Below are 72,089 nucleotides of genomic sequence, written 5' to 3' on the forward strand. Positions count from 1 at the left end.
GGTGTGATGAAGACTTTTTTAATGCTCTATAACAAGCAGCACTGATACCAGTCATTTAAGGCCGTCTAGGGTATTCTGTTTAATACAAGTAAAAAACCAAATCAGATAAGGGTATTTTTTTCCCTTCTAGCCTATACTTCTATAAAATTTCCTGTCAATTATATAAATAAAAACAACATTCTGTTCCACATATCAGAATACCATTGTTTTAAGTGAGAGATTGATAAGTTAGTTCTAAATATGTTTTAAAATCTTGATGCTTGTTTTCAGCTTACAGTGAGATAGTATCTATATGCTTTGCCACCAACCTTATTTACTTTCCAAGAACCAGAATATTTTATTGTAATGTTTACATCTTATATATAGCACAAATGATCACCATATGTATATGAAAATTCTTATCTGATAAAAGCTATGTGGCTGTTTTTAATGATTTTATCAACTTGATAAAATATATCCTCTCACAGCTAATAACTGCCCTGCCTTAAGGTGATTCCTTCCTAATAAAACCTATAGTGGTAGTAGTGTTACTCGCTCAGTTGTGTCTGACTCTCTGTGACCCCAGGGACTGTAACCCACCAGGCTCCTCTGTCCATGGGATTCTCCAGGCAAGAATACTGGAGTGGGTTGCCATTCCCTTGTCCAGAGGATCTTCCTGACCCAGGGATTGAACCCAGGCCTCCTGCATTGCAGGCAGATTCTTTACTATCTGAGCTACAGAGAAGTCCAATAAAACATATAATTAAAAAAAAAAACACTTATGTAATTTATAGCATGACACAGCTTTAGATTCTACAACCAAAGTTATGAAAATAATATTCAGGAGCCAGTTACAATTTGCAGAGTTTCTGCACTGGAAAAAACTTGGTGACATCATGTCTAACTGTGTGTCCAGATGTGGGGCGCAGTGAGGCCTTGCAAGGCTGGGTGCCTTAGCCAAAGGCACGCAGCCCCTTTGAGGGGAAGCTGTGACTCAACCCTGGGGCTTCGGAGTCTCAGTTCAGTGTTGACTGCACCTTCCCACCCTGGTTTGTTTTATAGAAGTACATGATGAGCAGCATCCTTAGAAAGAAAATGCCAAAGGACTCCTGTGGTATAATGAAACACCCTCTTGTAGTGTAGAGTTTGGGGGTACCTTTTATAGGTTAAGTCAGTCAAAATCTTGCTTAAAGTACTTCTTGTGGTTGAGAGATAGATGACACAGAGGACCGTCTCTGAGAGGCTGCCACACCCTCGTTAGTGTAAGCTGCAGTGATGCTCCAGAGAGCCTTTGATTTAGTTCATGAAAAAAGGTCAGAGTTCAGGTTCAGGAAATGAAAGATAATTTCTTGTTGTTTAGTCACTAAGTCATGTCCGGCTCTTTGTGACCCCATGGACTGTAACCCGCCAGGCTCCTCTGTCCGTGGGATTTTCCAGGCAAGAATACTGGAATGGGGTACCATTTCCTCCTCCAAGGAATCTTCCTGGCCCAGGGATCAAACCCAAGTCTCTTGCATTGCAAGTGTATTCTTTACCACTGGGGCTTCCCTGGTGGTTCAGATGGTAAAGAATCTGAACACAATTCATGGGGTTACAAAGAGTAGGGAATGAATGAGCAACTAACACTTTCATTTTACTTACCACTGAGCCACTGGGAAGCCCAAAAGACAAGTAGGCATGCCTGTTTCCCACAGCATCTGTAGTACTGTATTGATTGTCTTTAAACATTTCTTGCATTTATTCCACTGTTGAAACATGCTAGAAGTTTCTACTTCCCAATTCCAAAAGTTACTAATTGATAATGTTAAGGGATCTATTAGAAATGCAAGTCTTTAAGTCTATCACCATTATTAAAAAATGTAAAACACAAATACTTTAGTGGAGAGTAGGGAGAAATTTGGGTGTCCCCGGTGGCTCAACAGTAAAGAATCCACCTGTAGTGCAGGAGCCACAGAAGATGCGAGTTTGATTCCTGGGTCAGGAAGATCCCCTGGAGGAGGGCATGGAAACCCACTCCAGTGTTCTTGCCTGCAGAATCCCATGGACAGAGGAGTGTGGTGGGCTACTGTCCATAGGGTTGCAAAGAGTCAGACATAACTGAAGTGACTTAGCACACAGGCATGCCAGGAGAAATTTAGTATCAAAAACTCCAAAATTTCTAAGGAAAATAAATCAATACTACCAAAAAGAGATGCTGAGAATCTGGAATATAATATTCTTTCAAGATCAAGAGAAGAAAAATGAACTCTTAATAATTAATATCATTGTCATAAAATAACATTGATAATATTATTTAATTATAATAATATTGTCATAAAACATGCTGTGCATAGAGGAATAGGAGGCAAATTTTAGTGCTCAAAAGTCACCTTTAAAACCTTGATAACATGCAATCAGCTTTTCTTACAGAAACAGAAGGTTTTTCTGAGTCAAAATATGCAGATAACCCACAGAAGTGTAACAAGAGGTCATACTGATGATTCTGGATTTCTGCTAAAGATAAAGCCAGAAGGTTCCCTCTTCCTTTAGTGGAATAAATGAACAGTGATCATTACAGCAGGGCACTGCAATTCTATTTGGAGTTTTTCAGTTTACACGTATTTTTCAAAAATTGTCATTTCGTACTCTGTCTTCCAAGCTCAGAGAATGGAATGTTCTACTGCTGTTCCCTTCCAAGCTTGGAGTGTGTGCCCTTTGGCAGCGTCAGGCTCCTGCACCACTTTTGAAGTTCATAGAAACATGAACTGCAGAAGCACAGTGCCTGCCAGACCAACGGTACACGATTCCTTATCTTCCCCGCATGGCTGCCTTCTGCCCTTTTGAGCTGACATTCACATGAGTCTCATATAACACCACTGCCTGAGAATAGGGTGGAAGTCATTTACCAAGCTTACGTTGCAGCACCACTGCTGACAGTCCTGGGAGACTGAGGTGCAGCCAACTATAGGTATTTGGCTTTATTTGCTTGGGAAAAAAACCTCTACAATTTCCAACAATTCTCTTCTATCTTTCCACTTATTTTTTAACTGTTTTGACCGAATTGTTCTGTCACTTGACCATTAATAGATTTAAGTCTAGTCTAATCTAACTTATCTTATTTTATTCTCAAATAGACTTTTCTAGTTGAATTGACAGTTGTTTGGTGAATTAACTAACCTGATCTTTGTTTCTCTAAGGATCTGGCATTAAGAGCTGCCTAATCTCTTTCAAATGGGCCTCCCTAGTGGTTCAGTGATAAAGAATACACCTGCCAATGCAGGAGATTTGGGTTCGATCCCTGGGTTGGGAAGATCCCCTGGAGAAGGAAATGGCAACAAACTGCAGTATGCTTGCCTGGGAAATCCCATGGACAGAGGAGCCTGGTGGGCTACAATCCATAGGGTTGCAGAAGAGTCAGACATGACTTAGCGACTAAACAACAACAGCAACAATCTCTTTGAAGGCTAGAGTACTTGCTATGCATTATTAGGATTGGAGGAAAGTAATATAATATCCAAAATGCCATGTTTACATTGAAGAAATAGATCATGTAATTGTTCCCTTCCTGGACTGTAGGAATGCCTTAATAATTCCAGAAAGGGTTTCTCTTCATGGCATTCATTTTTCTTTAGTCACTTCTGAGGAAAAAATTCCTATGACTTAAATATTTTATAAGTAATTGTAGGGCAATCCTGACATAGTTAACATTCCTCTACATTGAAAGAAACTCGCAGGGAAATAACTGTTTAAAAGAAATGGGGTTGATCGACTTTACTTCCCTAGAACCCATTTGCATTGAGAATTTTGACAGCAATTGATCTGATTTAAGTCTAAGTAAAAGAAAATAGAAAAATAATTGCATTTCTGATTATAAATTATATAAATATTCCAGCAGTTTATCTGAATTAGAGTCTGTCTCTGATGTCATTTAGGTCTAATTCAACCAGACTCTCATCCTGCTTCTCTATGACATTTGTCCAGCACGGAGAGTCCTTTGAAGTCCCAGAGGCTGGACTCATAGAACTCCCTTGGCAGGAAAAGGTTTAAAAATGGAGCAAATCCCAGGTAGAAAGTCCAACAGCTGACACAGGAGGCAAGGCCGAGGGTCTGCACTTCTTTCCCAGGCCTTTAGATTCTACTTACCATTAAAATGATCAAAAGGCAAAAGTTCCTGAAAAGGAGCCAGTCCATTCCTCTGGGTCTCTCTTGCACGGGCCGTGAGATTTGATTTGAGTCTGGTCCTCGTCCTGAATTCGGCTCTGGAAAATGTGCTTTGAAATGCCCTTCGAGGAGGGCCTGGTGATGACTCTGCTGCTCTCTGGGCCAAGGGATGAAGATATTCTATAATGACTCTATTTCCCCACCCCGAACTCCTGGGCTGGCCTGAAGGACTGGCATTGCCTGGGTTCTGGGTAACAGCAGAGACACACCTTGATTCTTATTGCAATGAAACCCTTTGTTGGGCACCAAAGAAAAATCCTACAGAGTGCGGACAAGATTTACAGGGAAGATACCCAATGAATAATAAATTACTCACAACATGAAAAATAATTAAAATGCTAGGGCCTGTCATCATGGTGAATGAAATTAGTAGGCTTCTTCTTACTGCCAACATTGTAAAAGCAAAATTACATATAGTCACACACACACATATACACACGCACATGTTCACTACAGAGCCAACTTCAAGGACTGACACTCTGAGCACAGGACATTGTGAAAAGGTACCAGGCCTAAGTAGGGAGACAGACAGAATAATGGAATTCTCATGTCTTAATTCTAGTGATTCTTCCCTCACTCCTAAAGAAGTCCTGTTGTTGAGTTGCATTCTTCAATTTTAAATATCTTCTGAAAATAAAGACAAAGAAACTCTTGAGTTCACTAGAATATTTGTTTGCACATTTTAGCATCTTCTTAGTATACAGTCAAACCAGTGTGGTATAACATTAATTAAAGTGTTCTAAGGTAACCACAGTAGAGAGTGTGTTTATTCCTCATGGCATTTCTGCTGATAAAAAAAGTGTATAACGTGGCTGAGGAACGCCTGTTAAGTCCTCATAAAGATGTATCGGGAAGAAGCCGAAATTGGAAATCTAAGAATTGAAGGGGAAAAGAGCAGAGCGACATCTGGTTATTTCTGAAAATCATTTTCTCTTTTTCATTTCTTTCTTCTCCTTTGTTTGTCTGGGTTTAGAATAGGTATAGTTTTCTCATGAAAAAATTGCTGGCTGGCATCAACTTTCACAAACATAAAAAGAAAATGTTAAATGTTCTCTAATTGCTAGTAGGTGTTGTTGGAGAATTTTAAAGGGAGACTGTGTCTTGTCTTCAGAAACAATGCAGAAACAATCCCCACTCATGGAATGTATTCCAAATAACACTTAGTCCATTGAAAAACTTAGTTTAGCATTTTTGGAAGCACAGGATAGAATCTAGGCAGTTGGAGGCCTGGCGTAGTATTCTAAAGTGAAGAGAAATGAGTGATATGTTAAAGGTATTTGTGGGACAGAGAGCAGGAAATTATACTTAAGCAACGTTAAAAATGAATTGTTACAAAGAGACAGTATTTGGATGTATCTGCCTAAGCTAACCTATGTATCTGGCTGTGTGTTAGTCGCTTGGTCATACCTGACTCTTTGCGACCCCATGAACTGCAGCCCTCCAGGCTCCTCTGTCCATGGGATTCTCCAGGCAAGAATACTGGAGTGGGCTGCCATGCCCTTCTCCAGGGGATCTTCCTGACCCAGGGATCAAACTCAGGTCTGCTGCACTGCAGGCAGATTCTTTACTATCTGAGCCACCAGGGAAGCCCCTAAACAGGGGACATTGTGGCTGCATAGGCTGGAAAATGAACCCGGATCTCCTGTGTGACAGGTGAGAATTCTACCACTGAACAACCTATATCTGCCTAATTCAAGAATATATAAGATGACCTGATAAAGCAGGCGTGTGGATTGTGTTTTAAAATACATCTTTGAGTGGCTCTTCAGAATGTATAAGACTAATGCACATACCTTCATGGGGTGGATATTAACCAACTATTTAATTGTATGCTAGATTAGTCTTTAAACCAAGAATTATGGAAACCTGGGGGCAGGAGGAGAAGGGGATGACAGAGGATGAGATGGCTGGATGGCATCACCGACTCAATGGACATGAGTTTGAGTGAACTCCGAGAGTTGGTGATGGACAGGGAGGCCTGGCGTGCTGCGATTCATGGGGTCGCAAAGAGTCGGACACGACTGAGTGACTGAACTGAACTGAACTGATGCTTGAGTAAATAAGCATTCAAAGCATTCTCTTGTAATGTTTTTATATCCAACTGAGCTTTCATCCTTCTTCATCTGCATAAATTTTTGTCCAGAGGTTTGAAATGTGACAATTGTATCTACCATAGAAAAATTTTCTTTTATAGCTACGTCAGAACAGTATTAAATTACTTTTTACTCTTTGAGATATATCCTCTCTCAATGGTGCCAGTGAGCTTGGGGCTTTTGGAATGCACAGCATTTTCCCCTTTGTTTTTTTGAATATCAAAGGTACAGACGGTGCTGCTGCTTGAGATTATTTCTAAGAGAAAGGGTGGTGAGAGATGATTCTCTCCAATCCAGCTTCCCAGAGACCTTTTCATTGGCTATAATTACACTATGACCTTGTTTTTATTTTTGTACGAAGGATTTGACTTAGCTTGGAATAAAGAAGGACAATGAGAATTTGCACTGTATCAGTGAGTGGGGTTATTCCTCGGCTAACTGTGGCATTATTTCCATCCCTAGAAACATAGCACCAACAGGTCTGGTTTGTGTCTTGTGGAAATGTAATGTGCAATATTGCTTGAATTTGAATTGTAAAAACACAGGAGAAGAAAAGAGTCTCAAATAAATGGAATTCCAGGCTTAAAAAATATATGACTGACACCTTTCTGTGTGCCACCAGTTTATCATGGCCCGTATACTAATTCTTTTTTGGTGTCCGCATCAAAAGGAGAATATGAGAGGATGGTAGAGAGTTATGGGAACTTCACTGCTTCAGTACCGTGCTCTGGACCAAGAGGCAGGAATAAACGTGGGAGATCTTGGATTGCAGTGGGAGTCACTACAGAACAGTAGCGAATGGGAGAAGCCAGCAGGGATTTATGGTTCTGAATGTTGGGTCAGTCTGAGTTTAAGAAGGAACTAAAGGATCAGGGAGAAGTCAGTGGCTATCATGATGGTTCTATTTCTATAACAACTTCCAAGCAGGCTCTGACGTAAGGTCTAATGGTGTATTATACTAAGATCATCATACGAAAACTGACCATTGTTTAGCCAGTTAAAGGAATTTATTTTGTTTTATTTTAGTTAATTGAATCATAATAATTTAATTTGCCTAGGCAAAGTAATGAAACAAGTTTAGATCCCTATGAGTTGTTGTTTTTCACAAGGAGAAAATTATACTTTTCCCTTGGAGAAAGGTATGGAGATATTTTACAAGGATTTCCTTCTTTTGTTTATACCACTGTTGATTGATTCCTTCTGAAATACAGAATTTCTATCTGAATTGCTATTCACAGGGTGAATTTCAAAGAAAAGAAACAATAAGCAATAGAAATAAGGACTGCATTGTGGCTCAGACAGTAACCAATCTGCCTGCAATGCAGGAGACATGGGTGCGATCCCTGGGTTGGGAAGATCCCTGGAGAAGAGAAAGCTACACGCTCCAGTGCTTTTCCTGGGAAACCCCATGGACAGAGGATCTGGTGGGCTACAGTCCATGGGATTGCAAAGAGCTGGACGACTGAGTGACTAACACTTTCAAGCCACTTTTCAGTTATGGTAGATCCGTGAAGGCAAAATAGAAAAGAGTTGATGGCTGAATGTTACCTTTCTTTTTAAATGAGAGGTTTATTGAGGTATAATTCACATACTGAAAAATTTAGTCATTTAATGTGTATAAGTGAATACATTTTTTGGTATATTTACCAATGTGTGCAACTTTGACCATAGTCAGTTTTTTTTTTTTTTTTAATTTAAATTTACTTTTAATTGGAGGTTAATTTCTTAAAATATTGTGTTGGTTTCTGCCATATATCAACATGAATCAGCCTTTCTATGTTGTAGAGTTGACCAAACTATTAAGTTTACCACCTAACTCTGTAAATGGAAATTTTCAAGTTAAGCGTGCCCTATTATTTATGTTTGAAATCAAACCAGTAGTATTTCATTTCCTCACATGAAAGTGTACATTGAATTTCAGGGGTGCTTTTGATATTTAATTACTGTTCTTGTGCTTCTATAATATTGTCTCTTCCTGCTTCCAAAGTCATAGTATATTTTCAATCCAAACGTCATACCCTCCTAACACATAGAGAGCACTTTAATACGATTTTTAAAAAGAATGCTACAGAGGACAGCTAATTCAGTACATTCCAGTACAAATTCTTTTTGGGGAAAAAAAGACATCTCTACTGGCAAAGATACTATGAAAATGATGTTAGGGCAAAGTTTTACATAAAATTATAGTTTAGGATTACTGGTGGATATGATTTAAGTGTCTAAGTGCAGCTTAATTTTTTGAAAACCGGTTTTAAAGGAAAGGCAAATTTAAAAGTATTTATGGTCCCAAACTATGTCAAATGCTGGAGGCAAGTAGGTTCTAGAGTTGACTTAATTAAGCAAAAGGGTTTTCATTGGCATGGGCCTGGGGGGATGGGCAAAAGGTAAACAAAGCTGTTTTGGTTTTGACCTAGAGCAGTTACTATGAATACATGTCTGTTCACTTAGAGATAATGGCATTGAAGACAAACAACCTGTCTCCTCATTAAAACCAGTTTATGTATGACAACCAGGGTGCTGCAAACCAGGTTATTTAGTGGGTGTTTGGAATCACAGAGTTAAACATCAGTTTCCTAAAGAGTGACGTTAGTACCATAAGGATGATGTTAGTTTACACCCTAAAATCATACTTACCCACAGACAGAAGTGCCTTGTTGGTTCTCTGTGACTTCATGTCCTTGGTGTGGGATGTATTCCAAACAAGGGCAGAAAGAATAGCGTGGCTTCTAGCTCTGTGTTAATTATTACTTACATGCTTATTGCATGGGCTTCCCAGGTGGTGCTGGTGGTAAAGAACCCACCTGCCAATGCAGGAGACATATACTTACTGCCTGCTTCTCCCCACAGATGTCTTTGTCGTTCACCCCTGACTCCTGGTCATTAGAGCAGTGGCAGCTGTTCCACCATGTGGTCGTTACTTATATGTCACTCTGGCTACTTTGATGGCACTGGCAGTGCCCCTCTTTGGCAAAGTTGTAATGTGTATGTAGTTTACCTCTGATGCTGTTAGTTAAGCACCAAGCAGAGTCTGAATGCGATCTGGGCTCAGGTTGTTTTGGAAGAGATCCAGATACAGGAAAGTCAAAAGCTAGGCAGTGCTTTTATAAATATATTCCCTGGACTACTTGCACCAAAATCGTTTGGTCTAGCACAAAACAAATTCAGGTTTCTGGACCCCATATATACTGAATCAGAATCTCTGGAGGTGGAACCTAGAATCATTTATTCTTAACAAACTTTCTAGGTAATTCTGGAGTTGCAGGCTGAAATTTAAGTCACTGAACCAGGGTAATTAACCAGGACCTATGGATAACCCAAAATGGCAGCAGAAAAACATGGACATTTTTCTAATATGGTAAGATGAGCACCTCTTCATGGGAGGGAAGTGCTATTGGCTTTTAGTGTTTCTTTTTCTGTGAAAAGTTTGCTTCCTTTTTCCTATTGTGTCACTGAGGTCTTAATTATGGATTTATAAACACTCTTCACATGTAAGGGAAATTAACCTCTTATATGTTGTAATTATTTTCAGCTTTTTTTTTTCTCTTTTGAGTTTCTCTTGGGTATGTTTTAATTTTGAAATTGAAAATGATTATATTTTTACACTGAATAGGCAGTTATAAAGAATCCTGCTATCTCTTAGTTCCCTATTGCTGCTGTAAGAACTTTTCTCATGAAGTTTAGCTGGATAAGTCTCTGGGTTACCTTGAATGTGCTATAGCGTTCTCTTGCTGCCTTCCTCATTTCTATGGAGTCAGAAAGTAACGATGACGTCTTTAAGGAGTCTGCCTTTCAGCTTTGACTTACCTACTGACCAGTGATATGGAATGGGTTTCCTGTAAAAATGTTCTCTGATGATTCTTTAGGCTGCCTACCTCACTAAATCTTGAAAGGCTGTGTCATTTATTTTTAGAGAAATCTTCACAAGAGATCTAGAGGAATATCTGCTGCCTCAAAACGAGAACTTGCTAGTTTTGGTGCACATTTCAGTGTACTTAGTTGACGTTGCATGTGTGTATGTAGGCTTTTGACGGTAGATTGTTATTTTCAACTATTACTTTATTTCATAGAGTTGAGTAGCATAAAAATATCTCGACTCAACTATCATTAATTGGAAATCTTCATGATCTTCACTTTTATCACATTTGTTAGTTTTTACTGCATAGAAGTTAAAACATACTTTTATTTATTTCATGTACTTTATCTCTAATTATAACATCTTATTTGTCATGCTCATAGAATTACCTATTTACAGTTAAGGTCAATGAACTATGCCAGTGTGGCATATTGAAATGGGTAAAAATTTACATATGGTTCAAATTCCAGAAATTTTATAAACTGGGTTTGTTTCCATGAGTGAGTTAATTTATCTCTGTGAATAGCAGATTCCTTACCTATTTCTTTCCCTTGTAGATTTTAGGACATTAAATTAGATATATTTTTACAGAAAAACTAGCACTCAGTGCATTGTCTTTGAGTGGTATTCTTTCTCTCATAATTTATAGAGTGTATATATCTTTAATAGATTTGACATTTATTGAAACTTTTGGCATTAGGTGTAGATATACACTGTTTTTTCTATAAACTAGTATTCAGTTTTTACTGTTACATATTAAATATTATTTTCTTATTGCTTGCTACTCTAGGTTATAACACATTAATTTCTAACGATTTTGTATGTGTTTAAAATTTTGTTCTACATAATTAGTTTTTAATCCTCATCTTGGTTTTAATAATTTTAGAAATTCATTATATGTCTTAAAAATATGGCTTATTATTCTTACTTTATTATCTAAAAATAATAATGTTTTAGACGGAGAGCTTTTAGGTTGTTAATAATGAGCATTGCAAAGAGAAGTCCAGCCAGATAGTTACCCAAATAGGACCTATAAATTACCTAACTTGGCCTGAGTTCTCTATTGCAGTTTACATCTGTGTTTTCTAGGGTCACATTTATTTCTGTCTTTATATTGAAAACAGATCAGTTTTCCTGGTGATAGATGTTCAATAATCATGTTTATAGAAGACAATCTATAAAGTAGAATACTAACTTATGAGTTTGTAGTGGGGGGATTTTTGCCTTGGTAGGAAAACTGTAAAGTTAATATTCTCTCTCCAGGTGCCCTCCACTTGTCCCAGCATTTAAGGTACCAACCACAAAATTGTTTATTGATCATTAATAGAGAGCAAAGATGGATAGATATTTTGACATGCTCTTCACCTAAGCAGCAGGGGTATCTAGTAAAATATTCTTCCCATGTGAAAGAAATACCTTTATTTTTTCTCCCAGAGAACAGCATATGAAAAGGTATGAACGTCTACCTATATTTGATTTCACCTGTCAGATGATCATTGATATGATTGGTTAATCTCATAGGATTCTCAGAGCACTTCTCTATTACTATCATGACCTTTGTCCTATGAAGAAAGCAACATTCTCATTGCAGTTTTTTGGACTCATTTTTCAGATATTTGAAAAATAGTTATATTTGGAAATAAACTATTTTCCTTTCATTAACCACTTAATTTTAACCACCTGCTAGTAAGATCTAAATTTTTATATATCTAGTCTTTCCCCAAACGTATTTAAGACATTTTAAGGAAGGGTACATTTTACAATCTAACAAATTGAATTATATTGTTCCTCATGAGACATCATCATGCCAAAGAATAATTTCAAAAGAGAATTTCTGTTGAGAACAGTGGAATTTGATATGCTCTGTGATGTAATCTAGGGGCTCAGTTCTCATAGACTGTCAAGGCGAGAATGGATTTTAGAAAAACTGAAGTGTGAATGAATTGCATTTATTCGTGTATCCAGAAAATAATTATTGAGTTTCTGCTTGTCACTATGCTGACCTCTCTGCATCACACATTAATTCAAGGCTTATTATTTAATTGCTTCCATATTCAAATAATGACAATAGAAATTTCAATGTATGTTTTTCAATAAGCTAAGTGCAAGAATATATCTTCAAAAAAGAGTAAATGGTCATGTTGTCATTAGAAATAAGTTGTTAGAGTGTTGGGACTAGGTACACAGAAAATGATGAATTTAAATGACTCATAGCCCTTGTTTTTGGCAGTGAGTAGACATCAAAACCGATTATCTATCAAGGTCACTCCTAAATGGGTAACAGTAAAGCTAAGTCATGTATTATAAGAGAATGATTATATGTCTATACACTTTACAGGGACAAGCATCTAATTAATATACACAATATAATATCATAAAGGTACAAGTTAATGACAAGGGGGACCTGAAGACTTTCCTATTTTACTCCACTGGATTTTATGATCCACTCTGTTGCTATATTAACTCATGATCATTCTTATTTACAGTGGAATGTTCAAGAAGGCCTGTCAAATCAGAAAATTCTGAGGTTTTGTGTCACATATTTGATCAGAGAGTGCTCTATAGAGGGTACCAGTGTTTGTGACAGATCCTTTCTGCATATATTATACCCTCTGCATATATTGCCCTCATTCCCAGGATAGTTTATCTTTATGGTGCAAGTACCACGCCAGCTCCCAGGGTTTTCCCCAGGAGGGATTTTCCCTCCCAGAAGTGCTGGGCTTCAGTTGTCCATGATGATCCCTGGCTTTTATTGCCTGCTTTCCCTCCCCTCTTTCATCTCACCATTTACTACCTGTGGTTCCTTCCTCTCCATCCTTTCCCTCCACATTACCCTCACATCCTATCTTAGGGTCTATTCTGGGTGAAACCAATTGAAAATGTGATTAAAATAAACAAGAAGCCTGGGGGAATCATTTATCAAGCAGAAAACAGGCATACATTTGGAAAGAGATATCTATTAATTTGAATGCAGCAAAGTAGTTTCCTTTGAAAAATGTGACCAATTACATTCTGGGTCCAACTGGATAGAAACTTTTATTTATTTATATATTTATGGCTTCGTTGCTACGGGCTTTCTCTAGTTTGGGCTTTCTTTAGTTGCAGTGCTCGGCTTCTCATGGCAGTGGCTTCTTTTGCTGTGGAGTGTGGGCTCCAGGTGCATGGGCTTTAGTAGTTGTGGCTCTCTGGCTTAGTTGCACCATGGCATGTGGGATCTTCTTGGACCAGGGATTGAACCCATGTCCCCTGCATTAGTAGGCAGATTCTTAACCACTGGGCCACAGGAAAGTCCCAGATAAGAACTTTGATAAAAATTATAGCCTGAGATTTTGAGCAGTTGCAGGAAAGCTCTAGAGGCCGGGGATTTCGTCCCTAGGCTTTACATAAGGATGGCTAAGACACAGGCACAGAGCAGACCGGAATATCCCAAGTCTGGCATAATTAAGCTTTGTTTGTAAAACTAGAAAAAGTAAGCCTCCCAGAGTCAGCTGGAGTTTGAATTATTTGAGCTCAGTCACCAAGTCCATGCTGAGAAACTGGCATCTGTTCAAAATTTTTGGCCAATATTCTCCATTTATATTTATTATGCTTGAGTTCTTTCAAGATACTTTATAGTGGGATTTTAACTTATTGCTCAGTGCCCCTTTTCCAGTTTCTTTTTGCATGTTGCTGTTAAACTGTTTGGGGCTTTTGGTTTATTTTCGTCACTTGTTTTGCTACCAAATTGTATGGTCAAACCAGGTAATAGGACTCCATGGGGTCACAAAGAGTGGGCAAAACTGAAGCAACTTAGCACACGTGTGCGCACGGAAGAGGTAGCAACAGGTGATCTTTTGAAAATACAAGCCTGATCAGAGTATTCCTCTGTCCAGGCTTTCCAGTGGCTCTCCATGTCACTGAGTAAGTGAGAATTCTTACAATGACCTGAGAGGTCAAACTCCATCCCACCCCTGGTACCTCTCAGACTTCATTTCTCATTTCCTTCTTTCACTCCACATGTAGGTCTCTTCTTCTTTCTTGAATCCCCCAAGCCACATGCCTACCTCAGAATGCTTGCAATTTTGTTGTCCCCTCGGCCTGAAATGCCCTGTGCCTAGATAGACAAGGAGGGAAGTGAAGCTGACAGATGCTGAGAAAGTGGTGGGAGTCCAAAGAGTAATGAAGTAGAGGAAGTGCAACAATCGGAATTTGTCAGCAAGTGAGCTGGAAGGATAAGGAGAAATTGAAAGAGACGCATTTGAGGTCCTGCCATGCTGGGTTATGATGAGGAAGCAAGTGGTTGAGGAAACTGGGGGAATGGAGGTGTAGGAGCTGAGAATGTGGGGTACCGAGTGCCTCATCCATGGAGTTGGAGAAGCCACAGAAGACAGTGGGCCAGAGTACAAGAGTCTGTAGTAAAAGTGGGAATGTTATAAAGAGGTTGGTAAAATAGCACAAGAAGAAGAGAGGGAGGGGGAGATAAGCAGATCCCATATGTCTGAAAAGGGGAATATGATAATGATGAAGATGATAATGTTCTGAAAGTGGCATTGGAGAGCAAAAAGATGATGATATGATAATAAAGGCATGATTTTAAAGGTAAATAAGAAAATCCACTTAAAAGATATAAAATGCTGGTGTAACAAAAAAAATCAGAGTATGAAAGAGAAAAAGGTGAAAACATAAAGATGCTAAAAGTATCAAATAAAAGCTTAAAATGCATTATTGATCATTGACTTATTTACATGAGGCTGCTTAAGGCTGTGTTCTGACATAACTGAGTAGCGTTCTAGAGAGAGGGTTCCTCAGTAAACATGAGATGAAATGAATTAGGAAATCAAAAATAAAAAATTTTAACAGTGTGAAAATAAAATGATTTCTTCCCTTATATGGACTGAAAATTATAACTAGATTTGATAACTCCTAATTATTCTTTATATGTTGAAACCCATCCCCACCTTGCAATTCAGAAAAGATAATGAAGGCATATGAATCATTTTATTGCTGTAAACATAACTCTTTAGAAATTACAAACCAACTTAAAATAGCCAACAGATGACCATGCAAGGAATTAGGACCCAAATAATCCCAAAACATTTATACTGAAAATGGAAGAAAAGCACCTTGTTGTAAACATCACCCAAGATGAATATTAGAGTTTAAAACTAGTTGTAAAATAGCAAAAGAAAAATAAGTTAGACTACGTACAGTTTGATGATAAAGTGTTTAGTAATTCAAATATAACAAAATGGAGGAATGTAGACAACTAAACAATAGCTTATTCATTGTTTTAAAATTATTTGATGGAGAATAGATTGATTCACTTATGCTTTCATCCTAACAGGATTTGAATAACTTAGAACTGGAAGACAGATTCTCTTTCACGGACCCGTGTATTCTAATACAATGTGAAGTAAGTCTTACAAACACCAGGAGTCCCTCAAAAGTTAGAATTGATTAAATAGGCATGAGGAAATGTGGCAATACCTTCAGAAGTTTGTTCTGGGTTTCATATGTTTTTCTGAAAAAGTGAGGGCCGTTTTAGCCAAGATTACGACACCTTTAAACTCCTGCTAAAGTCAAAGGCTGTCATATATGTTATACTCTGACTAACATTCAAATATTGGTATAAACTTAGAAATGAATTGTGTATGTAGTAACTGGAAACATACAGAGTGAATATGTAATTTTTGAAGCTATATAATTAAAATTGTGTCAGAATAGTACATTGAATAAAGATTATGAGGCTAAAAACTTTATACAAAAATGTAGAGCAGATGTGCAGATGAAGGCCTATAAATGACCCCAAATAGATACTTTTTCTATAAATTTTTCAGTGCAAGTATCATTATATCAGGCAAGCTAATACTACCTAGCAGATATATTTGAAATTCAGTGTCAAAATTAGCTCAAAATGGTATTTTGATTGATATTAAATAATAAAGTATTTGTAGTACACTAATTTTTGTCCCTGAGGACTACATCTTTGGAGAGTAGGATGTTTTGTAAATATTAAACACTTTATTTTCAAACTATATATACATAACATATAAATAACTCTTTCTTCCTTCTCTTTTGTTAGGAGCAAGCTGATCTGAGACTCAGCTTGCAATATGGATTTGAAATATAACTATTCATTTATAAAGATATTTTCATATCTTTACATCTATGGAATGATATAAGGTATATGGATTAGAGTAAAGCATTTAAAGAGAAGGATTAAATTCTTCCTAAAGACTGATCATTTAAAAAAAATTACCTGACTTTAAATGACTTAGAATGGTTGCTGTCTTAAAAAGATAATTTTAAAATTTAGGGATAAAGAATTAGAACATCAATGTGTAATCCTGAAAAAAAATTTTTATTTTGAAATTATCTTCCTAGGAAGATTGATGACTAATACTGCCATTTTTCTCTTGTATCTCCCATGATTTTATGTAACTAATGGATCTTAATAACAATAGTTATTAAAGATAGTCACTCTGGCATTTGTTAGACTATCTAAAAAATGCCTCTGGAAGATATCAGAAGTCTTAAGAAAATACTTCTGTATGATATGTCATATCAAAGTGACAAATACTAGCAATTAATTAATAATTATTTTTATTTCTTCAAACTCCTGGATATAGGCATACTCAAGTATGCTTTATTTCTGGAAAGATTACCCATTATTAATGGAACCTCTAAATGAGAGAAATAAAAGAAAGACTCTCTGTGAATGATTTTATTTACATCTCTGCATTTTGGCATGCTGCTGCGGCTGCTGCTGGTGCTAAGTCGCTTCAGTCGTGTCCGACTCTGTGTGACCCCATAGACGGAAGCCCACTAGGCTTCCCTGTCCCTGGGATTCTCCAGGCAAGAACACTGGAGTGGGTTGCCATTTCCTTCTCCAATGCATGGAAGTGAAAAGTGAAAGTGAAGTCACTCAGTCGTGTCCGACTCTTAGCGACCCCATGGACTGCAGCCTAAGACTATCAAAATTTTACATAGTCTACAGAGTCAATATAAGATGTATATTGTAGATTTGAAAATATTGATATCATTTGCTGTAACATAGAGCAAAATAGCTCTGGGTAAAATAATTCACTCACAATCCCCCTTTGACAAGTGTTGAAAGTCCAATAACTATTCTTTGATCTTATGACACTCTAGAAAATTGAGTAATTGGGGCAGGCTAATCCTTAAAAGATTTTTGTCATATCTAGTTTCACATTAGTGAGCACATATTAACATTGAATTTAGAAAAAAGAAAAAAATGCCTCTACCATACAATAGTAAATTTACCTCTAAGAATGCTTTGATTGTATTCAGAGATTTTTTTAACCAGGTAACACTATATAGCAAATTCACAGAAATGACTTACCATAAATAGCACATTACTAAAATTTTGAAGTTATAAAAATATAATATATAATTTGGAAACTATAAATTGGAGCATAGATAATCCAAGAGCTTATGACAAATCAGGAATGGAAAATTTAGGCTAGCGAGAAAATTCAGTTTGAGGGTGGAATAGAATAAGAAAATGGTTTGTCTAGTACAACTTCACTCATGTTAACACAATATCATCAACTCTGTTAAAAGTTCCTAGTTGACCTCTTCAAAATAGCAGCAGAGGGTTGTTTTAAAAAGTACGAAACTCAGTTAAAAACAACAGTATGGTATTAATTTACTGAAACATTCTAGCTCCCCCCATTAAACATTTTACATTTTCTAAAAACAATTTTTTTAGATCCCTTTCAAATAATCTCCCCAAAGCATAACTATACTGCAGGCTTTTTCTCACAGCTCATCCCAAATCCTTTTTTTTAACTTAGAAAATGTGTAATAAAGAGCTGCAAATATAAAGGAATAACACTAAAAACACAATCTGAAAATGCAATGCGGTTCCCATCTGCTTCTTTGGAAGATAATTTACCACTAGTGATGACAACCGTGTCAGGTGTTACTTGCTTCAGTCAGAGAAGTACACCTGGTAGGTTCTCCTTTATTAGGTCAGAGCCACAGTGGTAAAGGGAGAAACAAGTGTGATACCCTGCAACCTCACCAGTATACAATATTCATCACTATTGCATCTACCACTAAACACAAACTAGAATCAGAGAAGTCCTTGACTCCATAGGAACTGTAGCTGAAGCTCCAGCGCAGGATCGAGGCTCACACATCGCCAGCTCACCCCTAGTCAGTCTCACTCTGTTGCCACTCTCTTAGGGAATTTCCCTCCCAGGAAACATTTCCTAATTTGAGGTTTGTTTCATCTAGCGCCGTTTTTAAGGTGGGAGTGGTTGGTCGCTTGTGGACTTGGATGTGTAGCCAGGTTTTTACTCTTTAATGGTTAAAGTGAAAGTGTTAGTAGCTCAGTTGTGTCAGACTCTTTGCGACCCCATGGGCTATAGCTCACCAGTCTCCTCTGTCCATGGGATTTTTCCAGGCAAGAATACTGGAGTGGGTTGCCATTCCCTTCTCTGGGGCTCTTCCTGACCCAGGATCGAACCTGGGCCTCCTGCATTGTAGGCAGATGCTTCACCCACTGAGCTATGAGGGAAGCCCTCTTTAATGGTTAACCCTGGTCTAAATATGTGGTTGAGTTTTTATTTATATCATCTGTGACACTGACCAGACCAGGCATTTGGGGCACATTTCAAATTCTTCCCACATACTTGAGTGTATATTGCATGTTTAGTTTTTTTAAAATATTGCCTGAGCTATATGAAATTTCAAAACCAAGCAAGAAGAATGATGACCATTGCCATCTTAAGATCAGTGTTTTGTTCCACGTGCTGGAGAAACACTAGAGGCCACACAAAAGCACAGAAGACCCTACAGGCACAAAGAAGCCCCTGTCTCAAGTTTTAGTTCATGGTCATGATTGCCTTAGTATTAATATACAAAAAAAAGTTATAAAGGCTCAGGAGAGCTCTTGCCCAACGGCACTGTTTCCATCGATTTTTTCTCACTGTGGTGTCTCACTTTGTGCCACAATTTTCTTAGCACGTGGCTGTGCATCCTAAATCACATTGTTAGTTTTGTGGTGATGGGAATTAAACCTAAATCACAATGACGGTGAAAAAAGCATGCTGGGGTCCCTGGCTACTTGGTATATTGAACTGTACTGTACTTTGTGATTCGACTCCGGGTTGTGGTAGGGGAGGCGGAACCGAGGGTGTTGCTAAAGTGATGCTCAGCGGAACCCCTCAAGTGGCCGATGGTGGCTGCGCCCCCTAGGCTGCTACTCAGGCCCCCGCCACCTCCTAGGCTGCCCAGCCCGATGCCACCACCACTTCCTCCACCTGCACTGCCCAGCAGGCTGCTGCTGCCCGTGATGCCGGAGCCGGAAACTACCCTCTCCGTCACAATCACGTTGTGGGTGTTTGATAACTCAGGGTGCATGCTCAGATTGCCCACTATGCCGGAAGTTGGCTGGATCACTCTTTCCGTCACTACTACATTGGAAGACTGCCTAGGATCAGGGATGGTCAGAGTGGTGGGCAGACTTGAACTTGGTGCTATTACCCTTTCTGTCACTATCACGTTTGACCCGTCTCTCAAGTCAGGCATCTCTAGCATCCCCTGCAAGTCGGCACCGGAGATTGGACCGACTACCCGCTCTGTCACCACCACGTTTGATGCGTGTCGGTTATCGTGAATGTGGACAGAGGGCTTCAGAGTGCCGGAGGAGGTGTAAGACTCGGTCACGGTGACATTACCATAGCCCAGAGGATCAGGAATCGGCGTAGGGTGCTGTACCCCAGGTCCCGAGGGGTAGGTGTTCTCAGAGATGACGGTGGTGGTGCCGAAACGTGGGGAGATGGGTGGGTGTCCACCACCAGTGGGCTCTGTTCCCTGCGGAGGGCAGACCGGCTCAGTGCTCTTAGGTGGCCAAGAGGGATCAGAGTCTGGAAATGGTTCAACGTCTTTTCCCAGGCTGATGTCTGCCAACTTCTTAAACTTCGGCCCCAGTGTATCCAAGAAGGTGTCATCCAAGTCTTCTCCAATGAAGCTACAACAGCCCACAGAGCCCGCAGGGGAGCCTGCACCCTCAATATCGTAGATGAGCAGACAGTCATTGGATGGGCGTCCTTCGTCTTCATCCGCATAAGCATATGCTTTCTGAATTTGTAGGCGAAAGAGAAAATGGAATGATGAATACATTTTTTAACAGTAATAGAGGTCTTTATCATTATTTCTTCTTCCAGGGCTTTACCAGAAAACTACACATAAAGCAAAATTCTAACGTCTTCCAGACACTCTTGTTGTTTAGTTGCTGAGTCGTTTCTGACTCTTTGCAACCCCATGGACTGTAGCCCACCAGGTTCCTCTCTCCATGGGATTTTCCAGGCAAGGATACTGGAGTGGGCTGCCATTTCCTTCTCCACAGACTCTTTAGAAGTTATTATGTAATTACTTGAAAGAGTTTGGTTAGAAATTAACTGTAATTTTGATAATATATTTTGATATTTATTTAGATGGACTTTTTCATGTTGGTGCACTTTGGACACAAAATCATGAAAAGAATCACATAAATTGTTTTGCAACCAAGTTAGAAGGACATACTTACAAACACAGAACCTAAAGTATGCCAGAATTGTGTGTTTTTTTGATTTGTTTAAAAGACACAGTTTATAGTTGATTTGGGTTCATTCGGGATTGTACTTGTCTTCCTTCAGATGAAGTGAATATGGTGATTTATTTCAATGTGGTTTTTAAAGCAAGATAAGAGGAGAATTTGACACTGGGTCTATGCTACTTTGAGGTTCAAAATTGAAGGTGACCAAAGACAATTCTTAAAAATGAAACCTCTGTCAAGTCAAAGTGAAAGCCCACAGATGTGTGTGCTTTTATCTCATCTCTCTTGTCTGCAATATTGGATTGCAAACTTTCAGGTTAATCAGAAACACCTAGCAAACCAACTCATTGTGCCATGTCAATTCAAAATTATGTTTTGAGTCCTTACTGTTTGCCAGACACTCAATTAGGAAGTTGGCAATAAAGTAATGAGCAAAACCAGGTAAAGTCCCTTTCTCATAGGGCTTACATTTCAGTAGGATGAACCAGAAAATAACACATAAAAGTATCTGTCAGAAGGTGCAGAGTAAAGGAATAGAGAGAGATAGGGTTTCTCTTTCAGACAGAGTGTCAGGGAAAGCATCTCATAAAGTGATGTTTGTTCAGAAACTGGAGTAAAGTCACTGGGAGAGTAAAGCAGAGAGAGAGGGTTCTGGACAGAAGGAGCTACAAGTGCAAAAGTTTTGAGGCAGAAATTGTACTTTTCATGAAAATAATATTCATGTGTAGGGACATGGATAAGAAGTCTGCCTATGGATTTCAGCAACAGTCCTCTTATTATTTGCTACTATTTGAAAGAGTTTTACTGGTATTTCAGTTCAAAATATCAGCCACTGGGTTTGATCCCTGGGTCGGGAAGATTCCCTGGAGAAGGAGCCTGGCAGACTACAACCCATGGGGTCGCATAGAGTCAGACACGACTGAGTGACTTTTTCACTGTTTTTCTGATTAGGAGAGTTAATGAAGGTGTTTTAGGGCAGGATGTATAAGGACATAAATGTATGAGAGACAATCTCAGAGGTAAGAAATTTTTGAAGGTTTAAGTGTCCTATGAAGTATAACTAAGGGAAATTCTGTCTCTACCTGGAGATAGCAAAATTAATTCTTTCTGGTTCTTAGAATGTCCTAGAAGTGTACTATGGCTCTTGGGCCTACGCTTTCTTAAAAAATATTTTATTGGAGTATTGTTGCTTTACAGTGCTTTGTTAGTTTCAGCTGTATAGCAAAGGGAATCAGTTATATGTGTTTATATATATATATATATATTATATATATATATATAAATCCCCTTTTTAAAATTTCCTTTACTCTTTCCTTTACTCCTTTATTCTGTGCTTGAAACTGAGCCAGGTACCAGCAACATAATGTAGAGCATGTATGGACATGGGCATGTGACTAACAGATTCTAGCAATGGAACGTTACATAAAACGTACAAAGTGCTACAGAAATACACATACAGAAACATCAATCCTATTTTGGATGAGAGGATAAACAGTTAACAATTTCAGAAAGGTGGAAATGTTTAAAGTGGATTGAAAGATGAGTGGGGGTTGGTAAGAGAGATGATCAGACAGAAGCATTCCAGGACGAGCACAGCATGAAAAAAGACATGAAGGGGAGTGGATCAGTGTGAATAAGGCAGAGGTGCTTGGCAAGTGGGGTTGTTGGTAAGGAGTAACTGGGGGTGTGAGGAAAGAGGTCAGTTGGTTAATGGCTATGTGAAGGAATTTTGGATTTTATTCCACAAACAAAACAGAGCTGGGAGCCACTGGCTGTTTGAAAGCAGGGGAGAAAAGTGCTCCCTGGTGGCTCAGAGGTTAAAGCGTCTGCCTGGAATGTGGGAAGCCGGGGTTTGATCCCTGGGTTGGGAAGATCCCCTGGAGAAGGAAATGGCAACCCACTCCAGTATTCTTGCCTGGAGAATCCCATGGAGAGAGGAGCCTGGTAGGCTACAGTCCATGGGGTCGCAAAGAGTCGGACACGGCTGAGCGACTTCACTTTCACCTTCACTTTCAAAGTGCTCAAGTCAGAGTTTTAGAAATGTTATTCAATTGGAATATAGATTGCCAGCATCTGTATCTAAAGACCAGAGGCTAGAAACCTTGTTAGGAGATGCCCACCATAACCTTGTTGAAAACAGTGTGGGTCTAGGGTAGAGATGGGGCTTTCTTGATGGCTCAGCGATGGAGCATCCACCTGCCATGCAGGAGACACAGGAGATGGGTTGGAAATCCCTGTAGGAGGAAATAGCAACCCACTCCAGTACTCTTGCCTGAAAAATCCCTTGGACAGAGGAACCTGGTGGGTTATAGTCCAAAGGGTCGTAGAGTTGGGCATGACTGAGTTGCTGAGCGTGGGGTAAAGATATGGGTGCAGGATGGAGAGAAGGCATGGGGACAGAGAGCTTACCTGGCAGAAGTAACTTTCCATGAAGTTCATATTCAGCCCTCCTTCTCTACATTCCCTCATAGAATTTCTTCTTAGTGTTCCAGGATATTCTTGACATATCTCAGGTCCTCCTGACATTTTAACTCCATCTGTTAGTTCAAATCCTGTCGTTCTTTCTCCTCCTCCCAGATCTTGCATTTCTCTGGCACCATACTCATTTGTGTAAACTCCTAAAAGTGTTAATCAAATTAAATTTTACTTTCCAGTAAACTATATTTTAAATCCAGTAAACTATATTTTCTCTAGCGTATTGTAAACTAAAAATTAACAACTTACTCTAATGTATAATTTCTTCATTCAGGTATGCAGTGGTGAGCGAGCAAAGAAATAAAATGAAGGTAACACATAAAGAACGGAGATTATAAATATGATATTGAGTTCAAAATAATATTATTAACCAATTTGTTAATTCACTAATTATTTGTTGTCTGTTATGTGTGTTAGTTAGTCAGTCATGTCTGACTCTTTGCGACCCCATGAACTGTAGCCCACCAGTCTCCTCTGTCCATGGAATTCTCCAGGCAAGACTACTGGAGTGGGTAAGCTATACCTTCTCCAGTGGATTTTCCCAACTTAGGGAACGAACCCGGGTTTCCTGCACTGCAGGCGGAATTTTTTACTGTCTGAGCTACCAGGGAAGCCCATCATTTGTTGAGAAGTTACTATATGTTGTGCTGGGATAAGGGGGCTCCCTAGAGGTTACAAAACCCTATCTATACCTTAGAGAGTTTGATTTCAAATTGGAGGAAAATACCCAAATTCTAAAAGTTAAAGAAAAAGTATGAGAATACTCGGTGTATATATATATTAGACTCTAGCACAGGCACTCCAAAGCTTTCAGAGAAGAAAACATGGCTATGGCGAGGGAACAGGTTTACATGGAGACTCTGGGATTTGCATTTGAATGTGAGGGGTGAGTAGAAGTCTGTTATAGTATTCCATATAGATGAGATAAAAGGGTGGCCAGACTATGCAAGTGCCATGGACAGAGAATGTTGACAATGGAACAGTCCTATGGCTTTCATATTTTAAAGCTGTTCAGTTTAGGTACAGCATTTCATACTTCTTATTCTGCTGCTGTTCACTGTGCTTTGTTCAAGGTTTGTAGACTTAATAAGGGAATACATGCATAAATAAATCCTTGTGGATTTGAAGATTTGTCAAGTCTTGAGAACTGATTGGGTGTCAATGAATAGGAAGCTGTGAGAGTCAACAATGAGTTTCTGCTTTTGAGGTGGAAGGTGTTGGTGTCATTAACAAAAATAGATGCCTCAGGGGGAGAAAGAAGTTTAGACTAGCATCTCCCGCCTTTTGAATGTGGTCCAGTTCTGTAAGTTATAAACATTCTATGTCTTTTCCATTTTGAAGAGTTCAAAGTGGACAGGTCATGATCACAAGTTTGAAAAAGACTGAAAAAAATAGAATCGGTAATATTTATTTACCTTGAAAAGAAGCAAGATGGTACAATTATTTTCAAAATATGAGTTTTTAAAATTAATTGCTCTTTTCATTAGACTGATTTTGTGAATTGTAGAGGCAGAGGCTAGCCTCAATAAATGAGCATACATCTATTTAATAGGGTTATTTTTAAGTTCAAATGAGTAGTTTTTAATGAATAACAATTGCTCTATTAAACAAAAAAATCTCAACCGAAATTGACTTTTGTACTTCTCTATTTAACAGAAATCCCAATCATCACCTGTGTACTTTCTGATGATTATGGAAGATTTTAAAAAATACCAACTTAAAGGAATAATAATTACTGTAGGTTTTTCTTTATCATTTAATTTGCAAATTAGTCATCTAAAAAAGAATGATAGGAACAATTGTAAAGATAAGACGGTTGGGAAATAGTAAGGTATACAAAGACAGAGAGCAGAGTTCCTTCTTAGTAATTGAATTGTTAAAACTTTAAAAAAATTTTTCTTACCTGAGTTGTCAACATACTCAATTACATTTGCATTAGTGGCTGGTATGCATGGTACAGCACTATTGGCCAGAACCTAAAGGACAGGAAACATTTTCCCATTTGTAATGATTCTTTTCTTTCAGTGATTATACAGTGGGCTTGTTCTCAAATTATCTGAGACATTAAAAAAAAACAAAACTAAAAGCAATGTGAACCTTATTGAGAAAGGCTTTCTTGGTTACTGTCATCCAATTTTGATGCACCTTGGATTTCTCTTGGTTCTCCCTTTTGGCTCTCTCAGAACAAAGAACAGTCTAGACTGTGAGTGATTCCCTGTGTCTTGGTTCAAGAGTTTTGAAGCCTGTGAAGGGGCCACCTGTTATTGATGAGCACTTACCCCAGGATCGGCCTGTGCACCTTCCACTGCCCACGAGTGAATTGCTCCGTCGGAACATTCAGGAACAGGCTCAAAGGCAGCCCCGCCGCCAGGGGCACCTCCACAGTCACAGCACATCAGCAAGAAGGGGACCACTGGTGGGGAAAAGACAGGAATATTGGAATTAACAGTGGGACCACACTAAAACAAAACGACCTACCCTTATGATTAAATTTGAATCCCTAATTTAACTCCACTTGATTCTAACATAATTATGAAAGTTTCAGAAAACAAGCTGAATATTGGTGAGATACCAAAATCAGTGTCAGCTTCAGACTGCAGTCAATTTTTACTTGTTACAGAATATTCTGATTACAGATGCTATTATACTATTAAAACAGATGAGTTTTTTTTCCCCCTGTCATTACTTAGGGAAGTATTAAAGGAGAAATATTTCTCAGAGGTTGTAACATTTGGCTCATCTCCACTCTGTGATCATCTAAAGCAATGTTAAAAGACCTCTTGGAGAATCCATTGAACATTATACCCTCATATCTAGATCCTTGACTAGGTCCTCTCTGCTGCTGCTGTTAAGTCACTTCAGTTGTGTCTGACTCTGTGCAACCCCATAGACAGAAGCCCACCAGGCCCCCCCATCCCTGGGATTCTCCAGGCAAGAACACTGGAGTGGGCTGCCATTTCCTTCTCCAATGCGTGAAAGTGGAAAGTGAAAGGGAAGTTGCTCAGTCATGTCCGACTCTTAGCGACCCCATGGACTGCAGCCTACCAGGCTCCTCCGTCCTTGGAATTTTCCAGGCAAGAGTACTGGAGTGGGGTGCCATTGCCTTCTCCAGGTCCTCTCTAGTGACCGCAGGATGTAGTCTGTTTCTCTCTTTAAAAATTTTTTTAAATTTATTTGCTTAATTATTTTATTATTTTTGGCTGTGCTGGGTTTTTTGTTGCTGCACACGTGGGCTTTTCTCCGGTTGTGACAGTTGGGGGCTACTCTTTAGTTGTGGCATGTGGGCTTTTCACTGCTGTGGCTTCTCTTGTGGCTGAACACACGCCTAGGCCCACAGGCTGCAGTAGTTGTGGCTTGTGGACTCAGTAGCTGAAGCTCCTAGGCACTGGAGAACAGAATCAATAGCTGTGGTGCGTAGGCTTAGTGTCTCGGGAGTATGTGAGATCTTCCCGGATCAGGGCTTGAACCCATGTCTCCTGCATTGGCAGGCAGATTCTTTACCACTAAGCCACCAGAGAAGCCTGTGGTCTACTTCTAAAAGCTCCCGTGTGTGATACTTCTTTTTCATTATCAAAGTGTGTTGTGAAGTAAGTCTTATGATTTCATAGAAGGCAAAAGCAAGGCCCAGGGAGTTTGATATTGAAACTCCAAATAAAAATCTTAACTTATCTACTTAAAAATATTGTAATATATAGTGGAACTATGTGTAACTCTGTTCTGTGTTTTCCAAGTCTCCTATAAATGTGTTATCATACCTTCATAATTTAAAAAATAAAAATTAAAAAATATATACTAAAAAAAAAAAGCAAGGCTCAGAAAAGTTGGGTAACCTTGGAAAGACTCAGACAATTGAATTTAGAAGCTGGAGTTTACCCCTTCTTTTCTTTGGTTCTTCTTTTCTTAGACTGTGCAGCTTTAGCATAGCTTTTGAACTGTGGTGTTGGAGAAGACTCTTGAGAGTCCCGTGGACTGCAAGGAGATCCAACCAGTCAATCCTAAAGGAACTCAGTCCTGAATATTCATTTGAAGGACTGATGCTGAAGCTGAAGCTCCAATACTCTGGCCACCTGATGCGAAGAACTGACTCACTGGAAAAGACCCTGATGCTGGGAAGGATTGAAGGCAGGAGGAAATGGGGACAATAGAGGATGAGATGGCGGAATGGCATCACCAACTCGATGGACATGAGTTTAGAGCAAGCTGCGGGAGTTGGTGATGGACAGGGAAGCGTGGCATGCTGAACTTCATGGGGCTGCAAAGAGTCTGACACAACTGAGCGACTGAACTGAAGTGAGATAAAGTGCCCTCAAGGTCAACCCCTGCCTGTGTTTGTAGTCTCAACTCTCATCACACTGTCAGACACATCCTTTATTTCTTCTCTGATGGAGTCCTTTATTGCAGTTACTTGCACTCTCATTCTTTTGGGACTGTGCACATGGATTTTTTTTTCTTCTTCTTGTATTGTGTTCTCCTTTTCTTGTCCAGTAGGATAGTTCCTATTCATCTGTTAAAACCCAACTCAGAGTTTACTTGTTCTATGTAGCCTTTTCTGATTGTTTCAATCAATTGTTTCTTACTGTCTTCTTCACTCAAACAGCAATTTGAATCTGTCTGTTATGGTGGTGGTTGGTGGTGGTTTAGTTGCTGTGTTCAACTGTTGTAACCCCATAGACTATAGCCCACCATGCTCCTCTGTCCATGGAATTTCCCAGACCAGAATACTGGAGTGGGTTGCCGTTTCCTTCCCCAGAGAATCTTCCCCCCACAGGGATCAAACTCAAGTCTCTTGCATTTCAGGCAGTCTCCTGCATTGCAGGTGAATTCTTAACCAACTGAGCCACCAGGGAAGCCTGTTACGGTACTTCCCTATTACATTGAGACTCGATGCAAAATAGTTTTTATCCTCACTGAACTCTAAGAAATCAAACTGATTTTTTTTTCATGTCATAAACCCAACACCAAACATAGAAATTTCTTGATAATTGCACAAAATAAGAATGTATAGAATATATTTCATCAAAGGGACAGAAAACTAATTTCCTCCCTAGTTTTTTTGGAGGGACACATAAAAACAGAACTGTTCAAATACTTACATCCTAGGACCAAGAATCCCATGATGAGTAGTCCAATGCCAGCAGGACCAAAATGTACATTATCTCCTAGTGGCTGATAAACACCAGTTCCTACACCATAATCATTTGTGCCAACAGCAAGAGTATTTGTGCCAACACCACCACCAGTTGTGTAGCCATTAGTGGTAACACCTCCGGAAGTAAGGCCATATGCAGAGGTAGTACTTCCATTTACATTTGGACGTTCGGTTTTCCAGCCACCATTTTCAAGGTTAATAACAATTGTACCAGTACAAGTTCTTTGAAGAGCATCTGTAACAAAGTTTAGAATGAAAGAAATATTTTATACATTTGGTTTAATAATTGTTGGACGATACGAACCTATTTTCTCTTTGCATAAACACTTATTTCAGTGCCTTAATTCCTACCAGTTCAATAACCCCCCATATTGTCTTTTGTCTGCGACTCAGTTTTTAAATGAAAGCATTACGAGTAAATATTAGTGCTTGAGAAAAAACATACACAATAAAGAAACATGTGTTAAGAAACATGTGTTGAGAAACATACACACAACACGTCACGTTATGTGTTGGTCAGCAGTGTGTTATAAGCCAGTGTGGAGACATTTCTAGGCTGCGTGTTGCACACTTCTCCGTATTTTGTTTGCTGTTTTACTGTCTTTCATCTTCAGCTCTTGTTTTTTCCTTTTATAGGCTGACAAAACCAGCAGACTTTGAGCAGGTTGGTCTGTCATTTGTATAGACATCACCTACAGATAAAACTTCATATCCTCAAACTCACAACTGTCCGTTCAAACAACTCATAGGAGGGAGAATTTGGCACCATTGGAGGTGGGGGGCGGATTTTCATTATTAAATAGGTGAAGAACTTTTGTTTTACTATCAGATATTCCAAATTTGCTTTCTTCTTGTCCTTCGAAGTTTCGGTAAATTATTGTCTTTGTTGGCTAAACATGAGAGGAGAGATATTTGTGATTTGTTTCAGCTTAATGGCTCCACACTTGCTGTTGGTTTCAGCAAGTTACTATTATTGTTATTGTTGTTCAGTTGCTAAGTTGTGTCAGACTCTTGCAACCCCATGAGCTGTATTATCTCTATTTTATAGGTGTAAGATTTGTTGTCAGGCTTTGTTCATCATTGTCATTCTAGAATCTGGCACAATGGCTAACGTTTGGTTAGAATTCAATACATAGTTTCTGAGTAAATGAATAAAGGTATTCCTGAAAGCCGGTACTAGAGATAGGCTTACACCCTAGTCTGTGTGTATGTGTGCATGTGTTATGCCTAGTTGTGTCTGATTCTTCGCAACCCCATGGACTGTAGCCCACCAGGCTCTGTCCATGGAATTTTCTAGGCAAGAATTCTGGAGCAGGTTGCCACTGTCTACTCCAGGGGGTCTTCCTGACCCAGCGATTGAACCCACATCTCTTGAGTCTCCTGCGTTGGCAAGCAGATTCTTGACCACTGCACCGCCTGAGAAGCCCACGTCCTAATCTATCTGAAGTCAAAGTCCATGTCATTTCAGTCAAGCTAAGCTGATTCTATTGTTATTGTTGTATCAGAGTACAATAATTCTATTGTTACTGTTTTTGTTATTTTTATTATCATCAGATCCAATGTTTATCCCAGAAAACTGTATTTTTTAATGACAAAGGTAATGTTCCCTACTTGCCATAAACCTACAGTTTTAGTAAGCTTAAGTTTCAATTTCTCCTTCATGTGTCCAGTTAAGCTTGATGTTGGGTGTAAGAAAAGGAGTAAACTAGCAATTGCTTAAGACAATTTCAGCGCTGAAATAAGCTTTATCTGTGGATGGAATAAACATTTCTATTTGTAATACACGTTATAAAACCTACATTTATTTTGACTGATTGTGGAAAAGACCAGCATAATTTGGTACAAATTCTGAATTAATGAATGCTTTTAAAGAAATGCTCCTTTATTTCTTTTTAATCTGTGAAGCAAGTGGAAATTGTCAATCCCATTTTAAGACAATTGAAAGAAAAAGAGAAGAAAGAGACAGAAGAAGAAAGAGAAGCTGAAGCAGCAAATATTGCTTAGAATCAGCTTTGAGGAACTTTCCTCCTAGTGATCTAACCTACTTTAAAGCTGTTGGTCTTGAAAAGTAATAAACTTGCTAATTCCAAATTGTTTACATGAAGTTGTACATTAACTAAGGATCATATAAAGTTAAGCTAGCTTAGCTTTGTGTCTATTTGAAAATAATTTTACAGTATCATTAAAAATTTTCAATTACCAACATTAATAGGAACTAACATTTACTGAAAGTCAGCACTTGTCTAGTGCTTTACTGTAATAACTCCTTGAAAGTGAAAGTGTTAGTTGCTCAGTCATGTCTGACTCTTTGCAACCCCATGGACTGTATAGCTCACTGGGCTCCTCTGTCCATGGAATTCTCCTGGCAAGAGTACTGGAGTGGGTTGCCATGCCCTTCTCCAGGGGATCTTCCCCACCCTGGGATCGAACCCAGGTCTCCCACATTGCAGGCAGATTCTTTACTGTCTGAGCCACCAGGGAAGCACTTAATAACTCCGTAAGTACTTCTAAATCCATAATGTTACTGTCCCACTTTATGGAAGAAAAATCTGAGGGATAAATGGGTTAAATAACTTCTCTAAAATCTGTAGCTAGTAAGTGATAGTACAGTATACCAATCCAGTTTCATTCCAAAGCTCACGGTCCTAACCATAAATTATAATGTATCTTGTATCATTCAGGATTTGATTCTATAATGCCCAGTATGATAATTTTTGTTGGAAAAAGGGTACTTCAAAACACAATAATTAAAATTTTAGTTTCTGAATGTATATACAAATTTTTGTTGGAAAAAGGGTACTTCAAAATACAATAATTAAAATTTTAGTTTCTGAATGTATATACAAATTCCATGTATATATGATATAACTGTATACATAAATTCCATGAGAAGGGAAAAAAATAAGTTGATTTCTTACCATCTATAGATAGAATTGTTCCTTGGTATTTTCCCCCAAGTATTTTGTATTGTTCCATAGTAACTTTATTTCTCAAAGTAATTATGGCTGTTTTTGAGTCAATAGCGAGCAAGTCAGTTGGATTTCTTCCCATTACGTATCTGTTTTTGAAAGACAGTGGTACAAATTAATGTTAGTTATGTAGAGAGAGAGAGATTGATTTTGATTTTTTTTTTTAAGGATAATTGCTTTACAGTGTTGTGTTGGTTTCTGTTGCCATCCAATGTGAATCAGCCCTAAGTATACATGTGTTCCTTCCCTCTTAGACTTCCCTTCCACCCCCATCCCATCCCACCCCTCTAGGCTTTCCCAGAGCTCCCTGTGTTATACAGCAACCTCCCACTAGCTGTCTGTTTTACATATGGTAATGCATATGTTTCAATGCTTCTCTCTCAATTCGTCCCACCCTCTCCTTCCCCTGCTGTGACCACAAGTCTGTTCTCTATGTCTGTATCTCTACTCCTGCCTGCAGATAGGCTCATCAGTACCATTTTTCTAGATTCCATAGATTTGCATTACTATACAATATTTGTTTTTCCCTTTCTGACTTCACTCTGTATAATAAGCTCTAGGTTCATCCACCTCACTAGAACTGACTCAGTCATTCCTTTTTATAGCTGAGTAATATTCCATTGTATACGTGTACCACATTTTATCCATTCGTCTGTGAGTGGACATCTTCCATGCCCTAGTTATTGTAAATGGTGCTGCAGTGAATGTTAGGGTACATGTGTCTTTTTGAATTATGGTTTTTTCAGGATATGTGCCCAGTAGTGGGATTGCTGGGTCAAATGGTAGCTTTATTCCTAGATTTTTAAAAAAAGAAATCTCCATACTGTTCTCCATCATGGCTGTATCAGTTTACATTCCCACCAACAGGAGGGAATGTAGGAGGGTTCCCTTCTCTCTATACCCTCTCTAGCGTTTATTGTTTGTAGATTTTTTGATGATGGCCATTCTAACTGGTGTGAGGTGATGGTTTTGATTTTAAAACATGTTTCCTGCCAGTAGATGTAACCCCTGGATATAATTTTCAATCATTAGAAACTTTGTCTGAGGACATTCAGAAATGGAGGGAGATTTAAATTTAAGAAAAAGAATTAAGCAACCACTTGTGATGGAATGTCTATTACACCCACTTGGATGTCTGAATAATCCCTTGATACTTGCAGCCTCATTTTCACTTGATTTTGGTAGCATCAGAACTGTCCTGGACAACCCAGATACTGGGACTTCCTGGACTGCTGCTAACTCTAAACTTTTCTCTTACCAAAGAAGTTATTTCTTCAGACCTTGGCTTTCATCCCTTTCCTATTTCCAACCCCTCCCCATATACACAGTGCATTTACAGGATTTCTTGTGGATTCCAAACTCCATCCTTGTCTTGCACCTCTATCCTATTCTCTATTCTCTTCCTCTCCTCATCCTTGACTTTGAAGTTTTCCTTCCATTTATATGTTTGTTAGACATACATTGGTTAGAGAACTCTCTGTGTTGGGCATTGTGCTAATCGTGGGGAATAGAACTTGGAAAGGAGTCAGAGGTAGGGGTGTGGTCTTCCCTCAGTGAACTCACATCTGTGGAGTACAAGAGAGCTTATCAGCAATGGTGGTGCAAAGACCGTAGATAGTAATGCCTGTATGTGGAATCTGAAAACAATTCGTGTAGATGATCTTATTTATAAAGCAGAAATAGAGACAGATATGGAGAACAGATGTATGGATACCAAGGTGGAAGGAGGGGTGTGATGAATTAGGAGATTGGAACTGACATATATACTCTATTGATACCATGTATAAAATAGGTAACTAATGAGAAGCTACTGTATAGCTCAGGGAACTCTAGGCAGTAGTCTGTGGTCACCTGTGAGGAGGAAACCAGAAATGAAGGGATATATGTATATGTTTAGCTGAATCACTTTGCTGTATAGTAGAAGCTAACATGAAAGCAACATGCTCCAGCTCCTGCTCAATCGCTCAGTCGTGTCCAGCTCTTTATGTCCCCATGGACTGAAGCCTACCAGGCTCCTCTGTCCATGGAATTCTCCACTGGGGCAAGAATATGGGTTGCCATGCCCTCCTCCAGGGGATCTTCCCGACCCAAGGATTGAACCCACATCTCTTGCTTCTCCTGCATTGGCAACTGGATTCTTTACCACTGAGCCACCTGGGAAGCCTTAAGCAACTATATTCCAATAACATTAAAAAAAAAAAAAAAAAGTAATGGCACAGTGTGTTGAGAGCTATAATACTCGTATGGAGTGAGTTGACTACAGAGCAAAAACTTTTAAAACTCATTTGTGAGGTCTTTCCACCCCCCCATTGTTCTTGACTACAGGAACTTTTCAAAATACATGTGCACATATAATACAGTGATTTTTCATGATCAAGTAGAAACATTTGGATATGTAGAGTTTAAAAAAAACTACAAAGCATGACCTTTTCCTTAATGTAACCAACCTATTCATATTAAGGTTATTGTTGACCAATATTAAGTGCTAATTAAAGTAAGAAAGTAACTGATATGAGTTAGCTAAATCTAATTGATTTCAATGGGTGGATTTGCAATGGGAAAATCAATCCATCAAATCTTCCAAGGGGAATACCATGATATGTGGAAATCAGCTAACTGATCAATAAAATATATAAACACAGGAGTGTCAAACTTTCAAGATACAATTATTTTCACATTTTAAACCTTCACACTTTCCATCTTACATTTTTCACAGATTTTTATACTTTCTTAAACACTCTAAATTAAGTAGCAGTTCACCAGTTTGTATGTTATATGATTGAATTTCAGAAATAGTGAAAACTATTTTAATTCAGATACAGTTCAATATGTGGTGAAAATTAGGTGGAAAAAATCAATCTTACCTAACAGTTGTTGAAGGCCGATTTGCGTCGAGATCCCAAGCTACATACTCTCCTATTTTATAGTTTTGTCCCATATTACTATTTACTACAAATGTCTTTGAACCTGGACGGAACACTGAGCCTTCAACTACGTTTAACACGGTCACAGAGATTGCAGTTGCTGTGAGTTTATATTGAGACATAATTGATTGATGAAATTCAGCTTTATTTCTAACACCAAGACTAAGTTGCAGATTATTCATAGCTTCAAAATCTAGGGGCTAGAAAATACAGAGTGAAATGGTTTTAATAGAAGGAGAAAAAGCATTCTAGAGGAAAGAGAAATTCTTTGATTAGAGGCAAAAGAAATTCTTATATCTTTTTCTTTAATAAAATATAAATACATATAAATACACAATCTATTCTTACTTTATGTTCAATTCAATACAAACACATGAAAATACAGTAAGAAAAAAAATCCAGTAGTCTTAGATCCTTTGTTGAAAAAGTTAAAAATGTGTGAGTTCTAACTGTCCACCAAATTAAAAAATTTTAAATAATACAGATGGTCAAATCCATTGATTTTGTAGTGCAAAGACAGCTTATGTTAGTTGCTATCATTTCACGTTTCTCAGAAAATAGCCCTATTTATTACAAAGAATGGGCCAAATATATCTAGTCTCAATCATTTGACTGATTTTATCCATAAAGAACTATTTACAAGAAATTTTATTTTGTATATGTGATTTCTTTCAATAAATCAAATAATAGAATATAATATGTAAATAATGAAATCCATAGTTTATTCAATATATCCAGGAAAAAATTCATTTTACATTATAAAATTATAGTCATTTTCATTATGAAAGATAATGTCAAAATCCACTACTCATATAATCCACAACTATGCAGTATGCACGTAAATACCAACTACATTTTTCTAAATTTTCACAAGAGTAGATTAGATGACCATCAATTCACACATTGAGCGCTCCAGTTAGCTAAAATTTTCAGTCTTTGCTCTAATATTATCTCTATTTGCAACTCCAAGAATGGTTATAAAATTATGTGTATATACACATCATATGCACTTATTGTGGCGGACGGGGGAGCTTGGTAGGCTGCCGTCTATGGGGTCGCACAGAGTCGGACACAACTGAAGCGACTTAGCAGTAGCAGCAGCAGCAGCAGTCACTAAGTCATGTTCAACTCTTGCGACCCCATGGAAGGTAGCCCACCAGGCTCCTCTGTCCATAGGATTTTCCAGGCAAAAATACTGGAGTAGATTGCCATTTCCTTCTCCAGGGGGATCTGCCTGACCTAGGGATCGAACGTGAGTCTCCTGCACTGCAGACAAATTCTTTACTGACTGAGCTACCAGGGAAGCTCTATGCACTTATTACATGCATATAATCCTAACAAAAAATTGATACATGATGTCACACACATCTGGGAGAAAAATCAACATTAATCCCATTTTACAGATAGAGATATTGAGGCCAGATAGATAAATCAATTTTCTAAAGTAACATCATAGTTTGGGGTGTAATAGATTAGGACTCAGTTTTCCCAGCATGGAATTCTAGATAGGATAGTGGAAAAAAGAATGTAAACTTAATAGCTAGAGAAGCCGAGGTTTGAATATCAGTTGTCCCACTTACTAGAGATGAGAACTGAGCAGGTTACAAACTCTCTCTGAACCTCAGTATATTTATTTGTAATGTGGGCATAGAATCTAATTTGCAGGGATACTATAGAGAATAAACTAAGGCATGTGTGCAATGACTAAGTGAATGGAAGCTCTAGGTATGGTGACCTTTATGAAGACATGAGACAAATGATCACACATTCCTATAGGGACACAATTCCTCAGGAGTTCATTTCCCAGGGCAATTTTGAAGGAAGGAAATAGTTGAAAGAGGATTGCATTTTACCATGAGGAATACGTGTTGCATTCATCAGATACAATTCATGCACAGCTATTGCAGATTTAAAAAAATTGACTGACAAGTCTAACAGCAGAGGGTGAAACTTTCACTGTCGACTGTCTAGGAGTCAGACATTTTTCCTCATTGAATCTCAGAGAAAATTCTACTGCAGTTAAATTGGTGGATAAATAATGTAGTGGAGACACAGAAGAACTCTGTTGACTGGGATGATCTGGACCAAATCTTTAGTGTATGTATGTCTGTAATAAGCCTGGGTCAGCAGCCAATGTGAGATGAGAATTTGATAATCCTACAATTACAGTGGGCTTCCCTTGTAGCTCAGCTGGTAAAGAATCTGCCTGCAATGCAGGAGACCCTGGTTTGATTCCTGGGTTGGAAAGATCTGTTGGAGAAGGGATAGGCTACCCACTCCAGTAATCTTGGGCTTCGCTGGTGGCTAGGCTGGTAAAGAATCCACCCACAATGTGGGAGATATGGGTTCCATCCATGGGTTGGGAAGATCCCCTGAAGGAAGGAGGGCATGGCTACTCACTCCAGTATTCTGGCCCGGAGAATTCCATGGACTGTAGTCTAATTTTAATTTTGTAAAAAAACTCTGATAAACTAACAACTTTTAATTCATATGATGAATATTGTTAGTGAATAATAATTGATGTATAGTATTGACAGGGATACCTTTTTTTAGGCAATGTTGAATCTGCTTAAAAATAAAATTCTTCAAACTGAAAGGATTAATCAATTATCGTTGCAAGCATAAAACAAGATTCATGTTTAAAAATGCTTTCCCTTTATATGATCCATGAGGGAATACTGTATTGATAGGAAAGAGTTCCAAGTAAAAACTTCAGTGCCTATTTTTATGAAATGATATAAGCAGAAAAACTCTCTATAAAAGGCTCTATATCATATATAACCCTAAAACACAGTAATTTTTATTTTACCCATTCAAGTTTGTGAAGTGTCAACATCATTTTAAGATTACCACTTTGAAAAAAAGCTAAGAAAACAAACTATTGGATAGGATATAATATAATAGGGTACCATACCTTAACAACCTTTAAAGTTCCCACATTTGTTCTTTCATTCATTTCTATTTCAAACCAATTCCCCTCATTTCCGGAGATGAAGAAAATGACTGCCATCCAGTTAGCTGAGAACTCCTCATCCAAATCTATTACTCTAATCTGGAGCAAATTTGAATTCAGAGAATTTTCTTCAATGCTTATGGATTGCTGAAACAAGAAGTAAAAATATTTTAGCACAAACTATGTGAGAAAGAGAATTATACTAGTTTTATATAGAATGTTTATAGTTATTCATGATATAGAAAGGGGATCCATGTTTGTGGTCTGACTTTTCATTGTTCAAATAAGGGTTTTTTTCATATGTATTATGTAAACAAACACGAGATGAAATATGTGTGTACCTTTGTCTTATGACTTAAAAATAACTACATCTGTAAAGAGAATTGTTAGAACAAATTTTAGAAGGTAAGGAAACTAAAGTTATTAAATTCAAGGACTGGACTTTGCTGGTGGTCCAGTGGCTGAGACTCCGTCTTCCAGTGCAGAGGGTAGGGGTTTGATCCTTGGCTGGGGAGCTAAGATCCCACATGCTGTACGGTGCCACACACACACACACACACACACACACACACCCCAAACTCTCGGACTTCCCTGTTGGTCCAGTGGCTAAGACTGAAAGCTTCTAATGCAGGGGGCCCAGGTTCAATCCATGGTCAGGGAATTAGATCCCACATGCTGCAACTAAGACCAGGTGCAGCCAAATAAACAAATACTTTAAAAAAATTCAAGGACTATTACTTACTGTTGGCAGTTCCATGTATGGAATGTTATCATTGACATCGAGGATTTTAATGTTGCATTCACACTCTGCTGACATACCATCTGCCCCACCATCTCGGTCTGAGCCTCTTACAGCTAGAGAGTACTGGCCATATTGCTAAAAAGACACAACAAACAATATCACAGTTGATGTAGACAGTTCTTATTTTGTCCTGTACAAAGATCTTTTAAAATGTTGGCTCAACATTTGCATAAATCTATGATGAAGATAGAAGTAACACAGAATGTTGAAAATTCACAAATCTCACATCAATTTATATGAAGTTGCCACTTCTATTCCCAACAATGTCTATACAGCATTATTTAAAAGAAGATAAAATATTTAAAAGCCCTCATTCCTTATTATATGCTGAAAAATAATATAAAGGACGAAGCAGACCAAAATTGTCAGGAGGGGAGAGATTGTTTACCAGGAATTTATAGAATGAAAATTCTGTACCTAAATTATTAGCCCCTGAATGTGCAAGTAGAATAAAGAGATAGCAAATGTTTGCATTTCTGGGGAGTGCCAGGATGTGGCAGTACAGTTACTGATGATCTGTTTTCTTGATTCTATTCGATGGTGCTTAAATTTTTAGAAGCTGGTAAAAGCCATGAAGCCTTTTCTAGATATATGTATGTGTGCATCCTCACTCAAAGTTCATATACTTTTAGAGGATTCATAGTTAGAGATGTCTTGAGGGCTCTCCACAAATCCCAGGTTAAGAATATCTGCTCTGAAAAAAAGGGAGAGGCCTCAAATTAATAAGATTAGATATGAAAAAAAGAGAGGTAACAATGGATACCACAGAAATCATGAGAAAGTACTACAAGCAACCGTACACCAAAAAATGGACAACCTGGAATAAATGGACAAGTTCTTAGAAAGGTACAGTCTCCCAAGACTGAACCAGAAAGGAACAGAAAATATAAACAGACTAGTCACAAGTACTAAAATTGAAACTGTGATTTTAAAACTCCCAACAAATAAAAGTCTAGGATCAGATGGCTTTGCCAGTGAATTCTATCAAACATTTAGAGAAGAGTTAACACCTATTCTTTTGAAACTATTCCAAAAAATTGCAGGGGAAGGAATATTCCCAAACTTATTCTATGAGGCCACCATCACCCTCTTACAAAAACCAGACAAAGATACCACAAAAAAGAAAATTATAGGCCCATATCACTGATGAAAATGGACATGAAAATCCTCAACAAAATACTAGCAATCCAAATCCAACAATACATTAAGAGGATTATACCCCATGATCAAGAGGGATTTATCCCAGGGATGCAAAGAATTTTCAGTACCTGCAAATCAATTAGTGTGATACTTCACATCAACAAATTGAAGAATAAAAACATATGATCATCTTCATTGTCATCATCATCAAAAGAAAAGCTTTTGACAAAATTCAACACCCATTTATGATAAAACTCTTCATAAAGTGAGCATAGAAGGAACATACCTCAACATAATAAAGGCCAAATATGATAAAACTACAACTAAAATCCTACTCAGTGGTGAAAAGCTAGAAAATATTTCCTCTAAGATCAGGAACAAAGGAACAAGACAAGGATATCCACTCTTGCCACCTTTACTCAGCATAGTTTTGGAAGTCCTAGCCACAACAATCAGAGAAAATGAAATAAACTGAATCCAAATTGGGGAAGAAAAAGTAAAACTGTCACTATTTGCAGATGACATGATACTATATATAGAAAATCCCAAAGATGCCACCAGAAAGCTAGAGCTCATCAATGTATTTGGTAAAGTTGCAGCATACAAAATTAATACACAGAAATCTGTTGCTCTCACAATGAAATCTATACTCTCACAATGAAGGCTCAGAGAGAGAAATTAAATAATTTTATTTCTCATCACATCAAAAAGAATAAAATACCTGGGGATAAACCTACCTAAGGAGACAAAAGACCTGTACTCTGAAAACTATAAGGTGCTGATGAAAGAAATCAAAGATGACACAAACAGATGGAAGAATATACCATGTTCCTGAATTGGAAGAATCAGTATTGTCAAAATGACTGCACTACCCAAGGGAATCTACAAATTCAATGCAATTCCTACGAAATCACCAATGGTGTTTTTCACAAAACAAGAACAAAAAATCTTAAAAGTTGTATGGAGACACAAAAGATCCTGAAAAGCCAATGCTCTCTTGACAAAATTGGGGCTAGGAAAATTAGACTCCCTGACTTCAGACCATACTACAAAGGTACAGTCATCAAAACAGTATGTAACTGATACAAAAATAGAAACATAGATCAATGGAACCAGATAGAAACCCAGAAGTAAATCCATGTGCCTATGATCAGTTAATCTACAACAAAAGAAGCAAGACTTTACAATGGAGGAAAGACAGTCTCTTCAATATTAAGAGGTGTTCAGTGCTGAGAAAACTGAACAGCTACATGTAAAAAATGAAACTAGAACATTCTTTAACATCATACACAAAAATAACATCATACACAAAATAGATTATTTAAATGTAAGACTGGATATTATAAAACTTTTAGAAGAAAACATAGGCAGAACAGTCTTTCATATAAATTTCAGCAATATTTTTTTCTGAGCCATCTCATATAGTAATGGAAATAACAAAAATAACAGGACAGCAATGGAGAAACAGACATAGAGAACAGACTTATGGACGCGGGGAGAGGGGAGGAGAAGGTGAGATGTATGAAAAGAGTAATGTGGAAACTTACATTACCATATGTAAAATAGATAGCCAACGGGAATTTACTGTATGGCTCAGGAAACTCAAACAGGGGCTCTGTCATCAACCTAGAGGGGTGGGATGGGGAGGGAGATGGGAGGGAGGTTCAAAAGGGAGGGGATATATGTATACCTATGGCTGATTCATATTGAAGTTTGACAGAAAACAACAAAATTCTGTAAAGCAATTATCCTTCCATAAAAAAAATAAAAACAGAAATACACAAGTGAAACCTAAATAAATTCAAAAGCTTTTGCACAGCTAAGGAAACCATAAACAAAATGAAAAGACAACCCAGAGACTGGGAGAAAATGATTTGATCAACAAGGGATTAGTTTCCAAAATTTACAAACAGCCCATGTAGCTCTATATATGAAAAAACAAACAACCCAATCAAAAAATGGGCAGAAGATCTAAGTAGACATATATTCAAGGAAGACATCAGATGGCCAAAAGTACATGAAAAGATGCTTAGCATCACTAAAAATTAGAAAGATGCAAATCAAAATTACATTGAGATATTACCTCACACCAGCCAGAATGGCTATCATCAAAAAATCTACACACAGTAAATGCTGGAGAGGGTATAGAGAAAAGGGAACCCTCCTACATTGTTGCTGGGAATGTAAATTGCTGCAGTCACTATGAAAAAAATACGGAAGTTCCTTAAGAAACTAAAAATAGAGCTGCTGTATAATCAGCATTCCCACTCCTGGGCATGTATCCAGAGAAAAACATGGTTTGAAAGGATGCATGCACCCCAATGTTCATTGCAGTGCTGTTTACAATGACCAAGACATGGAAGCAACCTAAATGTCCATTGACAAATGAATGGGTAAAAAAGATGTGGTATAATCGTACAATGGAATATTACTCAGCCATTAAAAAGAAAGAAATAATGCCTTTTCAGCAATATGGATGAAATTGGAGATGATCATACTAAGTGAAGTAAGTCAGACAGAGAAAGACAAATATCATATGATATTGCTTATATGTGGAATCTAAAAAAAAAAAAAAATGATGCAAATGAACATATTTACCAAGGGGAAACAGGCTCACAGACTTAGAGGACAAACTTGTGGTTACCAGGAAGGAAGGGTAGGTTGGGGAAGGATAGATTGTGAGTCTTGGATTGACTTGTACAAACTCCTATATTTAAAATAGATAACCAACAAGGACCCATTTTGTAACACAGGGAACTGTGCTCAATATCATGTAGCAATTTAAATGGGAAAGAATTTGAAAAAGAATAGATACATGTATGTGTATAGCTGAATCACTTTGCTGTACACCTAAAACAAATGCAACATTGTTAATTAACTATACTCCAATATAGACTAAAATTATAATAAAATAATTTATTATATGTACTCTAGTGGCTTGCCAGTGACTGCACAGTTCCTTTATTGTTTAGAGTTCTTCACCATTACAACTCTTTTCATGTTAAAGTTATCCCACTGGGCTCCTTAAGAAAGTTTGAGAGGGAGAAAACAGCTAAATAGTCAATTTCTTCTGATGGTAATTTTCAAACAAGTAATAAAGGACATAGTGATAACCTGGAAACTGATGGCATTTGGGTTATTATAGAGCACTAAAATAATCTGATTTATCCTAAATCCTGAATCATTAGCAGGGAGATGGTCATTTTAAAATAGCTATAGTACTTAAAATTTAATTAAATATCAAGTATAAAATAAAATTTCCTTATTTATAACCCTGAAATTATGCACATCAGTTATATTCTATCAATATTAAAAAAATAATGAAAAGTTGCTATTTTAAAATTAAATCAAGGGACCATGTGGTATTATAGAAACCATGTGACACTGATTCTAATTTGGTAACAATCAGTAATTATTTTTTGATTTGTAAGTGAATAGACTGGTCTGGATGTTACTAAATTCCTCTCCATTATTCTGATTCTATGAGTCATTTCCCAAAGTAATCAGTGGACTGTCAGTATGTGAGATATAGGAAGAGAAAAGGGAAAAAAGAGTTCTCTTGTCAAATGAGCCTGTGATAGGCTGGATTAAAGAAAGATAAGCAAACAAAACAAAAAAGAAAGGTAAGCAAGTTTCTTAATCTGTAAAAATTCTTGGGGCTTCTATTGTGTTCACCTGCATTGTGACTCACCAAGATGGGGCACATTACAGCAATTGTTTCTTAAATTTATTTCACTGTAGAACATACTTAGAAAAAATAGAGCTTTTACATCTGCCTTGTGTAGGTGTACTTTTAGAATGTAGTTTTCAAATTGAGACAAATTCAGTAAATTAAATGAGAAATGAGTATAAAATCTATTTGAGGAATTATTTTCTTCATCTCACAGATATTTCTTATGTTGTTCCCATTATGTGAAAAGGTTATATAATCAAAATTTTAAACTATTGTTTTCTTTTTCATTTCTTTTTCTTAGAACTCTTGCTTTTAGAATCAGTTCCATTGAAACTACAACCCACTGAAAAGAAAAAAAAAATACCTCTCTGTCTAGAAAATTATTCATTGTTCGAATTTCTCCAGTGTATCTGTTGATAATAAACATCGGTGAATCTGAGGGTTCTTGTCTTATGATCTTGAAGGCTATTTTTGAGTTCAAATTATTTGGTTCATCTGCATCAGTAGCATTGAGTACCATCACCAGTGTATCTAGAAATCAAGAAAAATTGATTGCAAATGGACAATTTGCATTTTTGTTGTAATATAGTATACTGCTTTCCCAAAAAAGTGTTATGGTTAGTTAGTCCATGTAATGGGAACTCCACCATTTCCCCTTTCTATTTTTTCAACATATCAATGTCTTAGCTCCTTTTCTATACCTTTGTCTTGATGAAAAGATCACATTTTGCCAGGAACTTTAGACATTACTGGTATTTAAAAAACAAGGAAATATTTTCTTCTGCTTTTACATTTCTTATTCTAGTATAATTATTTTTTAAAGGCTTCTATGGTGAAACAATGTGATATAAGGACAGACCAACTCTCCCAACTACAGCACTTTCTAGCTATGTGATATTGGCCTCAGTTTCCACATCTATAAATGGGGATGCAATTGGATTGTCCTCACTGAGTTCATGAAAGAAATAGTTATATGAAATAAAATTATGTGAAGTTCCTACTGAATAATACACATTCAATAAATATATTTTATTATTCTATTTTGCGTGGTCTCTAGGAAAGTGCAAGGTATCTAGCAGGTTTAAAGAGATGCATATGTAATTACATTCTGCACCTGTTCTTCACCTTTTCCAGTAATCTTATTGGTAGTTTTGATGAAGGATGCTGGAGAATGTGAAAAGCTGCAAGCGTTCATAAACTAGACTTTTCTATACTCAACTCTGTTTCAAGCACAATTGGCCTTGTCTTTAGACATAAACTATCAGCTCCTGTCTCTCTCTCTTTCTCAATCTCTGTGTGTATTTATTTCAGCATTTTTAAGTGTTTTCAGAGGCAATTATTTCATTAATTATGGTGCATTCATACAATAAAATCTCATGAAACTCTTAAATGATGAAACTTGTATTTCCTAATATGAAAATGTGTTCAAAATATATTTAAAAATTCACACTGTAGATTAGTATGTAAAATATGGTCACATTTGTTTCTTCTTTGGAAATATGTTTATATATATTTACATGATTATAGAAAGTATGTACCTAAGTAACTAGTGATTCTATTTGCCTCTGAAGAATAGTACAAAGGAGAGCAAAGAATGCATTTTATTTCATTTTTACTCACATTTCGTGAAATTTTTATAGCAAACCTTCTTATAGTAGTATTTTTAAAAGTTTAAAATATAGGTATAATATTTTAACAAATAAAAATTAAAATGTAAGAATTATTTGAGTTTACAAGAAATTATACTGCTTAAAGGAGAAGGCAGTGGCACCCCTCTCCAGTACTCCTGCCTGGAAAATCCTATGGACAGAGGAGCCTGGTGGGCTGCAGTCCATGGGGTCGCTGAGGGTCGGACTCGAATGAATGACTTCACTTTCGCTTTTTGCTTTCATGCATTGGAGAAGGAAATGGCAACCCACTCCAGTGTTCTTGCCTGGAGAATCCCAGGGACGGGGGAGCCTGGTGTGCTGCCGTGTCTGGGGTCGCACAGTGTTGGACACAACTAAAGCGACTTAGCAGCAGCAGCAGCATACTGCTTAAAAATTAAAAGTACTATGGTAAGTTTAAGTTTTGAATTTAAATGAGACAGTATCTCTGCTGTTTTTAGATATATTTAGGACAATCTTCAGTGGTAAGCTAAGCAGTTAATACACTATCTGCACAAGTGATTGAATATTTGGCAGTTAAAATATTGCTTTAACAGTAATCCACAAGGAAGTAATTACACGTTTAGATTGTGAAAGCTCTTGAGAGTAAATACTGGATCTAGTTTCTAGATTTTCTGGTGCCCTTCCACTGGCATCCCTTGAGATGGTCACCTTTAAATCCACATGGAGGACCAAACAGGATTAGATTTAAAATACATTTCAAATACATAAAACCGGTGATTTGAATAAAAAGCAAATGAAACGTATATTTATTAAATCATATATATGAAGGGGGAAATGCTTGTTTTGTATTTAGTGAAAGTTAGTCATGTCCGACTCTTTGCGACCCCATGGACTATAGGCTCCTCTGTCCATGAAATTCTCCAGGCAAGAATACTGGAGTGGGGAGCCCTTCCCTTCCCCAGGGGATCTTCCCAACCCAGGGATCAAACCCCAGTCTCCCGCATTGTAGGCGTTTTGTATTTCTTTGCTGTCAAAAAAAGCTCTTGAAGATTATGAACACCAAATAGATTGTCTAGAGGTGATTTCTGTGAGTTAAAGTAGTTAAAATTTTTTTAAAAAGCAACATGAATAGAAGTGGATGAGATTCCCCTTTAAGTAGTCAGTGTGTGTGTGTGTGTTAGTCACTCAGTCATATCTGACTCTTTGCAACCCCATGAACTGTAGCCTGCTAGGCTCCTCTGTCTATGGAATTTTCCAGCCAAGAATACTGGAATGGGTAGCCATTCCCTTCTCCAGGGGATCTTCCCTACCCTGGGGTTGAACCCAGGTCTCCTGCATTGCAGGCAGATTCTTTTCCATTTGAGCCACCACAGAAGCCCTCAAAGTAGTCAGGCTGGGAGGCTAAATTCTCTTCCCAGTGCCTCTGTCATCACTGTGCAAAATACTTTTGGGATTTTTCCTTAGGAATCTACTACAGAGGTGGTGTGTGAGCAAGTTCCTCCCATTTCTTTAGCGTTGCTTCTTGTGTATGACAGTTGGAGCTGCTTCCATGGTTGAAGGGAAAGCCATTATGGAACCTTCCTCATGCCTTCCTGTTCTACATGCTTCTCCAAACTTATCTTTCACATTTGTGATGTAGTATCTTGACAGAGTTTAACCTCTAGATGCCTGACTGTTAAGAATGATCTGGAAACTCAATAGTCTTGTTTACTTAATAAAGTAGACTACTTACTTGCGTTAGAATTTTCTTCTATTTCTCCTACAAAAGTAGACATAGAAAATACTGGAGGGTTGTCATTTATATCCAAAACCCTGACTCTAAGCTCAAGAGGTTTCTCTAAATCTTGGCCCAGTGAATTCAGAGCCCGGCAATAGATCTAGGAGAGAAAAGAGGAATAATTACATGATGCAACCCATAATTATTGAGTTCTCGCTTTCTCTGAGCATTATGCTTAGGTATTGTGGGAAACTAAAAGAACAGTGAGACATATGATTTCCAACTCAAAGGTAGGCACAAGCAGTACTTACAAGGGGAGGCAAACACAAAGTCAAAATCCCATTCGAGAAAAGGTCACATGATAAGTTATATAAAGGAAGAACAAAATAGCTATGACTTCATGGGAGGATGTAATGATTGAGAGATCTTCAAAGAAAATTTCAACAGGTGAAGCAGACAATTGACAGGGTGTTCCAAGAAAAAGGATTCATGTGAGGAAGGAAGTGAAGTGGCAAAAACTCATTGCTTGGAATTAGGAATAGGGGTTATGGGGTTTGAGAATATGACAAAGGAGAGTCACACAGGGGCTTCAAAGAAATATAGCATTCATGGGCTAAGTGGTAGCTATGTGGGTGTTTATATTATTATTTGTTTTTGTTCATTCATTCAGTCATGTCCGACTCTTTGCGACCCCATGGACTGCAGCACACCAGCTTCACTTACTGGGTGTTACATAAGTGTTACGTGTACTATTTTGCCTATGTGATATACAGTAAGTCCCCTACATATGAACCTTCAAGTTGCAAACTTTCAAAGATGCAAATGTATTATAAATCTATTCCAGTACAGTACTGTATAGCCAATTGTATTAGTTGGGTACCTAGGCTAACTTTGTAGGACTTAATGCACTCCCAGAACGAAACTCTTTGGTATGTAGGGAACTTACTGTGCATGTGTGCATGCTTAGTCACTTCAGTCGTGTCCAGCTCTTTGTGACCCTATGGACTGTAGCCCACTGGGCTCCTCTGTCCATGGGATCAACCAGGCAAGAATACTGGAGTTGGGTTGCCATGCCCTCCGCCAGGGGATCTTCCTGACCCAGGGATCGAATCTGCCTCTCTTACATCTCCTGCAGTGGCAGGTGGTTCTTTACCACTAGCGCTATGTGGGAAGCCCAGGGAACTTACTGTGTTTCATATAAAAATGCATGTGTTTCAAGAGAAGCTAATAGGCTGGCATGTTGATTTAGAATTTTCAGGGAAACATTGTGGGAGACAAGGCAGGAATACCGATATGGAATAGAAAACTAAGGAATTAAAGTAGTTTGAGGCATACAGACAAGCAGTACGAGTGAAAACCTGCAAGCATAGATTACTATTTGAAGACATTTTGGGAAATTATAGGGTTTGAATTGGAGAGGTTACAAGATCAAAGAAAGATATTAAAATTTCGCTATTTTTGTTTTTCAAGTATTAACAAGTGTTGACTCTAGTGATAGATGGAAATTGATCAGCAGCCAATGGAGCAGTCAGAAGAGAGATGAAAAAACAAAGTAGATTGATTAAGGTTCTTGGACAGGTAATTATGGGAAAATAGCTAGCTCTTGTGATAAGTCATTGGGAAAAAGCAGAAAATCGATCCTTTTTTTGGATTTAATTCAGAACATTTCTGAACTGGAGGAGAGAGAATTAATTATGGGAGTTTGTGATGGAAGGCCTCAGACTTTTTAATGAAGCGGGTCATGAGGTCAGCTGCATAAAGTGGAAATGAGGTTGAGAGTTTGAAGTTTTGTCACAGCGACTGTAAAGAATAGAGTGAGATTCATTGAGGGTGAGTTAAGTTTCTCCAAGGCACATTCTGAGCTCAGGGGAGTCGAGCAATATGAATTTATCATCAAGTATGTTCACTCAGGAAAGGCTCCATCTGGAGTTCCAGAAATCATCATTTGGCATTGGGATTAAGAGGAACTGATATTCTCAACTGAATTAAAGATAAAGAAGTAAGTTAGACACTTGCCCTTCTTGACAAACATTTAGCTTGACACGGGAGCTGACGAGAGGTTAGCCCTTTTGCTAAGGCTGTTAAGCAAACACTCCTCTTTCTCTTAATCTGTTTCTGTCAGGGCATTGGATGCTCATGAAATAAGAGACAACCAAAAATGCCCAATATTGAGACTCTTGAAATCAAATAAATATGATCTGAACTTCAAGATATTTCCAAAGTAATATAGGCCTGAACATACATATTCATGCACTTACAATGAAAAAAGGGGTGACCTCTCGATCGACTATGGATGTTATATTAATTTCACCAGTTTTTTGATTAATAACAAAGATTCCATAAGGTGGTTGATCAATTCCTACTCCAGAGATGCGGTATGTAACTTGCTGGTTTGCAGCACAATCTGAGTGAATCTGCAAAGAGAGCGCAGGTGAAAACATTACAAAGAGGAAATCAAAAGTACAATTTAATAACTATCTTTCTTGAGAATTGTTGAATGTGAGTTATCCTGTTATCTTTTGAGAAATGTTGGAAATAGGAATTATTTTCCTAGATAAGTGGAATAATTACAGCTCTAGTATTTTCAGCAGTAAATGACAATGTAATAGAAGAAATTCAATTTTAGTTTCTACCAAATAAGAAAAAAGTAAAATATCACTCTCATAAATCTAAATCTGTGTAGTTATCATTCATGCATTCACTCATTCAACATTTAAAATGGATCATATTATTTTTAATGTCTGTGCTAATATTGAGGCCAGTAGGGAACTCCTTACCCTCTTAAGGAGTTTCTCAATGTTATTACATAACTTTGATCTTTTGATTAAATGTTTTTTTAAATGTAAAGTTTTTGAAGAAAGTTTTAAGAGGATTTTTGTAGGTGACAAGAGAGAGTTATCCAACTCTATTGTAGAAGTTTTTAATTCTGAAAATAGGAAGTTGTATTAGCAGAAAAATCAAAGAGACCACCCCAAATAAATTTTATGGAAACCAGCGGTCTCTCTGAAATTAAAAATTATATGATTGTAAGCAATCTCATGGGGGAATGTCTGTGTAAATCTGTGTATATGTATGTATATATGTTTGTATGTGTGAATCTGTGTGTGGAGATGTTTCTGTGTGTGTGTATGTGCACATGTGCATGTGACTGGGTGTTTACTAAAGGAAAATAAGGGAAAATGAAGGGAAAAGAGAATGTGAAAGAGGGTACATTGTGAATGTTCATAGAAAGCTAAAAGTAGAAAGTCAATTCTAAGATTATGAGACAGAAAGAGCACACACTTAAATGGTTCCTGTGAATGTGCTGAGCATTAAATTCATTGTTTAAATCACTGTATTTTTTCATCTAGAGTTTAGGGTGACACATGATTGTGTATATTAATTTCACTAATGTTATGAGTCAGTGTTCAACTGTCTACCCAAGTGGATAAATTTCTTAATTTACACTTTTGATGGCTTCAATTTTTCTAATCTGAACAGCTATAGTTCTGTTTTGTATCATAACTTCTCAGTGAGATATGCTCATAAAATATTTATTTCAAAGGTAGGTTCTTTTGAAAATTTAACTCTGTCCATTCTGATTTTTGGTTTTTTGCTTTGGGTTTGATACTTACTTTGGCGATCGGGTTCCTCTTTGAGTTGTCCTCACCTTCCCGGCAGGCTGCAGCAAACTTGATCCACTCGCGCTTTTGCCTCCTGATGGAGTGCCACTTGATGGTGCCATTTTTAGTGTTATAATCCCTGACCTGGGGTGGGCAGGACAAAGTAATAGTATCTATTAACTTTTATTCATAATTCACATTCCACTGGAGATTTTAGAGGTCAGGGCAGTTTCAGAAAGAGAGGATGTTTAGTTGGAATTATTGGTAATTTTGATAATCCATTAATTTTAGCATAACATTAACTTTACTTATACATCATAAATTTTCATTGGAAAATATATTACTTCTCCCAAACTATTTTTTTACTTTTAATTTGGAAAAAATTAATTTTCTATATATTACCTGGATTCTAAAGTCACTGTTAACTTCCAGCACCACCTATAAAAAATAAGATAAACATAAGAGTTAATTTTTAATTGAATGCTCTACAATGCATGTTATCCCACTGCTTAAAAAAAAAAAAAAGTTAAACAGTCTTGTGGGTCATTAGCAGGTGGATTTGGTTTCTTTCTCAAGATCTGAGGACATTACTAAGGATTCTTTTGTGTTTGGTTTTTACCTTTCAGTTTTGCTCTTATTTTCATTACTTTTTATTGTTAACTTCTTTTTCATCCTTAGCCTGTACAGATACTTGTAATCATATGAGCTAGGATATTTGAAACTAGAACCCAGGGAGAATGAGGGCTGGGAACTCAAGATCTCTTAGTAAACCTTATGCCTGAAGAGTTGAAAGCACTTGGATGGTATTTAGTGATTTCAATAGTATGTAATGATACTAAAATATTTGACTATAGTTTTGGGGTCTGACTAGCCACAGATGGGAATAGAAAAGAAAATCTGAAGTAAAGAAAGCATATAGCGCAGAAAATATCTGGAAAACTTTGGAATGTTTGCTTTTTCACAGACCAGTTCTAGATGGAAGATTTTCGAGTATTCTTGAAAATCTTAAGATGATAAATCTTTAATTTGCTTTGAAATATGAGAATAAAAGTGCTGAAATCAAAACAATTTTCTTTATATTTGATGTTTTATTACTGGCACTAAACAAAACAGATGATATAAATGCATCCTTCCACAGCAATGAAGATAAATTACAAGACTGTAGGGACAAATGCTGTGTAAGCAACTTTCATTAATCTTTTCTCCTGCATTAAACAATTTCCCTGTCAAGCAAATGAACTAGTCAAACAAAACTCTCCCTAGTTTTAGCTCTGGCCTTGATCTTTATATATGATTTATAGTGTAAAATTATACATATAATTTAAATTATTTTTTTCTAAAGACAAAGGCACTTCTAAAAACATACATTTATATATTAAGTCTACTATATCAATATACTAAGACATTGTAAAATATCTAAAAATTAGGTGTGGATTTGAAGGATTTGTTTACATTTATTACATTTAACTTAGAATTAGTTAAAGATGGTATAAATTCTTAGTTTTTATTCACCCCTAAATAAGAAAATGGCACCCCACTCTAGTACTCTTGCCAGGAAAATCCCATGGTTGGAGGAGCCTGGTAGGCTGCAGTCCATGGGGTCGCTAAGAGTCAGACATGACTGAGCGACTTCACTTTCACTTTTCACTTTCATGCATTGGAGAAGGAAATGGCAACCCACTCCAGTGTTCTTGCCTGGAGAATCCCAGGGACGGGGGAGCCTGGTGGGCTGCCGTCTATGGGGTCACACAGAGTCGGACATGACTGAAGTGACTTAGCAGCAGCAGTAGCAAATAAGAAAATTTTAACTTCTGTTTTTTTTTCAGAGTTGCTAATTATGAAAGCTTTTTATCATAATTAGACTTTATCTGGACCACTGATAAAAGAAAATTATAGTTTGTATTTTAAAAATACTAATAATAGTAATTTCAAAATATAATAATTACTTTTTATAGTCACTTTCAATTTTACCCTTAAAATAAAATTTTAGTCTCCAATGCATATTTTAAAAAAATTTCCATAATTCATAATGGTTAATATCAGCAGTATAAAGAGATTATGTTTTTATTATAGAAATTATATACTCATGGTATCAAATGTTAATCATTATCATTAATCACCATTACAATTTACTGGATGATAACTAAGTATTGGAAAATGTGTTTAGAGGAATCCATGCACTCAATCTTCAGTAGTATATGTGGTCAATACTATAATTCTTTCCATTTTACAGATGAAGAAATTGAGGTTTGGATATTAATTTAGGGCTAAATATAAAAGCATCTGCCTGCCAATGCAGGAGAGTCAGGAGAGGGGTTTGATCCTTGGGTTGGGAAAATCCCCTGGAGGAGGAAATGGCAACCCAGTCCAGTATTCTTGCCTGGAAGATCCCATGGAGAGAGGAGCCTGGCTGGGTCACAAAGAGTTGGATATGACTGAGTGATCGAGCACACACTCACAATCCAAAACAATTCAGCCTAAATTTGTGTTTGTGGTATGTGTAATATAAGATGGCTTATTCCAAGTAAATTTCCAAGTAAAATATACTATGAAGAATTGACATTATTACAACTTTGAGAATTCAAAATAATTCTGATTTTAATCTAATCTCATAATATCCTTGTGAATTATTAATAGGAGTACTTATATACAATAATAGCAGCACTAACAGTAATGCTATGCGTGGGGTGGGAGGAGAAAGAAAAATAAATGACCCAAATGGTCCAAGTTACTTTGGACAAGTAACTGAATTGTTATTGTAGAGTCCCTCTTGGGCACCAAATTGAAATAATGCAGGTATGTATTTCTTGCTACCTGTGAACGCATGAACACTTTTTCCTCTAATTTGTAGGTGTGGAACTGGGGTGTGGGGGTATCTTATTTGTCTGGGAGCCATTTCTTTGTAGTTACAGAATTGTGTATGCATCTGTTATCTGTCTTGCGCTTCCCTTACCACACCGAAGTGTCAGTGCTTGCTGTTTGCTTTGGAGAACTATGCCAGATGACTAAGAAACCTTCCAACTTTATGAAGCTGGGTCATTCTTTTTCCCATGAATAGCAACTCAGGCAGAAGACCAAGCAAGTTTCACCACAGAGTCAGGCTCTCAACTGGATTAGTAATTAAAAAACTGCCAAGTCTGCTTAAAATTATGTTTTGTTAACATAATCTTACTGTGATTTGCTCAGAGTCTAGAAAAAAAACCAAGAAACTCTGAAATAGCCATTCTTGGACTTTCAAAGGCAAAATAATGAAATCAAGTACTTCATAGGGTCAGAGAGCTTTCAGTGTACTTGCTGAATTCTCTTAGTTTTCTCATTTGTGAAATGACAGGGGTAGACTAAGTTATATACAGTTACCTTTTCAATTCTAGCAATAAATCTCTGCGTGCAGTAGGAAAATATTGAAATTTTTTGATCATGGGAAAGGCATGATAAAATTGTGGGTTTAAAAGATTACTCCAACCGCAGGGAAGAGGCAGTGATTACAGGCCACCAGCAGCGAATGTTTTACATCAAATTAGGCCGGAGATGCAGAGTTGAAGGGCAGCAGTGGGAACAGACCAGAAAAGATTAAAGGAGAGATACCGCATGGGTGGAACTGACAGGGCTTGAGAACCAATGGGACGTGGGAGTCAAGAGAGGGAAGAATTTCAGGCGATGGCAGTTTTAAACAGGCAGATCAGGAGCAAGGGCATAGCAGAATTTAGCAGGTTAGAACACGGCAAGTTTAAGATGCCAGAAAAGGGCCTGGGTGAAGAGGCTTAGCTATTTGAAAACCACATCAGCGCCATGAACATTGGTGCTTCAGGCCTGATATGTGGAGGAATAACTGCTCAGTTTGCTTAGTTGAAATCATGGGAGAATTTGAAATCCCTCAAGAATACAGCCAAGAAACAGCCTGGGGATAAGAATGAAACATGGGAATTCCGACATTTATGTAACTGGGAACAATGACAAAAAATAAGAAATGAAAAGGAGAAAAAGAAGTGGCTGAAAAAACAGGAAGAAAATGTCATGCAAAATCAAGGATGTCAAAGGAAGGGAAAACTGAAAGACAGACAGGGTGTGAACCATATCAGATGATATGAAATAGCTGAGCAGAGTGATTCCTGAAGAAATCTGAGGTTTTCTAGGACTTTGAATAGGATGCTTTCAGTTGTACGGAACAGGTTCCTTTTGACTGAAAGAAATTGGGGAATAAGATAGAGGGGAAAAGGACATTAAAATAGTCACTTTCCCAAGGAATTTGGTGATAAAAAAAAAAATCAGAAAGATGTGATAGTAGAATTAGATTACTAATAGTGTGCAAGGAAATATTTTTGGAGAGGGAGACGTGTTGGAGATGAAAGTCACTTGGTTGGAGAGGGAAGTTGAAGGGCACTATCCTGAATAATTTAGACTTTGTCTCTAAAACAAGGATAAGGTTATTTGGGGGAAACCAGGGGACTAGTTTGGATTATGAGATGTGTTGGGGATGTGTTCTGTGGAGACCATGATGGAGATGCACTTAGGTATGAAGACTGGTCAGGCTGAGTACATCTCAGCTCTTTTGTACACTGGATATGGGTGTTGGAGTGAGTCACTTAGCCATTCAGCGCCTCAGTTTCCTCCTCTGTATATGAGACTAAAGCCCTTTCCAATTAAAATATTCTAAGAAAGCAGTGAATAATTCACTTAAAGCACATCCTCAGTGAACCTTCCCTGCATCTCTATTTTAGGAACCAATCCATATATATATATTTTTTAAAGCCACAAGACACAAAATTTCATGCTAATATCAATGATTCTAATTAAGCTCATTTTTTTCTTTTGATATTGAAGTTTACATTTCTTTACATATAGTAAAAATGGTCTTGAAAGTAATAAGTAGTAAGGACAACTTCTTGTATTTAATAATTGTGTTAATCTTCAACAGTCACATGACAGTTTTTAAAGCATTACATTTTGTGTCTGTTATGTATATCATAAGAATGAACCTGAGATAAAGCCAAAATATGATAGATTGATTCTTTAAAAAAAACCTCCTGTTTTGTCTTTCCTTTGTATTACTTGGACCATAGCTGGAGTTGACAGCATGTTGGTAGGTCATTCTTCTTATTTGTTGATTGGTTTATTTATTTCTTTGACAAATATATAACAGATGTTTGAAACCAGGGCTTTATTATTAAGTCTTTTGAAGGATTTAAGCCCTAAAAATATTATGACAAGCCTTAGATAAAATGTACATGTATACTGCATCATGAAAGTAACAGGAAAATTCATCGTGGCTGTTTTCATGTGTAATACCCTCATGATTATTTGGAGTGTGTGTGTGCGGGTGGGGGGAGGAGAAAATAGAAACCACCCCCAAACTCCCTATTTACCTCTTGTATTCCCTATTTACCGCTTCTTTGTGAATTAGATGTCTACTGAGCAATCTCACACCGGTGCAAGGCACTATGAAGGATACAGAAGTGACTTAGACACAGAACCTGCCCTCGAATAACTTACAGCCAGGTAGTTTCATGAGCAGCAGGCCCTTGATTTGTGAAGCTGTGGTTGTTTATTAGCCAAGGCTGTGCTCTGTGCTTGTAGACCAACTGAGATCAGCAACCAGTGGCATTTAAACCACTTTGACTTGCCTAAGTCCATTAGAGGACATTGCATGCCAGGCAGAGCCAGCAAGAGTGACATGACCCAGTGCTCTGGAAGGGTGCTCCCTCACTGTGGGGAGCACAGTAAGTCTACCGAGTGTGCTTCTTTCTTCAAGTGTCAGGCCAGCGCCTGTTAGGACATGGAGGTAGCCAACAACAATGTTCTTGAAGAATGTGTAGCTGAAAAGTTATCAGAAATAAAGTGCTCTGGGAATATAGACAGTGTTATTTTTCTAGATTCATAAGCCTTGTTAAGTAGGTGAATTTTGTCCTTTAGCAGCCAAGTCATCAGATTTATCCAGTTAGCATTTCCTAGTTCTTTAAGTTTTTCTATAGCCTTAATCAGACACAGTAAATGATTTTATTCTGTAGCAACTCAAACCAATTAAATGATGACAGCTTTGTACTCTTTATTTTCATAAGAGTGAAAGAACAGGCCGATCTTAAACCTGCTGTGAAATTCCAAAGCTTTTAAGAGCATTATGATTTTGCTTAAATACAATTTATACATTTGAATTAACAGGTGAACAGAAATGCCGCTTCCGTCTTCTAGAAAATATTTTACTGAAATTCTGATATCTGTAATATGTATCACTGTAATATGAGCACAAGAAAGCATAGAACCCTCCCTTTGCTTCTCTTCTGTGGTGTCTGTACTAGTTCGTTAGTTCTTCTCTTGCTTTAGGCATCAATAAACACAATTATGGAAATTCAAGATTCTGGTTCACATAAGTTGATGAACTATGTAATAAAGTATATACTATAGTCCGTATATTTTAGCCCTGGGCTTGAGAAATACTCCAGATAAAACCTGCTTATATACTTAATAATTTCAGCTAAGTTCAAACTGTGGAATTAGTTTATCTGGTGGTCAGAAGCAGTTTTTTTTTGAGGGAAGTATTAACCATGGAAAGAGGAGAAGTGAGGCTGGTATGATCAACTGAAGAAATCAATCATTCTTGGTAGTAAAGATGAGTTTATTTGTTCTTTGAGTGTATGCTGCAGAAGTTGACTTTTATAGAAAAAGATGCCTTGATATCTGTATTGATTTGAGTTGATTGATTGGACCTGGTGAAGTTGCAAAGCTAGTTTTAGAAATCAATTGAACTATAAAATTCTATTGGTTCTACTTTGCTTTTTCACAGTCACCATGCCATCCCTTATACCACAGTTACAGCCACTCACAAAGATTTCTTATATTTGATACAAAGTTAACTTTGTTTTCTGGTGTAGAACTCATTCTAACCACCCCAAGGCCCCTGCTAACCACCCATATTCACACCAATCTCATGGAAACAAAAAGAAAGAAAGAAAGAAAAATAAATGTAGCATTAATAACATTTCTTTGGCCTGCAATGTTATAACAGCTGTAAGCTAGTGTCTGTTCAGGCATCTTGCCTAAATAATTGAATAGTCCTGTGGCAAGCTTGGCCTCCATAAGAAGTTTCTTCTGCTTTATTCTCCCTGATCTAACCCTCTAATTTGAACAAAGTCTTGAAACTTAAAGGAACATTGAGCAGATTACACAGCATACTTGTAATACATGGTTGCCTAGCTCTCAGTGGCTTTGCATTAAAGATAGTTATCAGTTTAAATGTCTTAAAAGTTTTCAAAATTGCCCAAATATGCTCCTTAATGTAGATTTTCACTTACCAGTTTTGAGCAGAGAATATAAAGACTTTATATAGATTTTTTCTTTTTTTTTAATTGGCAAAATCAAACATTCAGAATAAGTGTAGCAGAAAAGTTTGCTATAGTGATGGTTCACATTCAGAAACAGTATTTTAAAGCAAAAATAGATTGGATAACTCCAAAGGATATTTATCCAGATCATCTGGTAAAATCAGTAGTAGAAATAACGTGATTTTTCTAAACCTTAGAAAGTGAAATTTTTAAAAAAAGTTATGATATTTTAAATGAAAGATTTCAATTCTTTATAAAATAAGTTCTTTAAGAAATAATTTCCTAATGTGTATGAGAAACTTATGATTGATTCCAAAGTAAAATATGGCAAAAAAACAAACAAATGATTCACATGCAAACAGGCAAAAACAATCCAGACTCAGAAAATAAAGGACAAAGGCCCAGAAATCTCTCTACAAAGAGAGAAAGTTACATGAAAATATATGGTTTTGATAAAATGATATGCTGTACTGAAGAATGACGAGATACAAATGGCTACTTAAAGGAACTTTATAGGATGTAATTAATTAGAAATAATCATTAAAATTTAAAAAGGCATCTTATAGATTCAATGAAAATACATAAGCATCTGAATAAACTTTAATCAGCTGACACGATAATGGACCTGAATTAGATCAAATTTATATGAAATTAAAAACAAAAGTATTTTCTTATTTCATAATTAACAAACACTCCTATGTTCAAATGACATACTGTGTGGTACTCATTAATCCCTGCCATGTCGCAAATTATGAAATTCTCAGTATCAAGTCCCTGGAATAAGGCTAATGTTTGAAGGGCAGTTTGGAACTATATAGCGACCACTTACTGATGCTCATTTATTAATAAATCCACTGGTTATGGCCTCTCAATTAATAAAGTGAATTCAAGTTAACCAGCATATGTTGAATCAAAGATCTCACTTGTTACTATAGACACCCAAAAATCCAGTTCAAAAATGAAGCAAGTAGAGACACATATTCACCACAGCACTACATCCTGCCAAATTGGAAGACACGATTTACCTGGCATTTGCCTCTTTGTATTAGATTAACATTATTGTGAGAGAGACTACAATTTTCAATTTTCAACACAAGAGAAGTTGATACAACTCACTAGTGCTGCACTTAGAAGTCGTCTCTAAAGAGAGAAGACTAAAAAAGTGTAGGGTTGCAATAATAAAGTATTTTGTTATAGTTTCTCTGATCATCAAACATACAACTTTTGTCTCATGGTCATTACTGACTTTCCAGTAGTAAGAACCATTATCATAATAATTATACTTATTCCTTAATTATAGCCATTCCTTCACCTACTATGTCATTTATAAATCTCCCATACTGGCATTCTTTTTGAAATTAAATAAATGTTTTAAATAAAATTACAGTTTAGAAGTGTGGGACGTCTGATATTAGTGATATGAACCCCCAACCACATACAGAACTGATGAGACTGGGTGGTGAAGCCAGTTACAAACAGCTATGATTTTAATTTATATGGATCTTATTTTTACATTTTAAAAACTATAGTGAATCTACCAGCAAAGATACCAAAAGTATGGGAAAATGTCTAGATTAAAAACCAAGATACACCTGTGAGATTAGTTTTCAAAGCCCAGCTGCAAAAGAGAATTTGAACAACAGAAGGCTATTAAGTAGTGATCTGACTTTCCCAAGTTCAGTATTTCCCCGGCATGACTTGGCAATGACTTCGATGTCAGAGATGTGATATGGTGAGTTGACACTGATGCACTAATATGATCTTGCAGTCTTCAATTAAGGAGAGAAACACTATTTAAAAATCTAGTCCATAAAAATCACCTTATCATTAGCATAAACTTTTAATGGGTTTAGGTTAGAAATAACACAAAATAACATTTTCCTAAAAGTTCTCCCTTGTTTACCATGAGAACGATGATGGAAACTTTTTAACAGGATTCACTTACCAGGAAAATGAACAGCACCACAGCTGCTCTGAAGAAGGGCCAGTTCATCGCTGCTGGGTTCTCTTACATCCAAGATCGAGGGAGTTTTGTTTTTTCTTCTCTGTTCTTTCTCTTCCCCCCACTCAGCTGATGTCTGCTTAAAAATAATTTCTCAGTAGATGTTCTTACATGCAGGCTTTGAGGTGTTTCTGCCTTCTCTGGGAGCAGGACTGAAGGTACGTATAACCTGTCTAGATCCCCACCCTAAAAACTTGGGCTGGTCTCCCTGAAATGCTTAACAGGATCATCATTGCTCGCAGGTAAAAACTTAGGGACACACCCTCTTCCAGCTGAAAGGCAGCTCTCTGTGGGACATGGAAGATTCACCCCTTTACTGAAGGTTTCCAGTGGCAGGCATTTAGAATGATCAGAAGTGTGAAGAGCTGTACAACGGATAGGGGTTTTTCACCCTAGGCTCTATTTACAGGTTGTTCAGCTTCTTCCCATATTGAAAAGGGAAGTGGAGTCTGAATGTTTATACTATTCAAAGAGGATTCTGTGACCCACGTTCATTGCCAGACCTTCAGGTCACAGTAGAACATTATAAACTTTCCATTTCAGTGGATGTTAGGAAACAGTCATTTTCTGAACTATTTTTAAGAGACAGAAACTCTGCTAATGTTAGGAGTGAGGATTTTTTTATTTAAGCATTCGTTCAAACAAACAAAACGTACATACTTAACGATTTTACTTACAATTTTAAGGTCCCTTGGGTAAATCACAGTTCCCTTTAAGTGACCAGCCAAAGTCCAGGGACGTCTCTATTGTCTCTCTAAATGAATATCTTCTTTCCCCAATTATTTCTCTCTTTTTAAGGTTCTGTCCTTTTCAAATGGAGTAAAATAAAATGTAAAATATCACTAGGGCAGATTAAACGTAAACAATCAAAACCACCAATTAAAATCTCAGTGATAATTTAAAAAGTGAAGATCAGAGCCTGAAATACTAATAGAAACACAGAAAGCTGTTCTTCAGGTGAGGTGGGTTAAAAGTCAGTGACGATTCCCAAGCACAGAGCCAAGAATCTGTATAGTGAGCCAATTAGAGCACAGGGAATACACTGGAGAAAAAGCTGCCCACACATGCAAATAGAAGACTGAATGTAGCCCTGAAGTCTGTGAAAATAGTGACTGTTGCAGGAAAGCCTTTGGAAGTGTTCTAAGGGTAATCTCCTCTTCACCTGGCAATGTCTAGTATAAATATTGTGAGTGGCAGGAAGTCTGTGGAGCTAGAAATAGCAGTCTGGAACAAGAGATCTATCTGGTAAGATGTTGATTATGGTCAAAAGGATGTTAAAAATTGTCCCAGAAAGGAAAGGTATCTCTAAGGGTCAGAGGTTCTCCAGAATGCTGTCATTTCACTATAGGTGTGTGGCTAAAAATGTTACTCCCTCAATGGTTTGGAAATGTCATGCTCTTCCTCATGGAGCGTAGAAGGAGGAGATGGGCTGCCTATATTTACTTGCATAAATGGTTTAAAAAAAGTGAATAAGAATACTTATGATAGGAATTGGTTGATGTGAATAATTGGATCAACTTTCTCATTAGTCAAGTAGGATAGAATGTAAGTATCGACCCATGACTTAGTCTGAGCAATGTATTAGTAGTAGGAAAGTCTGACCACAAATGGCTGAAGACTCACTGGGCATGGGAGATGGAAGGATCTACATTTACAAGCCTCCCAGTGGCAAGCGAATGTTCTTTCCACCTTGAATTCTGGGCATGGTGCTAAGATGTACACTGGTCCTCTTCATCCATGGAATGACTCTTCCCCACACCCAACCCTGGCTCCACCCCTAACTCAATGACTTGCTCCACAATCCGAACCAAGTGGAGCATCTGTAAGGCAGCAGTGTCTCCAGGAGCCTTCTGGAGAGGAGGTGTGGGAGAACCTGGATATTGCAGAGCAATGGCTGTCTTAATTATCACATGAGAACGAGTGACATTAGGTAACAAATGGAGAAGGGAGGTTATGAATCACCATTCCTCCTCCTTCATCTCCTTCTCTACCTTTTTTTCTCTACTCATCTTAATGTCCTTAAAGCAGTGTTGTTCAGTAGACAAGTTCCTGAAATGTGGAAATGTTCTCTATCTGGGAGAATACTTGAATCGATTGTGGATCTGTGGATCCATTATGCTAGCCACTAACCATATGTGGCTATTGAGCAATTGAAACAGAACTCAGAAACTAAAACTTTTACTTTAAATTTAAATAACTGCACGAGGCCATTTTTCTTGTTTAGTCGCTATGTTATGTCCGACTCTTTTACGACCCCATGGCCTGTAGCCTGCCAGGCTTCTTTGTCCATGGGATTTCCCAGGCAAGAATACTGGATTGGGTTGCCATTTCCTTCTCCAAGGGATCTTCCCAACCCAAGGGTCGAACCCACGTTTCCTATACTGGAAGGTGAATTTTTTACAACTGAGCCATCAGAGAAGCCCAACCACATACGGCCAGTGGTTACCATACTGCCCCAGTGCAAAGAGGTTAGAGCATCATTGTTTTTATTATCTTCTATCTTATCCTAAGCCTAATTCCTGTTCTTTATCAATTCAGCTCTTTCTAATGAAATCTACCCTATTCTTTTTCTCAGTTGAGGGAACTCTAGCTTTCTGCTTTTCCATTCAGCACATTTGATTCTTTTCCTATTATCTCAGTTGCCAAGTCCTTTATATTTGACTCCTTGCTGATCATATTTCCTAATGCCAACGAGCTGAGAAACTAAAACAGAGGCAACAGCACACAGCTCTCATTTCTGTGGTCATGTTTCCTTAAACATTTCTTCCAGTCCCCTTACCTGTAACTCTCACCCCACTAAAACATAACTGTGCTGTACAAGGTTGCTTAATCTACCTGTCTCATTACATCCTGATTCTACTGTGAACAATGTTCAGGATGTGCGCTTCTACTTACACCCCAACAGTTCTTCCTTCATGGGAATTTGATGAAATCTGGGGTGATTTTTCTGTTTTGTTCTTTTCCTGGTGTTTTCTGGGTAAAATGGACAGATTTTCTCACAAGGACCAAAATTCTTGGGGGAAGGGATTTTGCTCTTTTCTAAGGCATTGCACACCCTAGAATGTCATGTCTACATTTCTATATTTTTTTTCACAGCTTGGGATATCGTAGTACCCTCTTGAAAGACAAAGCAATCAGCATCTTTCACGGAAGCTGATGGATTCTACTGATCTAGAATTTCTTAAGCCTTGCTTAAGCAACTGTTCTATCCCCGTTCGTTTACATGGCACCCACTGGGTGGACACATACATTCCAGAAAAACTCTTTGGAATATGTTTTTATGTTATATGTGAGCCTCTGATGTCATATATATATACCTGCTGCTGCTGCTGCTAAGTCGCGTCAGTCATGTCCAACTCTGTGCGACCCCATAGACGGCAGCCCAACAGGCTCCTCTGTCCCTGGGATTCTCCAGGCAAGAATACTGGAGTGGGTTGCCATTTCCTTCTCCAATATATATATATATATCTAAATTATATTAATAAGCTCTAGAAATTGTTTTAAAAAATAGATGAAAGATATTTTTAAAAATCTTAAAAATGGAGAAGAAATTGAGAGAAATGTTAAGGATAATAGAACCAAAATCTTTTGTATTTGCCTCTATGTTATATGGATGGAGGAGCCTGGTTGGCTGCAGTCCACAGGGTCGCGAAGAGTCGGACACGACTTAGCAACTTCACTTTCACTTTTCACTTTCATGCATTGGAGAAGGAAATGGCAACCCACTCCAGTGTTCTTGCCTGGAGAATCCCAGGGACGGGGGAGCCTGGTGGGCTGCCGTCTCTGGGGTCACACAGAGTCGGACACGACTGAAGTGACTTAGCAGTAGCAGTAGCGTTCCTATGAGAGGTATTGAGCCTAGATCTTGCTCAAGTTGTTTAAAATCAGACTATTCTTCAATGAGTCAAATAAAAAGTCTGGGGGATCGAGCAGCATTTGATTAAATGAGACTTTTCTTTTTGTGTATAACAGTCAAATGCTATGCCTGATCCTTAATTGGATTCCTGATATGAACAAAACAACTCTAGAAATAACTTTGGGGATACTTGGAAAATTTTTTAAATAGGCTGTTAAGGAATTATAAATTTTATTGGTAATGTATATATGAATAATTTGTTATATTGATTAATTTATATTTAGGATTATATTTTATAATTATATAAAATTATACAATTGATTATATAACTGATACAAATTAGCTAAGTATAATTTTATTTCTATGTATGAACATATTTATTGATGTATCTTTATTTTTTATTAAATTTATTTAGTTTTAATTGGAGGATAATTGCTTTACAATATTGTGCTGGTTTCTGCCATACGTCAACATGAATCAGTCATGGAAGCAGCCTAGATGCCCATCGACAGATGAATGGATAAAGAAGTTGTGGTACCTATATACAGTGGAGTATTACTCGGTCATAAAAAGAACATATCAGATTCAGTTATAATGAAGTGGATGAACCTAGAACCTATTATACACAGTGAAGTAAGTCAGAAAGAGGAAAACAAATATCATATATTAATGCATATGTATGGAATTTAGAAAGATGGACTGATGAACCTATTTGCAGGGCAGCAGTGGAAACGGAGACATTGTGGCCACAGCTGGAGAAGGAGAGGATGGGATGAGTTGGGAGACTAGCACTGAAAAGTATGTCTGTCTTTTTAAAGATGCATGCTGAATTATGTAGGAACAAAATCTCCTGATGACAGAAGTCCTTTTCATGGTAATTCAGCAATAAAATGGATGAAGTGAATATGGCAAAATGTGAACTGTTAAATCTAAGTGATGGCTTATGGTTTTCTATTTGTTTTCTGTATAGTTGAGAATTTTTGTAATAAAATTAAACATAATGATAGGTAGGTGTTGGCAAATTATAGCCATGGGCCAAATCTGGCTCACTGCCTTGTTATTTTATTGGGACACAACCATTTTCTTTGGCTTATGTATTGTCTGGCTATGTTCCCTCTAGAACAGCAGAGCTGAGTAGTTATGACAGAGACCATGTAGCCTGCAAAGCCTAAAATAATTACTTTTCTGGCTCTTTACAGAAAAAGTTTGCTGACTCCTGCACCAGATGGATAGATTTTTTTGTAATACAAAATATGATTCATTAATACATTAGTTGATTTTAGGAGAATTCAGAAGATTGGAGATTACGGAAAAAAATCAGGAAGACTGAAAATAACCACCAAAATTAGAGCAATTAATCACTGAGGAAAAGATACATCTTTATAATCAAATTGTATTTTTAGCTTTTTATTTTCAGAAAGACTTTTTAAATTCACTAAAATAGTCTTCAGTCTAACTCTTCTTCCTTTCCTTTAAGTCAGATACAAGGAGACTTTTCATTTTTCTCTAGTCAGTTCTAGAATGAGAGTCCAACATCATCACATCTTTATGTGGTTTTCTCTAAATGGAAAGATTATTAATTGGCAGGGGAATCCTATGTGACTCTGAAAACACTGGATCCTACTGAAATATCTTACCATAAAAGTAGTGAAGAGATAGCTATTGTCAATTCTTTTTTTTTAATTAAAATAATAAAAAAATTTTTTTGGTTCTACTGGGTCTTTATTGCTGCTTTCTCTAGTTTCTTTTGTTGTGGAGCAAAGGCTCTAGGTGCGGACTTCAGCAGTTGCAGCACGAGGGCTTCCTGGCTCTAGAGCGTGCAGGCTTCGGTAATTGTGGCACATGGGTTCAGTCACTCTGCAACATGTGGAATCTTCCCAGACAAGGGATGGAACCCATGTCTCCTTCATTGGCAGGCAGATTCTTCATCCACGGCACCACCAGGGAAGTCCCAAAACTTAAAAAAAAAAAAAAAAAATTCTCATTGAGCATCCACCGCATGACTGCATATTCAGTATTGTGCTAGGTGGAACTTTGAAAATAAGTTTGAACTCTGTTTTTAAAGATGTCACCCATAGCTGGGACACAACCATGCTCATTGGCTTTTATACTGTCTATGGCTATGTTCCCTGTAGAGCAGCAGAGCTGAGTAGTTATGTAGCCATCACTTAGATTTAACAGTTCACAGTTTGCCATATTTACTTCCTCCATTTTACTGCTAAATTACCATGAAGAAAGTTTCTGTCATCATGAGATTTTGTTCCGACATAATTCAGCATGCATCTTTAAAAATAAAGACATACCTTTCAACGCTACTCTCCCCGTTCATCCCATTCTCTCCATCCCCCACTGTGTCTCCAGTGTCTACTTTTCCACTGCTGCCCTGCACATAGGTTCATCATTACCGTCTCTCTAGATTTCATATTACTGAAACAGAAGTATTACTACTCCCTTCTGGATGACTGTCCAACTCACACATGTGTGTATTAGGTACCACTGCAGGGTACTCTTTGAACTTCATATGCAAGTTCAGTCCTCCCTTTTACCTGTAATAAATTGTCATCAGTTTAGTTCTATGAATTTTTTTTCTTTGGCTTCTCTCAGGGAGTCATACATGGCTAAAGCAACTTGGCACGCATGCATACACACACGCATGTCCCTAGGGACTAGGGACTGGAGTTACAAAGATGGGTGCAACATGGTTTCTGCCCTTAAGTGGCTCCAAATGAGCTGGGATGAGAAAGAAAACAGATTTTTTTTTTCTACCAACATGTTAAATAGAAATGCACACAAGGTGCTTTGGGAACCTACATGTTTATGATACAAAATTCTTGATTTCTTCTTTTTTCTGTAGCTTACCTAAATCAACTCTTGCTATATTAATACTTTAAATTTGTATCTGTGCCTCTCTGTCTTTATTATTGCTGTCATAACTCTCTTCCTGGCCCTCTTCACCTGGCATTGCCAGGCCATACCTCTAATTGCACTTCTGCTTTCTTCTCTTTAGTCAGTTTTGTATTCATTTTCCACAATATTCTTTCTGCAGCATTGCTTTCCTTATGCCATGTCTCTTCTCAGGAAACTGCAGTAACCATATTTCCTCCCAGGTCAAAAGGTCTTAATATTGCAACCTCTTGGAGACAAATTTGTGTCTCCAACTTACTATATCTGGTGCAAACAAAATGCAGTCAGCCTCAATGGTTTTAATATTTTCCAACATTGCCTTTCATTTTGGAAGACTCTGCTTTTGATGATGGTGATACTGATATGTTTCAGCAACATATGTTCATCGGTATCTATCTAGAATATTTTCCATTTAAGGGTAAGTGTATAGCCTATGAGATGGTAGAAAGTTTTATTCACTGTTTTCAGAAACAATTATTTGCCTGCAGTTTTAAAAAATCAATCCATCAACATTCTTGAGCCCTACTAAGGACTGTACTAGTTTTTAGGAGAGGTGAAAATGGATAATAAGTTTCTGTCTTTAAGAAGGCTAAAATCTTGACTGGCTCCCAAGGGGGTGATGAGGCTTCTCTCTATTTCAAGACACTCTGAGGTATGTGCGGTAGGGAAAGTGTATAGTAAGTATTCTGAGTTCTGCAAAAGGGAAATAATTTCCACACTAAGGGAATTGGAGAATATTTCATGGAAGTGGTAGATTTTAGGATGACTACCTTCTCAACGAATGGAGATGTAGATGGCAAAGAAGGTAAAAAGGGATATGTATTTTTCAGCCCAAACAGGAGTCAGATTAGATCTAAGTATATTATTTAGGTTGTTCAAGGTAGCAGGGTTGATGAACTGGTGGAATATGGAGGACTTTGAATGCCCTGTTGAGGAATTTGCATGGTATTATACTGCAGACCAAGAACCAGTATTTACCTAGTCAAAGCTATGCTTAAGGAATTTGTCCTGGAAGCTTCATGGTAAATGATAGAGAAGAGATACTGGAGAGAGAAAGATAAATTTGGAGGCCATCATAATGGTTTGGGTAATGAATCTGAAATAGTGTGGTTTCAGGGAAAGGAAAAAGGAAATGGGTATATGATGGAGTAAAATAGACAGTATTGAATGATAGATTTAATGAAGGTGAAGGAATAGGTGATGGGGACTAGAGAGCAATACCTCCCTCCTTTTGAAATTGGGTGCAATGGGAGAAAAAGGAATCTATCCGAGGTTTGGTATAAGAACTGATCAGTTTTTAACATTTTGTTTGTGTTTTTTTCCCTCTTCTACTTAAAAAAATTCAAACCTTTATCCAGACTTAAAATCTATCCATATTTTGGTACATTAGCTCTCTCATTGTGAGCAAATATCTTCTTGGTATATTTTTTATAATTTGTGTATTTGTATATTTTGAATAATTTGAGAGTTGCATATATCATGACACTTCATTTCTAAATACTATCATATGTATCTCCTAATAGCAAAGACTCCTGCTATATAATCAGTTTCAGTGTCCTTGAACCAAAAAGCATCAAAAAGAATGTTGTTAATAAACAATGACGCACTGAATAAAAAAGAATACACGAGTCCACAGTGTTGCTCAGAAGGGATAATGGTGTTAATGGTAAGATCTTCTTTCGAGGAGACTGTCAGCTAAAATATAGGAAAAAAAGTAGAATCAGAAAAATGTAATGTTGCATTTAGTGAGATACTAAGTGATCAGGTAAAGATCATCAGTGAATGTTACTATTACTGAATGAAGCTGTGCTGGGAAACCAGGTATTTACATGGTCTCAATATATCACATCATCTCACCAACCAATAAAACTAAGCACAGTTTACAGTGGCAGAAGCTGAAAATAGGCAGCTCCTTGCATGATGCAGTCAAAACTCTATAATGTCACCCATGTAATATTCCTGTCCAAATGCTTAACCTGAATCTCCAAACGAGAAAACAATCAGGAAAGTCTCAGTTTTGGAATATTCTATAGTAAAAAAAACCTGAATTTAAAAAAAATGTCATCTTTGAAGACAAACAGATGAAAAGATGCTCAACATCACTCATTATCAGAGAAATGCAAATCAAAACCACAATGAGGTACCATTTCACGCCAGTCAGAATGGCTGCGATCCAAAAGTCCACAAGCAATAAATGCTGGAGAGGGTGTGGAGAAAAGGGAACCCTCTTACACTGTTGGTGGGAATGCAAACTAGTACAGCCACTATGGAGAATAGCGTGGAGATTCCTTAAAAAACTGGAAATAGAACTGCCTTATGATCCAGCAATCCCACTGCTGGGCATACACACCGAGGAAACCAGAATTGAAAGAGACACATGTACCCCAAGGTTCATCGCAGCACTGTTTATAATAGCCAGGACATGGAAGCAACCTAGATGTCCATCAGCAGATGAATGGATAAGAAAGCTGTGGTACATATACATAATGGAGTATTACTCAGCCATTAAAAAGAATACATTTGAATCAGTTCTAATGAGGTGGATGAAACTGGAGCCTATTATACAGAGTGAAGTAAGCCAGAAAGAAAAACACCAATACAGTATACTAACACATATATATCGAATTTAGAAAGATGGTAACGACAACCCTGTATGCGAGACAGCAAAAGAGACACAGATGTATAGAACGGTCTTTTGGACTCTGTGGGAGAGGGTGAGGGTGGGATAATTTGGGAGAATGGCATTGAAACATGTATAACATCATATGTGAAACGAATCGCCAGTCCAGGTTCAATGCATGATACTGGATGCTTGGGGCTGGTGCACTGAGACGACCCAGAGGGATGATACGGGGAGGGAGGAGGGAGGGGGTTCAGGATGGGGAACACGTGTACACCCGTGGTGGATTCATGCTGATGTATGGCAGAACAAATACAATATTTTAAAGTAATTAACCTCCAATTAAAATAAATAAATTTATATTAAAAAAATAAAATAAAAATCACCTTTGCTATTAAAAAAATAAATAAAAAATGTCAATGTTATAATACATAAAATATAGTGGGGGCTTATGCTAGATTTGTTGTTCAGTCACTCAGTCGTGTCTGACTCTTTTGACTCCGTGAATTGCAGCATGCTAGGCTTCCCTGTCCTTCACTATCTCCTGGAGTTTGCTCAAACTCATGTCCATTGAGCCAGTGATGCCATCCAACCATCTCATCCTCTATCATCCCCTTCTTTTCCTGCCTTCAGTCTTTCCCAGCATCAGGGTCTTTTCCATTGTAGGAAAATGTGAAGTAGGCTCTTCACATCAGGTGACCAAAGTATTGGAGTTTCAGCTTCAGCATCAGTCCTTGCAATGAATATTCAGGACTAATTGCCTTTAGGATTGACTAGTTTGATCTCCTTGCTGTCCCAGTGTCTCTCGAGAGTCTTCTCTAGCACCACAGTTCAAAAGCATCAATTCTTTGGTGCTTAGCCTCTTTTTATTGTCTAACTCTCACATCTGTACATGACTACTGGAAAAACCATAGCTTTGACAATATGAATCTTTGAAGATAAAGTAATATCTCTGCTTTTTAATATGCTGTCAAGATTTGTCATTGCTTTTCTTCCAAGGATCAAGCATTTATTAATTTCATGGCTGCAGTCACCATCCACAGTGATTTTGGAGCCTAAGAAAACAAAGTTTGTCATTGTTTCCATTGTTTCCCCATCTATTTGCCATGAAATGATGGCACTAGATGCCATGATCTTAGTTTTCTGATTGTTGAGTTTTAAGCCAACTTTTTCACTCTCCTCTTTCACCTTCATTAAGAGGCTTTTTAGTTCCTCTTCACTTTCTGCCATAAATGTGGTGTCATCTGCATATCTGAGGTTATTGATATTTCTCCCGGCAATCTTTATTCCAGGTTGTGTTTCATCCAGCCCAGCGTTTCTCATGATGTACTCTGCATAGAAGTTAAATAAGCAGGGTGACAATATACAGCCTTGACCTTTTAAAACTGACCTTTTCCAGTCCTGTGGCCACTGCTAAGTTTTCCAGATTTGCTGGCATATTGAAGGACATCAAAACTCCACACAATATTTGATTCTTAATTGGATTCAATGCCATAAAGTAAAATAGCATGCTCAAAGGAAAAAATGCATAGGAAAGCAATAAAACTAAGAGATTTTAATTTATATCTTTAGTCATTGACAGATTATAAATATATGATTCTGAAAATAAGTTAGACAAAGACAACAAAAACAAAAAGTAACACAGCAAGAAAACCAATGGAAAAATATTATTCACTGCTAAAATTGCTGAAGTTTGAAATAATATATTAACATTCAAATTTGAGGAGCACATTAAAAGAGTGTCATAACCAGTTGAAAATATCTTTAGGAATGTAAGATGGTACAAAGTTAGAAAAATGTATTGCAATATTTAACTATTGTAACAACTCAAAAAAATAACTTCCACAAGTGCTTTAAAAAGCTTGATGTAATTTATCACCTGTTCTAAAGTCAAAGAATGAAAAATAAAGAAATGGGATGATCATTAACTTTATAAAAATGATGTATCATACAAAAGTCTGCCATTTGTGCTTGATGTCAAATGCTAAACACATTTTAAAAAATATATTTTTATTTATTGTGAGTGCACAGAATCTTAGTTGCAGGATTTCCAATCTTTGTTGGGGTGTGTGGGATCTTTAGCTGCAGCATGTGGGATCTAGTTCCCTGACCAGGTCTGAACCCAGGTCCTCTGCATTGGAAGCATGGAATCCCAGCCACTGGACCACCAGGGAAGTCCCAAAATACATTTTTTAAATCATGAAAATGATCCCACTATTATATAATATTTTCTGGAAGTAATAGCCAAATATAAGTATTAGAAGGGAGTTAAAATTATGACTATTCATAAAGCATACATTTTTCTACATGGGAATTCCAAGAGAATCAATTTAAAAATTAATGCAAACAGCAAGAGAATTTATTAAGGTGGCTGAGTACCTAGTTAATAACAAAATTCAATAATCTAAACAATTATCAGTTAGGAATATAATATACTAGTTTATAGTAACAACTATAAATGTAAACTACCTCATAATGAAGCAGAGAATGAATGTATAAAATCTACATGATGAAAACTTTAATGCTTTCCTGAGGGACATAAAGACAACATGAAGTGACTGAAAGATACACCTTGGTTTTGTGCAGAAAATCAATGTGATAAAAAGACTCTGAAAATTCTTTTTTTGTGGAATTTGACAAATTCTAGTATATGTAAAGTATAGTAATGAATGAAGTCAAACCTTGAAAGTGAAGTGAAGGTGAAAGTTGCTCAGTTGTGTCTGACTCTTTGTGACCCCGTGGACTATACAGTCCATGGAATTCTTCAGGCCAGAATACTGGAGTGGGTATAGCATTTCCCTTCTCCAGGGGATCTTCCCAACCCCAGGGATCCAACCTAAGTCTCCTGCATTGCAGGCGGATTCTTTACCAACTGAGCTATCAGGGAAGCCCTACAAGGTATTAAATATAACACTACAGTAGTTAACACTTTTGGGGATTGAATATGAATAAAAAGATCAATGAAATAGATTAAGAATTTCAAAATAGACTTAACATATACTTAAAGATCTCTGGTGCACAATACAAATGGCTTCTCAGATCATTAAGAAATATGTGCATAATTCAAAAGATGGTGTCGAGGCAAGTGGCCAGCCACTTAGAACAGAATTAACCTGTCACTTATACCAGAAAAAATTCCAGATGGAGAAAGCGTTTAAATGTAAAAGAAGCCAGACATAGAAGAAAAGAACTGAGTAAAAATTAATACCTTAAATTGGGGGATGTTGATCTAAACTTCAAGAGTAAAGGATTAATGAATTTTAGCAATATAAAAATTAAAACATGAACATAGCAAATAAGCATCTGCAAAGAAAAAATGAGAGATAAGCTAGAAAAAAATATGTTGTATGTGTAACAAAGTTCAGTTCCCATAGTATGCAAAACTCTTGCAAATCTGTAAGAAAAAGTTGACAACCCCTCCTAAAACAGGCAAACTACATAAATAGATCTTTCACTTAAAAAGGACATAAAATGATTCATAGGTAAAAGTTATTCAATCTTAGTCAGAATTAGATATATAAATAATAATGTCAACAGAAACAAGTAAAAATACGTCACCAGTCAGATTAGCATTTGGTAACAAAATCATTAGATAACACCCATTGTTGGAGAGGAAGTAGAAAAATGGGAAATCAACTCCTTGAGTGAAAGTGGAAGCTCCAGTTGGTAAAATGTTTTGGGAAGGTGATTTGACAAGGTAACAAAA

At 37.4% G+C, this 72,089-nt stretch overlaps 1 protein-coding gene across 1 annotated transcript; it reads right to left on the reverse strand.

Moving 5' to 3' along the window:
- Positions 1-19,194: 19,194 nt before the first annotated feature.
- On the reverse strand, positions 19,195-58,994 carry DSG1 (desmoglein 1). The gene is made up of 15 exons (XM_005901041.3): positions 58,947-58,994; positions 50,088-50,123; positions 49,698-49,829; positions 48,342-48,497; positions 46,099-46,243; positions 43,121-43,287; positions 37,884-38,018; positions 37,103-37,288; positions 34,129-34,388; positions 31,214-31,353; positions 28,240-28,530; positions 25,426-25,559; positions 25,050-25,122; positions 23,081-23,289; positions 19,195-20,214 (listed from the first exon to the last, which is right to left on the reverse strand). Exons 1-15 carry the CDS (start codon positions 58,992-58,994, stop codon positions 19,195-19,197), a joined length of 3,132 nt encoding a protein of 1,043 aa, XP_005901103.2.
- Between the last annotated feature and the right edge of the window lie 13,095 nt (positions 58,995-72,089).

The sequence above is a fragment of the Bos mutus genome, chromosome 24 (assembly GCF_027580195.1).
Source record: "Bos mutus isolate GX-2022 chromosome 24, NWIPB_WYAK_1.1, whole genome shotgun sequence".
NCBI lineage: Eukaryota > Metazoa > Chordata > Mammalia > Artiodactyla > Bovidae > Bos > Bos mutus.

What these genes read in the sequence shown, in the direction of transcription:
- DSG1 (XM_005901041.3), bottom strand. Translation starts at nt 58,994, where the DNA reads ATGAACTGGCCCTTCTTCAGAGCAGCTGTGGTGCTGTTCATTTTCCTG. An exon ending in AGGTCACCCCTTTTTTCATT is followed by an intron (nt 46,244 to 48,341) that starts GTAAGTGCATGA and finishes TTTCTCTCCTAG; the next exon opens with ATCTATTGCCGGGCTCTGAA. An exon ending in TGGAAAGTTACTTCTGCCAG is followed by an intron (nt 20,215 to 23,080) that starts GTAAGCTCTCTG and finishes CTACAAATTCAG; the next exon opens with AAAGCATATGCTTATGCGGA.